At 41.3% G+C, this 72,089-nt stretch overlaps 3 protein-coding genes and 1 long non-coding RNA gene across 4 annotated transcripts; 2 read left to right on the top strand and 2 right to left on the bottom strand.

Moving 5' to 3' along the window:
• Positions 1 to 5,417: 5,417 nt before the first annotated feature.
• LOC307002795 (uncharacterized protein) lies at positions 5,418 to 9,557 on the bottom strand. The gene is made up of 2 exons (XM_079620718.1): positions 8,813 to 9,557; positions 5,418 to 8,006 (listed from the first exon to the last, which is right to left on the bottom strand). The coding sequence occupies exons 1-2, from the start codon at positions 8,846 to 8,848 to the stop codon at positions 6,939 to 6,941; spliced, it is 1,104 nt and encodes a 367-aa protein (XP_079476844.1). The 5' UTR covers positions 8,849 to 9,557; the 3' UTR covers positions 5,418 to 6,938.
• A 19,656-nt stretch (positions 9,558 to 29,213) lies between these two features.
• On the top strand, positions 29,214 to 31,199 carry LOC307002828. Its single transcript, XR_013798557.1, has 3 exons — positions 29,214 to 29,742; positions 30,746 to 30,902; positions 31,151 to 31,199. It is a non-coding gene; the product is annotated as an uncharacterized lncRNA (long non-coding RNA).
• Positions 31,200 to 37,762: 6,563 nt separating this feature from the next.
• LOC307002806 (uncharacterized protein) lies at positions 37,763 to 45,688 on the top strand. The gene is made up of 4 exons (XM_079620737.1): positions 37,763 to 38,418; positions 38,705 to 38,739; positions 39,445 to 39,594; positions 45,121 to 45,688. The coding sequence occupies exons 2-4, from the start codon at positions 38,715 to 38,717 to the stop codon at positions 45,336 to 45,338; spliced, it is 393 nt and encodes a 130-aa protein (XP_079476863.1). The 5' UTR covers positions 37,763 to 38,418; positions 38,705 to 38,714; the 3' UTR covers positions 45,339 to 45,688.
• A 5,088-nt stretch (positions 45,689 to 50,776) lies between these two features.
• On the bottom strand, positions 50,777 to 54,954 carry LOC307002767 (extracellular calcium-sensing receptor-like; the record flags this gene model as incomplete). The annotated part of the gene is made up of 6 exons (XM_079620679.1): positions 50,777 to 51,807; positions 52,043 to 52,166; positions 52,343 to 52,570; positions 52,864 to 53,670; positions 54,337 to 54,625; positions 54,752 to 54,954. The coding sequence occupies 6 exons, from the start codon at positions 54,952 to 54,954 to the stop codon at positions 50,903 to 50,905; spliced, it is 2,556 nt and encodes an 851-aa protein (XP_079476805.1). The 3' UTR covers positions 50,777 to 50,902.
• Positions 54,955 to 72,089: the final 17,135 nt, after the last annotated feature.

Here is a 72,089-nt window from a genome sequence, read left to right as displayed (position 1 = left end):
CACATTGAAACTGCAGATAGGTCTCAAACTTTTTATTGGTTTTGTGGGATGGGGGGAGAAAGAGACAAGATGAAGTTGCATTAATAAATATTCATGCTAAAGTGTTACTTGGTTAAATAAGTTCACATACTGAGATCAGTTTAATCCAGCTGTTTGATCTCCAATTTATTTATTATTTAAACGTGGAGCCTCCTCAGCTCACAGTCAGGCTCCTTTAGTGTGCAGTCTCTATAGGCTCATTTAGTGTGCAGTCTAGCTCTAGGCTCCTTTTGTAAAGGGTCCTGACTGAGTCTGTTTCCACCTGAAACATAATTCCACCACAAACAAGTTTACAAGTTTACACCACGATCATTACAAGTTTTCTGGAGGCTAATCAACTCACAAAAAGTTCCTTGACAAACACCTGTAATTTATGTCAATGGTTTTAAATCCTTAACTTGTTCACATTTCTTCTGAAGCCTATTGAGGTAGAGGCTTCAGTTTCTGGGACAGGTTGTGAAAAATACTACAATAAAAGAGATGTGTAAGGGCCAGTCCCTGTTTTATGCCACACATTCAAATGTTTGCCTTAATAAAAAGCCCAGTACATTCACCTCAGCAACTGTCTCAGAACACAGACAGAGTGTCTTCATCATTTCCTCCACCCTAATAAATAAAAGTAGGGCAATATAAAGCATAACTGTTATAAAGCAGGTTATGTTTCTGGTGTTCTGTCTGCTGCACACTGACCTCTGTGTGGGAGACTGTGTGTGTGTGTGTGTGTGTGCTGGCTTCAACAGGGACACTGCATTTCCCTCTACTGCAGAACATACAGTCAGCCATATCTAAAACTTAAAATAGTAATGTATCACACACGTACCCAGTGTTACTTGCTTAGAGGAGCCAGCACCAGGGTCAGATTGTACAGCACCTGTAATCCCATCCATAATCGGCCGTCCCTTATTCCTATCAGAGCAACTCAGTGTATTCTGGAGGAGTGGCCCTCCACCGGTTTTCTGAATTTCACTCTTTTTTCTAGAACTAGAAGTGTTTGTGATCAAATGTTTACAAAAAATAATAAAAGGTTATGTGTAAATACTTACTACTTTGAATTATATTTTTATATTTTGTCTTTATCTGCTGCCAAGAACGTTTGGAGTTGCATCTAAAAATCAATGAATATTAATCTTTATTAGTAGCTATATACATGCACATTTTTATATATTATAAAAATATAGGCTATATTTCACACACACATACATTCATAGCCTACATATATAGCCTACATAATTTTACATTAATATAGAACGTAGCCTATTTGTTTAGCACATTAACGCAATCAGCAATCTTTCTCCAACAGTCTTCTCTTGCTTTGGCAGCAGAGACCGTATTGTTTCGAGCTTGTAATACATATTTAAATTAATCGTAATTCTGAATGATTATCTCTTGCTCCTCCGCGGAAAAAATGTATCGCTCTCGCTCTATCCATATCGAACGCGATTGGTTGTTCGGTGCCAACGTCACTTTGGTATGTGCACGCGCTCGTGGATTAATCATAACTTAAGATCAAAGCCTGAGTTGACAGAGAAAGTTGATGAGCTGCGTCATGGTACCAATAAAGCCTGATTGCATCGGTTTGGTTTTGTCAACTCAAAACTAATCCTTTAACTCCGAGTTTGTTCAGCTACCTTCATGGTACAGGCCCCAGGTTAAAATCTAATAGCTCAAGGTTTACGTTTGATTTATTTGTAACATTAAACTCGAATTATGATGTGAAACCCCCTTGCTTGATTGTGCATTATTTTTGATATGCTATTGTTTGGAAATGTCTTGTTGTTATAGGTCTTCGCATGATATATCATAAACAGAATGATATTACTTCACGCATGCTGTTATATGTCATCCATCTAATCATTCTTTTTGTCTTCGCTCTTCTGGTGGTTTTCAGCTTTTTCTTTTTTCTGCAAATTGTATATGATGTCGGTGTGCGATATGACCCAGTGCCCAATACACTGTCAAAACACTCCAACGCAGCTTCAATTATTCGCGAAAGATTAATAAAAAGGCGCAAAGGAAATAAATACCTTGAAAAAAAGATACAGCCCCGCCAAATCCTGGACAAATCAGAGATGCCGATTCGCACGGGACTAATATTATCACAGAACGTCGGTGTTCGGCAAAATATGGTAGGTCATTTGCGGGGGAATTATTACTTTACAATTTACAGACATGGCCGATTCGCACGGGATTAAGATCACAGACAACCTCCGCAATTATTACAAATGACTAGAGGTCCCTAGATAATACTAATCCCGTGCGAATAGGGCTTAAGACTCATTTTTTAAAACTCAGACTTATACAATCTAGGACTCATTTTTTAAAACTCAGACTTATACAATCTAGGACTCATTTTTTAAAACACAGACTTATACAATCTAGAACTCATTTTTTAAAACTCAGACTTATACAATCTAGGACTCATTTTTTAAAACTCAGACTTATACAATCTAGGACTCATTTTTTAAAACACAGATTTATACAATCTAGGACTCATTTTTTAAAACTCAGACTTATACAATCTAGGACTCATTTTTTGAAACTCAGACTTATACAATCTAGGACTCATTTTTTAAAACTCAGACTTATACAATCTAGGACTCATTTTTTAAAACTCAGACTTATACAATCTAGGACTCATTTTTTAAAACTCAGACTTACAATCTATGACTCATTTTTTAAAACTCAGACTTATACAATCTAGGACTCATTTTTTAAAACTCAGACTTATACAATCTAGGACTCATTTTTTAAAAGACAGACTTATAGTACTCTCTATCTACTAGTGGCATGAATTTAAACATGGACTTAACCCTTGTGCATTGTTCAAATTCCCATCCTTTCGTTATGTTCGTGGCTGAAAACAGCCACTACTTTAAACTGCTGTAAAAATTGATCAGATAAATATTTTTTTGCCATTTTTTTTGCATAAATCTATTAATCAACCTCAGTCCTGTTCAAAACTACTAAATGTTTTTTAAAAAATCAAGATTTTAACGCTTTAATTGCCAAATTCATAAATTATGTAACTGATTTGGGAGGGGAAAAAACACAAAATTACTTATTTTCAATATAAAATGTGATTGTGGACTGGATTTTTTTTTACCTTTTATCACAGTCTTGGACATGTCAAAGATTAGAAACAACATTGGTTTTGATGCATTGTTAGTTTTTGTGCAGCATCAGATTTTAACTTTTTCTCCCTCATTTACTGTTCGTGGCTGTTTTTGCCCCATTGACTTCCATTATAACCACATTTTTTGATTGCAAAGCCATGACACCATAAAATCATGTATTTTTGATTGTTGGTGGTTTTCCCTGTTGGGAAGAGGTAAAATTTTTAATTTTTACTGTTGATAACCAGGTGGCACAATTAACCCTTTATATAGGCCTGTGCAAAAAAAAGCTTAGTTTCTGGCTTTTACATGGAGTTATATGGAGTATAATAGCATAATAAAGTGTGTGTGTGTGTGTGTGTGTGTGTGTGTGTGTGTGTGTGTGTGTGTGTGTGTGTGAACTTGATGCGTCTGAGAAAATCAAAATATGCACCTCAGCTCTCAGAACTACATGGAGTAAACAAAAACAAAGTAAGTGTATTTATGCATCTGCCTTTTGATGGTGAGAAATGCAGACTAAACAAAAACTAAGCAAGTGGATTTGAACACTTGCATGCAAGCCTGCTGGTCATTTGATGGTGAGAAGAGCAGCAAGCAACATGAGAAAGGGCTTGACTTGTAGAGAAGTTTTAGAGATGATTCTGCAGCCTGACCCCTCCAGCGAGCTGCAGGATGTATTGTCTTCTCCCTCTGACACCACAGACTCAGGAGAGTCAGACCATTTTTTGGATGTGGCACCCTCATCATCCTCTCTAGCTTCCACTGAAGGCGAGGAGGATTCGGAAGATCCTGGGTCTGGGTGGATTGTGAGAAACGGTGAAGTTTGGTTTTCCACCAACGCGGAGACAACTCCCTTTCTTCAGCCTGCCAGAGGCGTGACTTCATGGACGACGCGCTATGCCATCGCAAGGGTCCAGAACATTGATTCTGTGTTCAATCTGTTTTTTTACGGGCGCCGCACAATGAGAAACTGGACCGGGGTGGACTCCACAGATCTCCGTGCCTACATGGGGCTACTGATTTTGGCCGGCGTCTACAGGTCCAGAGGGGAGTCCACACGTTGCCTGTGGGATGATCACAGTGGTCGTGCGATTTTTAGAGCCACCATGTCCCTCTCAAGATTCAAGAAATCACCAGAGCTCTGTGTTTTGGAGGTTGGTCATGCTGACAATGAGGTCAATCATCTCGTCGGCCCTGGAGTCACGCCTCTGGCAGGCTGAAGAAAGGAAGTTGTCTCCGCGTTGGTGGAAAACCACACTTCGCCGTTTCTCACAATCCACCCAGACCCAGGATCTTCCGAATCCCCCTCGCCTTCAGTGGAAGCTAGAGAGGATGATGAGGGTGCCACATCCAAATCAGGATCTGCCTCTCCTGAGTCTGTGGTGTCAGAGGGAGAAGACAATACATCCTGCAGCTCGCTGGACGGGTCCGGCTGCATGATCATCTCTAGAACTTCACTGCAAGTCAAGCCCTTTCTCATGTTGCTTGCTGCTCTTCTCACCATCAAATGACCAGCAGGCTTGCATGCAAGTGTTTAAATCCACTTGCTTAGTTTTTGTTTAGTCTGCATTTCTCACCATCAAAAGGCAGATGCATAAATACACTTACTTTGTTTTTGTTTACTCCATGTAGTTCTGAGAGCTGAGGTGCATATTTTGATTTTCTCAGACGCATCAAGGTGAGTTCTCTCTCACTCACACACACACACACACACACACACACACACACACACACACACACACACACACACACACACACACACACACACACACACACACACACACACACTTTATTATGCTATTATACTCCATATAACTCCATGTAAAAGCCAGAAACTAAGCTTTTTTTTGCACAGGCCTATCTAAAGGGTTAATGGTGCCACCTGGTTATCAACAGTAAAAATTTAAATTTTTACCTCTTCCCAACAGGGAAAACCACCAACAATCAAAAATGCATGATTTTATGGTGTCATGGCTTTGCAATCAAAAAATTTGGTTATAATGGAAGTCAATGGGGCAAAAACAGCCACGAACAGTAAATGAGGGAGAAAAAGTTAAAATCTGATGCTGCACAAAAACTAACAATGCATCAAAACCAATGTTGTTTCTAATCTTTGACATGTCCAAGACTGTGATAAAAGGTAAAAAAAAATCCAGTCCACAATCACATTTTATATTGAAAATAAGTAATTTTGTGTTTTTTCCCCTCCCAAATCAGTTACATAATTTATGAATTTGGCAATTAAAGAGTTAAAATCTTGATTTTTTTAAAAACATTTAGTAGTTTTGAACAGGACTGAGGTTGATTAATAGATTTATGCAAAAAAAATGGCAAAAAAATATTTATCTGATCAATTTTTACAGCAGTTTAAAGTAGTGGCTGTTTTCAGCCACGAACATAACGAAAGGGTAGTGAATTTGCCCAGAGTGTACTGTTGAGTTTTTGAAAATTTTCAAAGCATTTTCCTAAAATATGTGTAAAAATAAGCTTTGTCACCAAAAATCATTCCATTTGCTGAAACACGGAAAAAGTTATGGCCAAAATAAGACTCAAAAATACCCCATAGTGGCTGAAAACAGCCACAACAGCACATAAGATGTCACTCATCTTCGCCTCTGAGATGATGCTCTGTTTGGAGAGTACCCTTGGTTTGGGTAAGATGGATGTAGGTGCCAGGCTTCTCGTGTGTTTGCTTGGTCCTCTTATGTCTACTTTAACTCTTGGCTCTGCATGTGATTTTGTGTACTGAAGAGTATATGGACACTGATCAAACACAAGCTGTGACACTTCAAAAAATGGAACCTGTTTGTACTGAAACAGCTTGGAACATGCCTGAAAGTCATAGAAATCTATTCTCTTCATCTGTATGATTTCATATGGGTTGTTCCTGTTCACCTTCAGTAAAATGCGCAAGAAAGACAGTGGTGAATAGAATTCAGACGCTGCCATTGCCTTTTCAATATGGCTGTGCATATTGTCTACCTCCTGCACTGCGGAGTGACCTGGAGTAGAGTATTATGGCTGTGCATATTGTCTACCTCCTGCACTGCGGAGTGTTATCATTGTTATCTTTTTAATTTGAGGATGTCTTGTCAGGAAATCTGCCATAGCAAAGGCTATTATGGAATTTCTGTTCTGAGGCACACAACTATCACTCCATGTAATCATCTCAGTGGCATGTGGATGATCACGTACAACGCGCTCTAATATTTTCATTAGTGCACTTGCAACATCATTTCCTCCCCTACCTGACATTGCCTCTGTCCACAAAGCACAGTAGCCTTTTTTAGTCTGCGAACACAGTGAGCAGTAAGATCATACAAGTTAAGTTTCCGCTTGTAGAAAAAAGAGCTAATTTCGGCACGGGGACATGAAATAACATTCTGTAGGTCAAAACAGACTGTTAGAGTATCTTTATCCTCTCTGTCTTTTTGGCGCTCTTGGCGCATTGCAGTCTTGTCAGCTATATGCTTTGTTTGATGGTATTCATTACTTTGGCCTACCATGTTTTGCTTTACGGCAGTCTCATATGCTCCACACTGATCACACCGATCCTTTTTACGGGTGTGAAAGCTAAGGTTGAATTCTGTGTTGAATATAAATCGGTAATAAGATTCTTTCACAGGTGTATTTCCATTCTCGTTGCATTTAAGTCTGTAAAGATCATACATCCTTGAAATATTGAGTACCGATTCAAGGTACTGTCTTTCTGTGCTGGCACGACAGTAATGTGACTCAACAACAGGAAATGAACTGATGTGTGCCTTTACCTGCTCTTTCTGATTTTCATCTATGCATTTTTTTGCATGCTTTGCCCCTTGCATCTGATTTTGGCATGCTAGTCGTCTGATTTTTCTTCATGTGTGTATTATACACAGGTTTCTGGCTGATGGCAAGTGTGCCCAGATAAAACTGCTTACAGACTCTCACCTTTTCACCCTCTACGTTTAGATAGTACTTAAATGAGTAGGTACGCTTTCTGTGTGGTTCATCACAGGTTTGTCTTTCTTTTTCTGTGCAGTCTGTAGTCATGGCTATAAAGTCATATTTCCTGTTTTGACTCAACTGGTAGTACTGTGTAAAGCATTTCTCCCTTTCAGCTGGGGTTACTTTCTTTGCACATTTGTATTTACATGACATACTACAGTTCTTCAAAGTTCTCACTTGTTTGGCAGAAGCCTTTTTATTTGCAGAGTTGACATGTTCCTTGCCCTCCTGATAAAGTTTCTTGCGGGTACATGCTTTCCATGTTGAAGGATTTGAAACACATCTCCTGTTTCTTCTTTTCTGAGTAGCCCCCAGCTCTCTAATTTGTAAACTGGTAGGTGCAGTCACTGGCTCGGTCACTGGCTCTACTGGTGCGGTCACTGGCTCGGTCACTGGCTCTACTGGTGCGGTCACTGGCTCGGTCACTGGCTCCACTGGTGCGGTCACTGGCTCTACTGGTGCGGTCACTGGCTCGGTCACTGGCTCCACTGGTGCGGTCACTGGCTCGGTCACTGGCTCTACTGGTGCGGTCACTGGCTCGGTCACTGGCTCCACTGGTGCGGTCACTGGCTCGGTCACTGGCTCTACTGGTGCGGTCACTGGCTCGGTCACTGGCTCCACTGGTGCGGTCACTGGCTCGGTCACTGGCTCTACTGGTGCGGTCACTGGCTCGGTCACTGGCTCCACTGGTGCGGTCACTGGCTCGGTCACTGGCTCCACTGGTGCGGTCACTGGCTCGGTCACTGGCTCCACTGGTGCGGTCACTGGCTCCACTGGTGCGGTCACTGGCTCCACTGGCTCGGTCACTGGCTCCACTGGTTTGCCTGGTAAGACCCTAGGCCCTGCTGCATCTACCTTGACACCTGCCTGGAGAAAAAAATACATTTGAAAAAATATAGATTTAAACATAATATTTAAATACACAATGTAAAAAATAGGCATCCAATAAATTCAGAAAAGTTTCTTATTATTAGCTCACTGACATTACCTCTGTAGCTCAAAACTAACCAATTCTGACTGACTGATTCTTACCTTTCCTCTCTCTGTTGTTCTCTGTCTTGGTGTTACTGGACTGCTTGTTTCTCCCTCTGTCTCTAAAAGTCTGATTTTGCATTCCTTTACAACATTAACCCTTGCCTCTTCTGCCTAGAGCCCTGCACGGGCCTCAAATCTAGGCCCTAGCCCGGCCCTGGCCCGGCCCGTGTCCGACAGCTCATCATAATTATCAGCCCGAGGCCGTTTTTTTTTTTTTTTTTTTTTATACACAGCTGTAGCCTGGCCTAGGGCAAACTAGCTATTTGCAGCCATTAAAATAGGTCCGTTTTGTTAGTTATGTTTCTTTTCATTTCTTTATTAAGTTAATTTAGACAAATGTTCGGTTTCTTTTAGTTTTTTTATTGACGACCAAGCAGCCGACAGCGAGTTAAACATGTTTGATCCATTTAGCCTCTCAAATCAACACTTTACTTGGCTAAAATAAAATCCATAAAACACCTTAAGCATATCACACATAGATAGTTTAAACGTTTATTATAATTTTTTTAAAGCTGAGGCAAACTGCTCTGCTGCTCACAGTCGCAACAGCGCTCGCAAACGAAATGAGCTATAGCCTACAATCAAAACAAATCAAATAAATGGCATTAAATTAAAAACAAACATGCAGATTATCTTACCTCAAAAATCAAATCTTCACTACAGAACATGGCCATTCTTATTTCCAATAGTTTCCAACAGACTTATGAAAATAAAGTCGTTTTCAAACAAAAACCAACAAGACAGCCCCTTAACATGGCTAAGAACAGTCTCACAGAGCATCGGGAAGAAGAATCACATCAGCCACAGTGGAAGGTTTTAATCTAGTCGTACTTTTTTCTTGAACTATTCCAGCTGCGCTGAAGTCACGCTCGCTATACTTCTGCTGCTGGCGGAGACACTAAACAGCGAGCTGGTCGCGCAAATCTTGGGTCGTGCCGCCGGGAAACCTGTGTGCGTGCGTGTGTGTGTGCGCGAGCGCGAGCAGACTGTCATGTGTCAGTCATATATCAGTGTGATAGGTTTAAAACGTCTTTCTATGTTTGTTTTTCCATCGTCAACTTCTCATATTTAATTTTAATACATGTCTGAAATAGGCTATAAAAAGAAGGATAAGCCTAAAACAGGCCCGAGGCCCGGCCCGCGTGTGAACTATGACGTGAAAATTGGCCCGAAGCCCGGCCCTAGGGGCGTAAATAAGTCGGGGCCCGTCGGGCTCGGGCTGAAATGCAGGGCTCTACTTCTGCCTCAGTTTCTCTCCCATTCTCTGATGATGCCTTTTTCATATTTTCTTTGCCTGGTGCTCTCTTTCTCGTTCTCCTGCTGTTGTTTTTAGCATTATTTTTCCCCCTCCTGGATGTCAGGTTCATTACAAAAATAGACATAAAAAAAGCATGGTATACCATTGAGTAGCTACAGGCTAACAGTTACAATCATTCTGAAATCATTTTAATACTGAGGTAAAGTTAACTGCTTTAACGATCTTTCACATGTTCACATTTTCACATAACGATCATAACTTACTGTAACCGCACTATTTTGAGTAGGATAGGTTCGTTTGTTTTTTCTGTATTTATTGTATTTATTTTTTTTTATCTTAGTGCTTGCCTCTTAATATCAGGAACTATGAAGCTAGCGCTGCTGGCTAGTGTGGTGTCTAACTATGAAAACAATATCCTCAGCAAGACCTAAAACAAAAGAAAAAAAATACTGAACTTGCCTGGAATTCGGGCTGCTGTCCTTAACAAGATCTTCAATAAAATTGTCGATCTTGAGGTTTCTTAAAAACTTCGCGTTGCGTGCCATAATCCTCACAGATATTGTGCGATATGCGATCTTTCCTGTCTTCAAGGAAAAAGCCGGCGACACGACATATAAAGTTGATCCTGATTGGTCCTCTTCTGTGCATTCGAAGTGCTGATTGGCTCACGCAGATAGAACCTTATAGAGCCAAGTTAGAGTTCGACTTTGTAGATAGAACCTTTTTGTTTTTTAAATAAAAAGTCCCAAAATGTACACAACTTAAAAAAAAACATCATATAATGTAAATAAGTTGTCACAGAATAAGATTATGTGAATAACTCAATTTTGACAAAAATGTCAGATAGAACCTTATAATTCCAAGGGGACGATATGTGAATGTTTGATTTTTTCAATGTTTGATTTTTTTGTAAAAGTGTCTAACTATATATGTACTTAATGGTTGTTGTTCTAATTTTTTTTATGTGTTGGTGGGTATTATCACAAAATAAAAAAGTAGAAGGAAAAATAAGATTTATTGGGGGAAAATATTATGTCTTTAAAGGAACTGTCCATTTGTATAATTGTGTTAAATGTATTTGAATTGAAAGACATAATAAAGTACATAATATATATATATATGCTAAAATATTGGTTGTTGGACATTAGATGTGCCTTATTTAGAATTTTAAACCTACAATTTAGTGTATTTTTAGGATAATAACTGTAAAGGGACTATTTTAATGGGGTAAACCAAGTGTAGGTTAATATAGCAATTACTAAACTCAGATTAATCTTACCAGTTTAAATGTATACTGTGCTTTTGTAATTATTTCTTTTAAATGTTGTTTCATAAATTTTTAAAACTATCTAATTAAATTACAAAACATTCAGCCAGTAAGAAAAGAAAACCTGTAAGATATATATATGTATACATATAAACCCCAACATATATGTTTTTAGGTCTATATTGTCTCATTTATCATTGTAGCCTTATTTAAGTTGATTTTCTTTACTGTATATTTATTTTTGGACTTATAGTGGTTAATAAAGTCAAATAATGGTATGAGAGATTGTCAGTAATTGTGTTCCTATTGGTCAGTGTTAGAGGATCTGTGTAACAACTGAGGCTTAGCCTGACAGTTAGCCTGCCCTGGACCAGGCTAGTTTCCCAGCATAAGTTGCCAGGGTAACTGAGTTTGAACTATTTTAAGTTTGCTTTATGAAACAGAATCAACCGACAATAAGTCTGACTAACCAAAATAAGTCTGGCTTATACTCTAATCTTGGTTTATGGAACAGCCCCCAGCTGTTGTTGGTGTGTGATTAACACAGCTGCCTGGGAATTAACCTCGGAAGAGAGATGCTGGACGTCTGCTGGATCCTGTTCTGGTGAAGTGTTCTGTAGTGACGAGGTAAAGGCAGTCGGATCCATTTGCAGAACTTTATTACAGCAGGTAATGAAACAAGGTAGCACTGACATGAAACTTCAAGGAACACGTAGAAACATGCAGCGTGGCAAAACAACACTTCACAAAGAAACAAAGAACAAGGCAGTCCATATAAAGGGTGGATAATAATAAACAGGTGGATGTGATGATGCTGAGTGGGGAAACCAGCCAGGGCTGGGAACTAATGATAGCAGAGGGGAATGATGGGAATTTCAGTTCTAGAACTCAGGTGACAAGGAGCGAGTGAGTCCGGAGACAGGTGAAGGCGCGCGCTCAGTGACAGACGCGCGCTCAGTGACAACTATATTCACAAATAATATTATATTAGCACATTAAGAGGTTATTGGTGGATTTGTTTTGGCGGGAAAATACATCCCCTTACGTCAACTCCGTCAGACGACCTGTAAGCTGACGGAGTTAATGTAAGGGGATGTATTTTCCCACCAAAACATGTATAAATTAAAATAAAACACTGAATAAAGTACACCTGTTATTTACGATGCCTGTCTTGTTTTTCCCTATGGGAGGTTTTGGTTGTAGTTTTGTGTTTATTTTCATTACTTATATTAAATCCTCTAAATTCTTTTTCTGTACTTGAGTCCTCCTTTCACTTTTGACAATCCGTGACAGGAGCAAATATTCTAGGCTACGTGATACAATTTTCAAAAGTCTTGTGAAGAAATAATCAGTTTGGGTTTCATGACCTTATTTCAGTGAAATATTAAAAAAAAATGTGTCTTTTTCACAAACCACTCATAAATGTTATTATCTCAAAACTACACAATTTTACATACATGCTGCTGACATATTATTGTAGCAGAGTTTGTGCTGAATACAGTGTAATAAGACTTTAGCCATGAAGATGTCACAAGTAACAGAAATAAGCACAAATGTTAGAGCATGTCAGAACACCTCCAGGACCCAGAAAACCCCTCAGGCCCCAGAGGGTTAACAGGATTAGATAGCGGCTTTATAAGCGGAGGTGATCCGGGAAGTCCTTTAGCGCAGCGCAATAGTGTACTTTTTAAGAGATATAGTTTTTCCCGTGACTCGTGAGAGTGTCATTTGCATCATTCATTTGTTGGAACAACACATTTAATGTTCGACTCGTTGGAATCGGGCTTTAACAACTGCACAAACTGTGTGCATTTCCCTGACTATCTTTGGGACATAAATTTCACATTTTTTTATTTTTGCCAGTGCAGGTACATTATAATTTTTAATGAAGATCATGCAATCATGACCTTTCCAATACGTATGATTTATAGTAGCCTTTGTGTCAGGCTTCACTAACATGATTGGTGCCAGAGACTGCACACACGTTCCCATCAAGGCCTCAATGAAGGGGATTTTGTGAACAGAAATTAGGTTCACAGTGTAAATGGGCAGGTAAGTTACTATTACAATTCTAAATATATCAGATTAGTAATATTATTATATCAAATAAAAAAAAGGAATGGAAGCAAAAAGTATGCAGTTGACTGACTAAAATGTCTTGGTGGTGTGTGACGCTATACCATATCACAAATGTGGAAGCAAAAAGGCCAGGATCTGTGCACTCAATTTTCAGAGTCACATATAGCACATTATTTGAACATGGAAACGGAAAATATAAATATCAAGCACACTGTATTACATAGGCAACAATAATGCTGAGCCTAACATAACAAAAAAATTTCCATTATGTAGGTGATTACAACATGATCCTGCTTGGAGACACAGGGGCTATACCTACAGGCAGTATTTTATGACCCCACAACCCAGACAATGCAGCTCTAGCCAGGACAAGGGCACACTTTTAAATTGACCATGGGCAACTAAAGGGAATATTTCAGTGTCTGAAAAGTCTGAGGGTTGCACCTGACAGGGACTGTGACATTATTGTTGTGCCGTATTACACATCATTGCCACGTCACAAAGGAGAGGACTCCTGTGGTAGAGGTGCAGACTGGTGATAACCTCCAGCCTGATGATGACCTCCAGCCAGTGCACTTGGACCGACCTAGTGGCAGAGCTGCACAGGACAGAATTGTGGAACACCATTTTTGAAATTTATTAAATGTTTAATAAAAGACAAGACAAATATGCTTACTTCCTTTTTCATTTCAATTATTCTTTGTAAAGAAAAGCCAGTGATCAAGACATCTTTTGCCTGCAAATAAGAGCTATTGTACAAGGTCAGCAATAGTACTCTGTGTGAAATAATATATTAGGACTTACTCTGAAGTTCCTTTGAAGCAACTCTGTATAGTGCCAGTTTTTTTCTTTAAGTAGTCTTTATTTTTTATATTATTTAATTCTTGTTTTTTCAAAATACTTTATAGCTGTTGAAGACTCCTATTATATAGGGAATGGATATCACCCTTTGTAATTTGTGGGGGGAAAGGGGTTAAAAACCTGACAACATGCCTCATGCAATAAAAATAAGAAGGAAAAGTACAACATGCTGCCAACCTCTGTATTACTTCTCAGGCCCCATCCACACTACTGCGTTTTCGTTTAGAAACGGAGACCTTTTGCTACGTTTGCACCTCCCGTCCAGTCTACAACGGCAAAAACTAAGACCTAAAACGGAGAAGTCTAGAAACGCTGCCGACCCCGTTTTGCGTTTTGAATCTCCGGAGGGCGTTTTATTGAAGACGGTCAAAACGGAGGACTTTACAAACGATGACGCAGAGGCTCACGCTCAGCTCTATGATTGGGTGTCATCAGTCATGGCGTATCCTTCCCTGATTCGTCAGCCACCCATCACATGACCTGTCCCCGGGAATAAAACATACAAAAACAGCCTGGACTACGTAACGTTAGTGACTGCAACATGGATAACGAATTACAAGCGTTACTGATGTTGATGTCTTTGCTAGCAGCTGTTGTGCAAGTAAATTCTGCATTTTACAATGCTACAACTGCCTACATGGACCTGTTTACACCGGCACGCGCATGCCCAGTGCTGGTGAATGGTCAAGTGATCCGCGTTTTCAGTCGTTTTAATGTGGACGGAGATCAATTATAATACGCAGCTAAAACGCTGGTGTGGACGGAGATCGTATTCGTTTTAATTCTCCGTTTCTAAACTAAAACAGTAGTGTGGATGAGGCCTCAGACTCTTCTGTAGGCCTTTCTGTAGATGTGGACTCCTGTAACTCATATTGCAGTCAGAAATAATAGGTACACAAGTATAAATCAAGTGAAGTTATTATGCACTTACAGAAACTTTCTCCAAAGGACAGTCATCTCAGAGGGTTTCTTCACTGTGGAAACAAATGGGCATTATAAAGTGTTGCACGTTCTTCCTTTTTGATGTAAAGTTAGAAAAAGTATTTTCACTTACTGCACATGTTTCAGCCACTTTCTTGGGGACAGATAAAAGAGTTTGTGTATTATTTAAAACTGCACAAAAGAGGAAAACACAATTTCATAACAATGAAGTACATTGGAGAAAAATGTGATCAAATTATTTTTACATTAACTACATGTTCACTTTAATAAGTCAAAGCAATTCATCACTACTCAAGATTTAACAGTTGATATGACTGTACCAGCCATCTGGATAATAGGCCTACTTAATTTAATGCAGCAACAAATAATTTAACAGTGTACTAAGATAATTAAAAGCTCATTTATCAGTAATGAAGGTGTTGCTGCTACTGTTTCCCTGGTCGTGGGTCTAAGGAAGAGATGCCCTCCACAATGGGTCAATTCACATTCAACCCAAGGGCCAGCCCTTCTGTCTGTGTAACGTGGGGGTGCGTGACCACCACCTGTTTTTTATTTAACTTTTTATAGCCTTTTTCTTGGTTGCTGTTATAAACACATGCACATAATTTAACAGTGCATTTTTAAAAGAGACTAAGAACAGTATAAGCATCCTAGTTAAGATGACCATTTTCACTTTTACATGTTCCAATGTTCTAGTGCGTGGTGGCTCTGACATTACAATGAACAAAGTAATTATGAAATTAAATTAAAATACAAAAATATATATACTGTAATAAGTGATAGAAACATTTAACATGGTCCCCACTATGGCATTTCATTTGCTTGCTACTTTTACAGACTTTGATGTGTTCCCTGGAATTTTCATTAAACATTCAAATTCTGCATAAACTTCGACTACTAGCTCTTGTTCTGCTGCGGAGAAAAACTGTGCGCGCTCTTTGGCCATGGTGAGCAGCCAATAGCAGCGTTGCTGACCAATGTTTCTACTATCAATACATATCCCCTTTTAAACCAGCGCATTAACGCGCAATTATCTCAGACAACTCAATCCAGCTATTCTAATCATAAACGGTAGGTGTTTTGTTTATCTTGTATTATATGTGACAGCAGTGATCTGTGAGGGGATGCTGTCTTTTACTTTAGATTTGTATTTGTTTATTTTATTATTAAAGTGTGTGTGTTGAACGTTCCCTGGTTTCCGCCTCCTTCTTCCCATGACATCTAACTACGTTACAATATATATATATATATATATATATATATATATATATATATATTTATTAGGGGTGTAACGGTTCACAACATTCACGGTTCGGTTCGATACGATACACTTGTGGTTCGGTTCGGTACGTTTTCAATACAGCAAAAAGAAAGAAATGCCAGAGAAATTTCATTGATTTTCATTTTTTTATTATATTTTTATTAACATGATAAAGTATGATATATTTTTTTACTTTGAGCAATGATGGAGCTATACTTGACTTTTCTTAGCAGCATATAAAACAAAACAGCTCCTTGGACAAAATGAAATGTAATATTGTAGTAGTTATAAACAAAGGTTTATTTTAGTTCAGATTAACATTTGAGGGCAGCAATTGTATTCATAATGTCAAAATAAAACCGACATAATGTTACTTGAAAGCATTATAGCCTACTATTCCTGCCAAACCTCCATGGTTACAGTTAGTAGTGTTACTACAGTAAATCCATGGTGAATGTTGCTGATCTGTGGACACTGAATAGTTAATTCATGGCACAATGTTTTTTCATGGTTGCCACGTCAGCGCTGTTTGATCCGCTAATAACGGAGAAATGTGAATGTTTCTCACTAGATCTCACAGCGATGTTATTACTTCAGTAGCGAATTCAAATGTTTTCTTTACTGGATCTCGCTGTGTAGTAACAGTGCTGCTTGATCAAGATCGGCTCGCGCTGCATTGGTCCAAACTAAACAGTCCGTCAACCACACAATAACGAGTAGCTCAGCTTCGTTCTGCTTACATTACATTTGCCATTTGATGTTGGGCAATGTTGTGGTCGCGCCAGCGTCTCTTACATTATGAGCGCGCTTGCCACGCACAACGCGCCTACATTTGAAATAACAAAATATTGGTCGGCAGGAAAAATGGTCCAACGAACCGTTCGGTTTGAAAATGCGTACCGAAAACCGAACCGAAAGCCTCGTACCGAACAGTTCAATACGAATACGTGTATCGTTACACCCCTAATATATATATATATATATATATATATATATATCGTCGCTCCCCGATGAAACTCGCGTATGTTCAAAACGGTTACTTTTCAGGAAGTGAAAAAAACACCGCAATTTCAAAAGCAGTTGAACGTAGCGTTGTCATACTTGGTACAGCATCTTTAAATGTAACCATATTCTTGCCAGTGTAATGATATAATCCACATTTGACCAAAATCGAGTTTAAATGGACATACGTGCATATTTTACACTAACGGTGGTCGATACGCGTTCTTCCGATCATTGATTAGAATGGCCAAGTCGCGTTTCATATTGACAGATGAATAGGCTACGCTCAGTTTATTAAAGAGCCTACGTCTCAAGTTTATTAAATACACTCAGTTTATTAAATGTCTCTTGAAAACTATGAAGGGACAATGAATAAATACACTGGCATGGCAATGCTAGACAGATACTTTGTTTGCACAGTCCTACCTTAAATTTGTCACTCCTCTCCACTCCTAGACTTACGTCTGGCGTCAGGGGGGCAACGGTTACCTCGATAAAGTTAGGCCTACTGTATTGTCATTGTCAATACAGTCATTGTCTCACCAGGCTATGTTTATTTGGCACTGTATTGCAGAAAAGAAAAGTGAAAATGAAGTTGCAGTTCCAGTAAACTCCAGTTAACCAGTTCATGTTTATTCTTCAGGTGATTCAAGCAGTAACGACTAATTAGTCTCAATACTGCTACTACAGGTGGAATTATAAAATAGCAACAGGCCTTAATGCAAGATTTTAATCATGTCTTTCTGTTCAAAATTGGCTTATAGGAATTCCAAGAGGTCATCAGATAAGACCAAGTCAATGAAGCTCTAGTGCAAGTTCTGCCGGGAAGACTCAATTGTTACGTAATTTATTACCTTCTCATCTATCCAATCATATCCTAAAACTTTTGGTATAAAAGGTTGGTACTTACACATGTCTGAGTTCGCAGATGCTGTCGCTCCATTCACCACCACCTCCAAGATGGGACCTTCCCTTCATCTTCCCTAACATCACCAAGACGGGTCCTTCCCTCCATCCTCCATATAACACCAAGATGTCTTTCTCCTCCATCTACCCCACCACCACCAGATGGCCCCTTCCCTTACTTCGCAGGGGGTCGGCTGCGCCCCTGCCTTCGTCTTCAGGCAGAATATGCAGAGTCCGAACCCTAGGATTGCAAGCTACAGACAAAGAACTTGATTGCTTGCTGAGCTCTTAATAAATGTTAATTGTCACAGTATTTATTCTCCTGAGTCTTTCTGTTAGAATTATAAAACATGCACATAAACAATTACATGCCAATACACAATACATAGATAATAATAGATAATTAAATAAATAAGTAAGTCAGGACAGCCCATTCATCCAGGTAGTGAAATAGTGCATCACTAATGGTCAAGTGCATTGTAAAATGGATGAAAGTCCTCGGATAAAACATGTTTCAGTTCTTGAAGGTGTTCGAACTTCAGGGCTTTAATTGGGGGGTGGGGGGGTGTATATAAGAGCTGGGCCACGATGACACACGTCTTCCTCAGGGATGGGGATGTGAAGGGTTGCCAGTTGTCAGAGTGTAGTAATTTAAACGCCATACTGCCCTCCACATTGTATCTAATAGATAGATTAAAGGGATAGTTCACCCAAAAATGAAAATTCTGACATAATTTACTCACCCTCATGTTTTTCCAAACCTGTATGAATTTCTTTCTTCTGTTGAACACAAAATAATATATTTTAAAGAATATCAGTAACCAAACAGTTGATGGACCACATTGACTTCCATAGTATGGAGAAAAAAATACTCTGGGGATCTACTCAGGCAGGCATACAACACAGCTGCATCACATTCACTCAACATCCGGGATCATGTGATCTGTTGTAAGGTCACATGACTAATCAGGAACTGATAAATGTTTGCTGGCTGCAAGGCAGAATCTTTTGTGTTGATGCTAGACACTGTTGTGCGAGTTGGGCTCCCTTTTCATACAGGTAGTGATGGGCAGATCGAGGCTTCGTGAAGCAATGAAACAGTTGAACCAAATGGTTCATATTGTTTCGAGGCTTCGAATCAATCCGACACCCGTCTCCACGGTGACACCTAGTGGTCACTTGCAGGTGTTGATCTGAAACAACCTTGACGAGCCATTAAAAAAAATGTGTTGTTTTTTTATTATTGTATTTTTCTAATATGTGAAGCTTGTAACCTAGGCTCCTCACTGTGCATAATGTTATTTTGGTCCTGCAAAATGAATATTAATAAAATTAATCAAGCCACAATGTCTCACTTTTTTAGATATTTTTATTCAAAAAATATTAATTTCTCTGCTGTGGAAGTACTTAGCCTACTTCTTTTTTTACAGATAATTTCTCCAGCCTTTGAAAAAATCCTCTCACAAGGGACACTTGTTGCTGGCATGCAAAGATATTTTTTAGCTAGGACATACAAATGAGGAAAGATTACTGCTCTCTCTTTCCAGTAAGTTAGTGGATCATGAGTTCTGGGCAAATACGCTTCGTTGATGTATTTTTTCACTTCCACTGTGGCATCAGCTCCTCAAATGGCGCATCATGGATGATGTATTGTTGCAGTAGGCAAGCTGCCGATCACAATACACACATCTCACTTTATTTGGGGTTTCTAAATGGAAATGCTCCCACACCACAGATGTACGGCATCTCTTCTGGGGAGCCTCCATTTTATCTATCTATCCAAATCTATCTAGATATGTATCTCTAATCTATCTATGTAATTAGATATATGTATCTCTAATCTATCTATGTAATTAGATATATGTATCTACAATCTATCTATGTATTTAGATATATAATATGTATCTACAATCTATCTATGTATTTAGATATATAATATGTATCTATAATCTATCTATGTATTTAGATATGTATCTATAATCTATGTCATTCCATTCATTTCTTTATTGTCCTCAATAGAGGAAATTTGTTTCCACAGTCTGTACCAGGAGCAACATTCAACACTCATAACATACACATATTACACATTGTACACAAAAATAAATTAGGCTTTCTGTGAATTCAACGCTCTTATGGCTGAAATTACAAAGCTCCTCCCTAGACGTGATTTTATGGGGTAGCTGTCTGTACCTGAGGGAAGAAGGGTGAAACATGAGTTAAGCGGGTGGCTCTGATTTTTTATGATGGTGTTTGCTCTGCGAATGATAGCAGCGTCAATGAGAGCCGGCAAGTTGGGTGTGGGAAGGCCTATTATTTTTGAGGAAGTGTTAGTGATTTTAAGAAGCTTGTTTCTATCAGTGAGTGAAAGCATAGTGAAATAGCAGGTGGCACAGTACAGAAGAACGGGTTCAATGATACTACGATACAAAAGGAGAAGAAAGTGTGGTTTTACTGAGAGAGTCCTGAGTTTTCGTATGACAAATAGTCTCTGTTGGCAGCGCCTGTGAATGTCTGTGATGTGATGGTGAAAACTCAGTTTATTGTCCAGAATAATGCCAAGGTACCTGAAGCTGTACTGACTGGCCACTGATGGAGATAGGGCAATGAGCAGTGGAGAATTTTTGGCGTGTGTCCAAGATAAGTTCCTTTGTTTTAGTGGTGTTAAGAAGGAGATGACTGTCTGTACACCATTGGGTGAAATGGGCAACAGATTGGTGATATGCTGTGACAGTGAGGAGGGCGAGTATGGCTGTGTCGTCTGAGTATTTGAAATCTATCTATAATCTATCTATGTATTTATATTTGTCGCCTATCTTTAATCTATCTATATATGTATCTATCTATCTATTAATCTAGCTGTCTATATTTATATCTATGTATCTATTAATGTGTCACTATATACTCTGTGCCTCTAGCCTATCAGTCAATGTGTTGTGTAAATTTAAATGTAAGCCTAAATATAACTAAACAAATCGCACTATAAATGTCATTATATCACCAAAAATCCGCTATCTCAAAATCAAACTACTCTCACAAAAACCCACGAGGTCAATATGCGTTAATTTCACTTTTATACAGATGTGCGCTTGTGTGGTCTGTTCCCGACCCTGTCAATCAAACGCTGATTCGGCGGATCACACCTGATGAAACACTTAGTGAAACACTTCGAGGCTTCGTTTGGCCATAGTCACGTGACATGGGTGTTTTGAATCACGCTTCGGATCAGTGCTTCGAATCATCTGCGCTTCGGGATCTCGCAAAGCTTCGGAACGACTGTTTCGCGTCAGCCATCCCTACATACAGGTATAATTGGTCATTGTAGAGCATGTTTAATCACTGCCATTGAATTTTAATACTTATTTATTTCATTTTATTAGGGTAATTCTAGAAGCACGTGTTTACTCTTCACGGAGGACACATGCTTCTGTATGGAGTGTTAACATTTATGTGATCACCCCCAGTGTGACTCGAGCTGCTGAGCTGCACTGGTAAATGCTTCAATATGTACACTTTCCATTGAATGTTTGTGAAACATGTTTTAACCACTTTCTCTGTCTGTAGCAATGGAACATTCACCTTTTCTCTGCATGTGTTAATGCGCTGTGGGACAGTTGAGCATACTGAAAAGTAGGCCTATATTTTCTAGTTTTGTTTTAGTTGACTATGCTGTTTAATGAGGTTGGTAACTAACATGCTTGTTTTCTCTTGAAAAGGGACCAGGCCAGCCACTGTTTTCTAGTAATTAATAGGCATTTCTTTATTGCTTTTTTTTTTGGACTTTTTGTTGGTTATTTATAATTTTGTCACTCATGTGCCACATTCATAGTATCGTTTCTTATTTTTGACAGTATTTTTAATTTATTACAGTATTTTTAAGATCCGTTTTAAACAACTTTTCTACGTCTTTTTTGTACTAAAATGTAATAAATTTGGAATACCTTTACATATCTGCCTCTTGTTAACTGTCTCTTTGTGGGGACAAAGGTATTAGCCACACTACATTACAGGGAGAGTTGGGGTTCCTCCTGCCCATCATCAGGAGGTGGCGTAGTCAGAATTAAAATAGGTATACTGCATGTCAGGTACCAAAATACTATGGAAGTCAATGGGGACCAGAAACTATTTGGTTACCTACATTCTTCAAAATAGCTTTATTTTGTTTTCAGCAGAATAAATTCATACAGGTTTGGAACAACATGAGGGTGAGTAAATTATGACAGAATTTTCATTTTTGGGTGAACTATCCCTTTAACTCTTTCCCTGCCAAACACAGAATTTTCCGTGTTTTAATAAAAAACGCTTCCCCGCCAAACACGGAATTTTCCGGGTATCCGTGTTTTAGGTGGTATACGTTAAGGAAGACCCGTGCACATGTTCTGAAAGAGTACGGAACTTTTTGATCAAAGAAACTGACTGCGATCGGCTCAAACGTGAATGGAGTAGCGAGAATGGAGTAACGAGTCAAAATATCAGACAGACAAATGAAGAGGTATACGGCTGATCAAGTACTGGAGGTGTTGATGGACTCGGAGTCCGATCACTCCTTATTTGATCATTCTGAATCTGATTGGGATGAAATAGTCAGTGAGAGAGATGCACATGTTGTCACAGAAAGTTGTAGTCATGGACGTGAAGCAGATAGAATGTTCACCCGTCAATCTGGACGAAGACAAAGTTCGCCTGTGTGTCGAAGAGTCGACAGTGACAGTTGATACTTCGGATAGTGAGTGCAGGGCCGGCGATTGCTATAGGCGAACTAGGCGGATGCTTAGGGCGACAAATGTGTTGGGGGTGCGCCGATGCGGGTGGATGACGTGATGAAAAATTATATTATAATTAAATCGGGCGGGCGGTTGAACCAATCAAATTAAAAATATATGTATACATTGTTAAATATTGTTATCTGACTATAACCACATCCAAAAAAAGAAAATAGGGGAATGATATTGCATGTGCTTCATGAGGCATGCGCGCGGTCTCTTGCGCTCTCTCCCTCTCTGCCGTGCACGCGCTACACGGTGTGGAGCACAGTCTCTGTCTCGCGGGCGCGCTCGCTCTAGATTCCGGGAGATTTTAACTAATTCGCGGGAATCAGTGAGCCGCTATCAATATGGGGGATGCTCCCAGAACTTCCGGGAGACTTGGGATGTCTGCATTTCTATGCTGAAATAATATCGGCATTATAATTATTGATTTTTCATTAGGCTATTTTTTTGGTGCTCCCTCAGCTCTTGGTGCCCTACACACAGCGCGTGGTGGGAGCGGCGCCGCTGTCCTATAGTCGTCACCCTGACATGAAAGTGCATAGAGTTCGCCTATAATGTAAATGACTTGTTGTTTTATTCGAGCTTTCTATCTATTTGCTAAAAAAATAAAGTGAAATAGGCATTCATTAGTAGTAGGCTAAATAGCAGCATGTTGAAATGATGTGCCAAAATGCGTTTTCTATTAGGCTACAATGAAAAATTGTAAAGTAGCCTATCAGATAAGGTCAGGTTTGCCGAAGTGCGTTTAATTTAGGCTATTTGTTTATTTTTGTCCCTGTGCGCCGATCATAGACGGAGTTCACTGCTGATATTCTGAGGTAAGAGCTTTTAGTCATCAACAGCGCCTTCTATCGCGGTTTTGAAAATTGGTCAAAAACATTGGTGCGGATGGATGGTGGATGGATGATGAGTTTTGTGATGCGGTTGCGGATAAAATAATAGCGCATCTCTAGGGCGCGGGCTCCCTCTAGAGTTGCCGTTACGTTACGGGGCGCAAAACTCAATCTCGCCTAGGGCAACCAAAGGGCTAGAGCCGGCCCTGAGTGAGTGGACGCATTCAAGGCCAAGATCTCATTCGTCGTTCCCAGGTGCCAGAACGCGTAGAGGTAAGACAAGATAAGAAAATATATGAGAAAGTGTTCTATCTTTATGCACATGTAATGCACAATGTTGGATAATATATATATATATATATAACATATAATGTGTGTGTGTGAGTGTGCATGTATTTATGTGTGGCTGTGTGCATAAATATGAGCATGTATAATGCCCACATTGTTTTTCTTTTTGTCTTTGTGCACATTTACCACATTGTAATATGTATTTACAGGTGATACTCGAAAAATTTGAATATCTTGCAAAAGTTCATGTATTTCAGTAATTCAACTTAAAAGGTGAACCTAATATATTATAGGCTATTGACTCATTACATGCAAAGTGAGATATTACAAGCCTTTATTTGTTATAATTTTGATGATTATGATTTACAGCTCATGAAAACTCCAAATTCTAAATTAGAATTTTGTGAAAAGGTTTTCATAAGCTGTAAGCCATAATCATCAAAATTATAACAAATAAAGGCTTGTAATATCTCACTGTGCATGTAATGCAGTGCTGAAGTGCCAACTAGCCTCTCCCTATGGAGGATCCCTTTACCACTCTTAGTCTACAGATAAAGCATTGTGAAAATTTCGCGTATCTCCCCTGTAGTGATCAAATACAATTCTGTATCAAATTTATAGGCAGGACAAGTAGTTTGTTTAGGCTTGGTTTGTAGAGAATTACAAACATGCGCACATATATTCAAACACACATAACTATAGAATTAATTCTTGATGTGCACGTGAGCGCCATCAGTGTTTCTCACAGGTTCACATTTAAAGTCTGTGTAGAGAGAACGGTGTCGTCTTAGCGGCCCCTAACTTAATAACAAATTATCCTTTCACCGGAAGAACCGCTATAAAGCCAAAACATTCTGTTACCTTAAATTATACGTTTACCTCTGTAAAGCAGCTTTGAAACAATCTACATTGTTAAAAGCGCTATATAAATGAAGATGACTTGACTTGACTAATGAATCTATATAATATATTAGTTTCACCTTTTAAGTTGAATTACTGAAATACATGAACTTTTGCATGATATTAAAAATTTTCTACTGTATTCTAATGTTTCACCTGTATGTGTGTGTATGAATTTTTATTGAAAGTAATTCCAATTATTCATATAATTATTTACAGGTAGAACACAGCGAGGCAGAGGCCGGATGCGTCAAGTACATCAACATGGTGCTGCTGGTGATCAGACAAGGACCACTGTGACCAGACAAAAACCATCCAGCTGAAGATGCTGAACCTGATGATCCTGAGTGGCATGAAATGAACTGGCAGCCAAAAAACATTCCCTTCACTGAGAATCCTGGGCCTATCGGTGATGCTGCTGCTCTTGAGTCAGAACAACCTGTAGACTTTACTGAGTTGTTCATTTCTGATGTACTGATTCAGAACATTGTTGATCAGACCAACCTGTATGCAGATCAGTGTATTCAGGCTATGGATGCCACTTCACAACATGCTAGATGTCATGCATGGAAGCCTGTCACAGTTTCAGAAATGAAAACTTTCATGGGGTTCCTTTTTCTCACTGGTATCATTCATAAGTCTGAACTTGAAATGTACTGGTGTACAGATGACATGTTAGCTACCCCCTACTTAAAAAAGGTCATGCCTCGCAACAGGTTTGAAATCATATGGAGATTTCTTCACTTCAATGATAATACAACAAGGCCAGATAATTGTACTGACAGGCTGTACAAAATCCGCCCTGTCTTGGATCACCTTGTGTCCAAATTCCGTGAAATGTATCAGCCCAAGTCAAACATTTGCATTGATGAGGGGATGCTTCTGTGGCATGGGCGCCTAGCTTTCAGGGTGTACAATCCCCAGAAACCCATCAAATATGGAGTAAAATCCTACATCTTGTGCGATTCTGATGCAGGCTACCGTTTTAACATGAAGCCCTATTGTGGGGAAAGTGCAACCCTGGGAGACACAGTTGTCTCTCTTCTTGATCGCCTAGTAGGTCATGGCTACAGATTGTTTATGGACAACTTTTACAACTCTGTACGACTGTGTGAGCGCCTACTTGATATGAAAACCCATGTCTGTCGTAAAATTAGGAAAAACAGAGGTGAACCACCGGTCATTCGAGATGTCAGAAATGCTGACCTTAGGATTGGGGAAACAATCATGCGTCACAACGAAAATATGATGCTCTTGGCATGGAGAGACAAACAAACAGTGAAAATGGTTACAACATTCCATCAGAACAACATGAAACGTGTTGAGGTATGGCAGAGAGGCCACCAATAAAAAGTTGCAAAGCAAAAACCAGCATGCATTGTGGAATACAATCATGAAATGAATGGCGTTGACAAATTAGACCAAAACATTGTGTACTACCCTTTTATCAGGAAGTCACACAAGTGGACGAAGAAATTTGTCATGTATCTGTTTCAGATCAGTTTGTTCGACGCTTTTGTCATTTACAAAGCGAAAAACCCACAGGGTAATTGTAACTCTCTTCTCTCATTCATCCAGAGTGTTGTAAAATCATGGACCAGCCAAGAGTATGCTAGTGGTGGGGAGAAAAGTGCTACTGAAAACACTCCAAGAGCACCATACAACACTGACCCAACAAACAGGCTGAATGTCAGTTTTGCTGTTCATGAACTTGTTCCAATCCTGCCCACTCCCAAAAAGCAACACCCAACCAGAGGATGCAGAGTTTGTGTAAGTAAGGGGTTGCGGAAGGAGACCTCGTTCTACTGAAAAAGTTGTGGCGTCCCCTTACATCCTGGGAAATGTTACTCTGTGTACCACTCAAAATCAAATTACAGTGCCTAAATTTGATATATTTTACATTTATTTATAATTTATTTATTTTGGAAGGTTTTATATATGATGGAAACGACATCTGAATGTATTCTGCTTGAAAATGTACTTGTTTGATAAAAATTCAGTTTTCTCAGCTTTTTGTCCAGAATGTTGTGTTTTTGACTAAACCTACCTATGTTCAAGTGGCAATAAAAAAAAAAAAATTAAGATAAAATAAAAATAAATAATTTTGTTTAAAAGCTCAGATCTTTATTTTGATATATAGCATGTTCATATATTCATAGAAGAAAATATTCTGTGGGCCATTAAAGTTTTGCGAAAATCGTCAAAATCCCTGGCGGTGGCTGGCAACTTAAAAAAAAATGCTGGCGGGGAAAGAGTTAAAGAAAAGAAGGGGGAGGGGTGTCTGGGAACATAGGACACAGAGATAAGAGGGAACCAAAAGCATGTTTAGATTTATGAAACAAAATATTTTTATATGCTATGGCTAAATGTTCATGTATTTGTGAAAAAAGTGTGTAAAAAAAAACCCACCTGACTGCTCGAAGGTCATGGACCGTAGGATCTCCAACTTTGCTACCAGGTCGGACTGACTTACAGATGTTGACTTTGCTGAAGTCTTGGAAAAAGCTGTAACCAACATACTTCACCTCGTATGGTTTTGGAGCTCCTTGAATAACTGCAGCATACTCAGCTGGAACATGTATATCACGGTTTCTCAACTTCCTCTCAATCACACTGTGCACAGAGTCACATTCCATTTGTGTGTGACCTCTTTCAAGGTACTTCTGTGTCACACGTTTCTTTTTCTCAGTAGCAAACTTTAAGAGAGTATTGCTCAGGACCAGATTTCTGTTTTGATCACTCCAAAGGATGAATTCATTGTAAGTGGGGTGTGCTTACAATGCAGGAGGCGAACTCGTTGGCAGAGACCCCAGCTTCACCCTCATGCCAAAGGTAATTTTTTGCTTCATGTAATGCCATATTGTAGATGGTAAAATTATGGACACCAAGCTTCATTTTGTAGTAGAGGGCAGACGCATCCATGCATGCAACCAAGGTGGTGTTGTTTGCAAGTTGTTTGTCCTTTACCTTTTCTGCTCGTGCGTTGTCCTTTTTAACAGTGTTCCTCCCACATGGCAGCCTCGATGTTCCCGGCTTTGAAGACACAGCAAGTGTCACACTGAACTTTCTTCAGATGGAACAGAGAAATATATAAATTGTTGAAGGTGTTAGTGAATACTTGCCGTGACAGAGGCTGGATGCTGTGGTCTGCACATTACTTATACTGTGTGTGGAGATGACTGATGGACTTGAAGAAAGGCTCCAGGTACATCTTTGATGAGGAGGACCTGCAGTAGTGTGATGGAACTTTTGGCAGATCCAGAAGGAAGGTCTTTTGGATGTCCTGCTCCTCTGTCCTTACCCTCCTTCTCGCCATCTTCTCAGGACTTTCCCCTCTTCGCCCAACCCACTTTAAAAAAGTCCACTGCTTGATGCCAAGTGTAGACAGGAACATCCTTTGACAAACTCTGAGCCTTTTACCATCTACACATAAACAACAAAAGAGAGATGCTGACCTCCGAGATTGAACCGCTTCTGTCCGGCGCCGCTTGACATCACTCACCTCCACTGATGTTTTCACATACATTCTCCTCTCTTTCCATTCCAATTTAGCCCAAAAATACCTGAAAATTTCCTCCCTCTTCCCTTCATCAATTTCGGAGCAGCGTAGTTTGCTCGATTTCTGGCAGGGCACAACCTGGCACCGCCCTCCCATTTTTCTTTCTTCTTTGATGACAAATAAAAAAAAAAATTTCCGTCCAAGATAAGATTGGCCCCTCATTATTTTCCTTTTCTGGATGTTACCCTTCCAAGTGTCTGGATTGGCCCTCTTCCTTGACCTTCCCCGATTATCAATGGCACCGTCATATGATTAAAATAAAAATGATGTTCTACAAATTTATCTTACATGGTTTCTTAGCATATGGATATGTGTGTGTGTGTGTGTGTCCTTGTATTTCTTAGTTTGTGGGGCCCAGTGACCAGGAGCACACCAACGGTATAGTGGGCCTCACACCGATTTCAATGTAAACTGCCTCAGAAGCATCTGCTGATATGCCTCATTTTTTTCACTTTCCCCACAAGGTGATGATAACTGGTTACGAGTGTGTATGTGTGTGTGCTCTCTATCGCCCCTGTATCTGGGAACGTGCTATTACAGCTGATACACACTAACTGAAGTGTGTGTGGCTTTAGCCAATGAGAAAGGCCAGCGGCCACGGAGAGGGAGGAGCCGTGTAGTTTTATTGGATGCGCCGACGCTGCGCACTCTGTTACTGGGTTTTACTTTTAATCTTTAATTCCTCGTGGTTTGACTCAGATCCAACAGAAGAAACACTTTATGTAAGCAACAGGTTGCCTAGGCCTAGTATTTAACTATACATTTGATATAGAATTTCATGTATATTTCTAGTCGTGTCAACATAATGATACTTACTGAAGTAAGGTTTTAATCAGATGGCTAACATTAGCTGCTAAAAGCCCACGGTCACGGATGGCATTTTAAACCGGAAGCTCCACGCGCTTCGACTTTGAACACGGAAAACACTCTTCATGTGAGAAACAGGTAGGTGAAGTTATTTGATTTTGTACATGATATTCGTTTCAATACTCAGTTTCGTAGCAGAACTAAATGATAGTTAATGATGTAGCATTTTATTCAGGTCGATAGCTGATAATGTTATGAACTGGTGATGCTATTTATAGATCAATAGCTGATAATGTTAGCTATTAATGGATAGCTGGTAAGTTAATGGTGGCTGCGTAAGAAGCATTTTATTGCATTACATGATATTTTGACTCCGTTTTCTTTATAGTTTGCAAAAATCCACTAATGTATTGGTCTGACAACGATTTCACAGACTTTTTTTAGCTCATGTTTTAATTGATTAGAGATGATTGCAGATCACGTGCAGCTGACTGACTATCAGTTTATTGATCTATCTTACAGTATTTACAATATGGCTGAATAGATCTAACTATCGTTTCTGTGTTATATCTGTTGTCTGACCTGTGCAAGCTACATTTAGATCTTAAACCACTGAATATTACATTACTTGAAATTGTTTGATTTTTTTTTTAGGGGGAGGGGGTTTCCCCATGCTAATTTCTTTTATTTTATTTTTTATTGTGTATGTGTAATTATTTTCAAAGCCATAATGTTGAAAAGGAAAACGAGGATACGGCCTGTTGATGATGCCAGGACATACATTCTGTCTTTGAGGGACAAGCTTGGGTTTGTGGAACGATTTATCGATAGTAACAAAGGTATGGGCATATTACACATTAATTTCTTAGTACTGATCCTTTGCATACACTTAGATGATAATCCATGTCTTTGTAGTTGGAAAATTATAAATTAGCATTGGTTTTGTAAAAGTGTCCAGATTGTGTGTTAATAACCTGAATCATAGCTCCAACTTCTGTTGATTATCAGTATGTCTGTGCATCCTTAAGTTTTTTATTTGTTAATGTACAAATTAGCCTTATTAGCATTTCAATGTCTTAAATCAAAGTTTCAAAGATCTTAAAATGCTAAATTGCAATGAACCATGATGGGCGCACACACTTAAAGTGTGTACTTAAGTCTTCTGTCAGCACTCAAGGACCCGCGTCAGTTCTTCTGCGCTTTAACCATCAAATACAAACATTCATCTTAAATGAATGTAAACAATAGGGAGAAAATTGGATGGATGTCACGTCATTCTTTATATTGGATCCGTGCATTAAGTCTTAAAGGGAAAGCAGCCTAATACACAGGTCTGCTCCTCTGTTACTGTAATCAAACAACAAAAGACAAATAGAGAATCACTCACTGCTCTTCACCCAATAGACTTTGCAGCATATTTAATTAATACAGTGAAAAATATGCATTTTTATTTTTGATGACCATTCAATTTCTGTAGTATTTCTTACTTGAAATGCTATAATCTGGTCTCCTATAATACTTCTCTAGACCTTTACTCTGCTATAGTTAATTTAAAGACAAAAATGTCCATTGTTCCTTCATATATCTCTGCTGAGCAGGGTGATATTGAGTGTTTGCATATAAGTCAAAGTAATGTTCAGGTCTTAAATGTTTTGGAAATGTCTTCAAAATAGTATTAAAAAGTTTTACATTGGAAGTGCTGATAAGCTCCAGATACCCTGATTATAAAGGCAGTAAGCATTAGTATAATTTTGATATGGTTATACCACATCTGTATGTGAAGGGTTAAGACAACACATTTTTCTTCAAGTTAAATGTATTTCTAATTGTTTGTCCTCATAGGTAGAGGAGTATTTGCTACCCAGCCTGTGGAAGCGGGAGCTTTTGTCTTGGAGTACAGGGGTGAACTCATTTCAGCAGAAGAATGCCGGACGAGAGACTACACTGAGTTACAGAGCACATTTCTGTTCGAATTTGAGTGGCAGAAGCGTCACTGGTGGTGAGCATGGAAACATGCATGTTTTGTATAGATGTGGGAAACTCTAATGAAGGCATGCAACACACATTTTTGAGTAGCTGATGAATGAACAACAGCGGGACTAATCTTTTAATCGCATATGGCTGGTGGACAGCAGCAGTTAATTCTAATGATAAGTCTTGAAGTCCCCCTGCTGTCAATCATTTTATGGGTGGTGAAATTTTGCATTGTAGTTCAACAAATAAAGGGTGGTTTTATTTTTCTTTTAGTATTGATGCATCCAAAGAAGACTTATCTCTTGGAAGATTAATTAAAGACAACCACAAATTTCCAAACTGCACCATGAAAAAAATCGTGGTAAATGACAGGCCACATTTGTGTCTATTTGCTGTGAAAAAAATTGAAATAGGAAGTGAAATCGAATACAACTATGGTGATTCACAATGGCATTTTTTTTAAATGTGCTGAATAGCACAGCTACATGTGTTTTCTACAATTTGTATTTCATTATAAACCGTATATTAACCTGATTATCTATGCATAACTGTGTGATCTCATATATGCATGATCTGTTTCTTTGAACTTTTTGTCTGATTTCCAGGAGCCAAAGCAGCAGACTTCTGTTCTAGAGACCAAAACATCCCTAACAGATCTCTCTTCCCATGATGACTCCAACAAAGATGCTGTCCTCACGCAGGTAAAGGAGTCATGTCGACTCTGACATCACAATCTATTCTAGTCTTGCCCTCATGCTGCATGTCAAGCGCTCACACACACGTTTCTAGTCTTGGCTTTATGGGGCCCTCCCCTCATACTAATGAATTCACAGTTAAGCTCAAACACACACACACATTTCTAGCCTTGGCCTTATGGGGCCCTCGTGCACACACACATATACATTTGTAGTCTTGACCTTATGGGGCCCTCACACACATACATTTCTAGCCTTGGCTTTATGGGGCCCTTAAACACACATATTTCTAGCCTTGGCCTTATGGGGCCCTCACACACACACACATACATTTCTAGCCTTGACCTTATGGGGCCCTCACACACGCACACACATATACATTTCTAGTCTTGACCTTATGGGGCCCTCACACACATACATTTCTAGCCTTGACCTTATGGGGCCCTCACACACGCACACACACATATACATTTCTAGTCTTGGCTTTATGGGGCCCTCACACACACACATTTCTAGTCATGGCTTTATGGGGCCCTCCCTCCTAATGCTCGCTCCAATGTCAACCTAGATACATGTTTTCTATTATTAGGAGCGTGTCCACATGTTTGTGCTAATATTAACTCTTAATGTGTATTTATTTTGTTTAATTATATTTAGGTATTTACTATCAAAGGGTTTGCCCTAGTGAACTATCCCGAAAGTGATGAGACGGATGAGGAGTATATTAAAGACAACCCTCCCACTCCACACTGTGATGTTGTTCGAAAGAAGACGAGGAATGGAAACATTCAGGTATGCCTCGGATACTATACTTTAAAATGTTGCTGTTTCTATAAATGGTTCAAACGTCCTTCCCCTGTGACTCATTTCAATAGAATGTAAGCCAAAAAGTATTACGTATCTTGAAATTGAAACTCCTATTTTTGCAGGTGGTTGGAGTAGCTGATATTTCGGATCCTCTGATCGACTCAAATGAGAGTATAATAGATGAAACTGATGAGGATTCTAGTCTGCAGTCAGACCATGAAGTTGTTCCAAAAAACATTTTGGTATGTCTCTGACACTATGGATACCATTTCTACCTAAATATTTCCCCTGTATAAGATTTCCATAGAATATGAACAAAAATACATAATCATACATGACATAATTCCCTTTTTGCAGATGGATAGAGTACCAGATTTTTCTGTTCCTCTTAATGAGTCAAGTGATGACAGCATGGATGAGCAGTCCACTTCTATGTCTGGAATGACTTCACAAAGGCCGAAGAGAAACTTTCACCATACTGTAAGTCAAATTTTTTCATACGTTATATCACTTAATGGTTAGTGCTAACCAACCCTCAATCACTTGCTCTTGTCGCTTGCTTTTTTTAGTGAGTAACTAATTTAGTGTGCAATTAGTTATTGAGGGTAGTACCCTCTGGTTTTCTAAGAATGTGAAGTAATTACTAGGGAGGTCACTGTAAGGAAATGTTCACACTGGTGAATAAACTTGCAATAACACCGGTAGTATTAATAAGTGGCGTTGGGTGCTTTTCACTTTCGATTTCGAGTATTAAAATGGCTCTTAAATGTGTGCTCGCTTTTGAATTCTCGATGACGCGTACTCTGTCTATAGGGAGCATTGGCAAGATAAGATGTCAATGATGCTTAGGATCTGTTGCGTACCAGCTACTTCATCATCGTCTTGTCAGTCGTCTGTCCTTAAGGCCTCGATATACTTCAAGCGAAATCGAAGAACGAACTGTGACGTCATTTCGAACACAATCAGGCCAAAACAAAGTTTGTTTTCGAGTTCACAGCAGCTTGCCAAGCTTGGGCTGGTAAACACCATCGTACTACCATTGGTCCGTGGCGATTGCATAATGGGTAGGGGTGGGCACGAGTACTCGTACGTGACAGCGACGATCAATCATGAAAACGATGATCGCCCCGCAAAAAAAAATCTGATTGGTTATTGGGGCATTTGGGGCGGTTCCTGAGGTCTGATTTGTTTGCGTTAGACAGCATGTCTTCAGACTGGCGAAATAAAGTGAAACTGGATTTTAAAACGCGCACTGCAGTGTGAGCGGCGTCAGATGTTTAACGATATACTGGTGTTTATGTACTTAAAAAATGTTTTACCCCCAAGCGAAATATAAGAAAACTTCGCTGTGAGTAAATCGGGGCCTTTACTCTCGTCACGTAATAAGTGAAAACTTTGTTCATATTGGACATCGATCTAACAGCTTTGTGTAACGATAAAGGTAGTATAGATAAGAGATGAGGTCATGTGAATATATATATATATATATATATATATATATATATATATATATTAGGGGTGTAATGGATCACAAAATTCACGGTTCGATACGATACACTTGTGTCAATGTACTTTGAGCAATGATGGAGCTATACTTGACTTTTCTTAGGAACATATAAAACAAAACAGCTCCTTGGACAAAATTAAATGTAATATTGTAGTAGTTTTAAACAGGTTTATTTTAGTTCAGATTAACATTTGAGGGCAGCAAATTGTATTCATAATGTCAAAATAAAACCGACGTAATGTTACTTGAAAGCATTATAGCTTTTATTCCTGCCACACTTCCATGGTTACAGTTAGTAGTGTTACTACAGTAAATCCATGGTGAATGCTGCTGATCTCTGGACACTGAATAGTTCATTCATGGCACAATGTTTATTCCTGGTTTCACGTCAGCGCTGTTTGATCCGTTAATAACGGAGAAATGTGAATGTTTCTTACTAGATCTCGCAGCGATGTTATTACTTCAGTGGCGAATTCAAATGAGGATCTCGCTGTGTAGTAACAGTGCTGCTCAAGATCGGCTCGCGCTGCATTGGTCCAAACTGATAAACGGTCCGTCAACCACACAATAACGAGTAGCTCAGTTTCGTTCCGCTTACATTACATTTGCCATTTGATGTTGGGCAATGTTGTGGTTGCGCCAGCGTCTCTTACATTGTGAGCGCGCTTGCCACGTGCCTACATTTGAAAAAAATAAATTTTGGGCGGCAGGAAAAATGGTCCAATGGTTCGGTTTGAAAATGCGTGCCAAAAACTGGACCGAAAGCCTCGTACCGAACGGTTCAATACGAATGCGTGTATCGTTACACCCCTAATATATATATTATCTATGTATATATGTGCAGATAATGTCAAACGTTAAAAAAATTAAAAAAAAGAATATTTTTAATATTTTTATAGCCTGCAATGCGACTAGAGGAGTCAAAGAGCATCTCCAGAAACTTGAGCCTTAACTAAAGTTACTTGTACTATAGTTTGACTATAAACTGTATTTATCTCATGCATTAACCTGATGCCAGTCAATTGTTTCTCCAAATAATATTGATAGGGGTGTGCCTTTTTATGCTTTTGTCTATATTTGGTACACTTTTTTGTTTTGTTTTTAGTCTCTTGGTCTAATCTTAATCAACAGTACAATTCTAATTTCATTTACTTGGATTAAATTTACTTAACACCCCTATAGAATGTATGTCATCCCAATATGCAATGGTCAGTTACTTGTGTAGTCAGTTTATCATACTAAAGGATTAAAATGTCAGAATTCTCAAATTACTCAATCCCATTCCAGATGTGCATGACCTTTATTGCTCGCATGAGTACAGTTTTAGAAAATAAACTTTTAGATATTAGGAGACATGGGGCCCTATTTTAACGATCTGAAACGCAAGTGTCAAAGCGCAAATAACTTTGTGGGCGGATACCGGCGCTGTTGCTATTTTCCCGGCGGGATAAATGCCTCTTGCGCCCGGCGCAAATCTAAAAGGGGTTGGTCTGAAGTCGCTTCATTATTCATAGGTGTGGTTTGGGCGTAACGTGAAATAAACCAATCAGAGCGTCCTCTCACATTCCCTTTAAGAGCAGGCGCGCTTGTTCCATGGCGGATCGCTATTACAACGGCGGATTTGCCGGCGCACGCCAGGAGCAGTTCACAGCCGAGGAGACCGACGTTCTCGTCAGGGCCGTAAAACACAGAGAAGTGACATTGGGGATGATGGGAGAAACCCACCCAAATTAGCTTCGGTTAAACAGGCGTATAATTTGGGTAAATGTGTAGCCTAATCTAGATTTTAATAAAAAAATCTATATAGATCTTTTTCACATCTTCACGGACACAACAATGATTTCCCTCGTGTGTTAATATTTTTCCTTGTAATAATGTATGATTTGCAAAAATGAAAACTGCTGCGTCTGTTTAGAATTATTAGAGAATCAAAGTGGATGCGCGTTAACACGCTACATTATGGCCAAGCACGCGCCCTTAAAATACCATATCACTAATGCGAAACGCGCCACTGTCTTTAGACTTTTTTTCCTGCTCAGTGGCGCAATTGCTTTCTAAAACTGGAAAATAGCAGGGAAGGGAAAAGTCCGCTGTGCGCTGGTGCAAAATAGGAATGATACATGCGTCGGTGTTCAAAGTCAATTGCGCTGGGTGCAAGATAGGGCCCATGGAATGGAAGTCGATGGCAACCAACATTTTCGAGACTTGCATGTCGTTTAGGCTGGCTAATGGTAATCCATGTCGATACAATTGAAAGTAAACACTCTGTTTTATAAATCCATGTTAAAGGCGTTTCTTACAATAGTGCATAACTGCTGGTCAAAACGAGTTGTGTACTTATTTCAGTCATGTTATTGAAAGTTCACTGAACAATAGTCATGCACATCTGGGATGATGGTGAGAATTTATTTTTTTGTTCTTTTTTTGGCGGGACTAATCCTTTTTAACTTTTCTTTTTTTTGAAAGATTCAAAGGAGTCTTGTAGAATCCGATGACTCGTCATGTTGCAATAGTGAAGATCAGTATATTCCAAATCCCAGGGAGGAAAGCAGTGACAGTGACTGCAGCTTGGAGTTATGCCTGGAAAATCAAAAAAAAGAATGTCAAAATGTCCATCCATTAGTCAGTGCAGAAACAAGTCTTCAAGTCAGTCCAGTCGTTCTGACTAGTCGTTTTGTCCTAAAAGTGAGTCTTCAAGTCAAAGCCGATTTAAGTCCAGTCAGAGCAGAAGTTTTGAAACAAGTCATGACTCTGCACAAAGATTTCCTGATAGCCTAGAAGGAAGCAGAGAGAAAATCATGCAAACATATAGAAACAAGGAGACAAGTATTTCAATGCCACCTGAAGAAGAGCCATCGGTCTTTGTTAATCCAGTTTTAAAGAAGGAGGATGGTTCCAGAAGATATAATAAAAAACATCACTGCTTGTATTGTGGACAGATAGTTCAGAAAATGTCAAGACACTTGTCGCGTAGACACAGCGATGTGGTTGAGGTCGCAAAGGCATTAAGCTTGCCAAAGAATTCAAAAGAAAGGCGACGACAGTTAGATTTTATCAGAAACAAGGGTAACTTTGAACACAACACTCAAGTTTTGGAGAGCCGCAAAGGCAAACTCATCCCATGGAAGCAGCCAAAGAAAATAACCGATGGACAAGAATTCATGCACTGTGTTTATTGCTATGGAATGTTCCGAAAAAGAGTGATGTGGCGTCATTTTCAGGTCTGTAATTTCAAGCCTCAGGGTAAGACATCTAAACGAGGTAAAACAAGAGTTCAAGCTTTGTGTGCATTTGCTGAACCTGCTCCAATTGGATTTAGTGACGCATACTGGAAGTCCTTAAGCGGCATGAATCAAGATGAGGTTGCAGTTGCTATTAAGGAAGACCGCTGCATTCTTGAGTATGGTTACAGACTGTTCAGAAAGAATGAGTATGTAATCAGCCAGCACCAATATATTCGACAAAAACTGAGAGAGCTTGGCAGACTGGTACTGGAAGCAAAAAAGTTGACACATGTGAAGACTATCAAAGAACTCATAAAGCCTGAAAAGTACAGTCATGTTGTCTCAGCTGCAAGATGCCTAGCTGGATTCAACGATGAAACTGGCAAATATCAATGTCCATCTCTTGCTCGCAAAGTTGGACATGGCTTGCACGCTTTAGCCATGTTTATCAAATCTGAAGGATTGAAGATGAAAGATCAACAGACTGCCAAAGATGCTGAAGAATTTGCACCGCTATACCGAGAAAGTTGGAAATTTGACATTGCAAGCCAAGCGCTAACTCAGCTTAACCAGTCCAAGTGGAATTCTCCTCAGATTCTACCATTCACACAGGATGTCCATAGACTTCATTGCTATTTGTCTGAGAAACAGCATAAACAATTGAATGCCCTGCTAGAAGAGCCTTCTTCCTTGAACTGGAAGGACCTTGCTAAAGTGACCCTGGCGCAAGTTATCCTCTTCAACCGACGAAGAGCAGGAGAAGTATCCCGAATGTCCTTGTCTGCGTTCCTGTCAAAGGATACATCAGAAACGCACGAAGATGTTAACTTAGCCCTTACTGAACTTGAGCAGAAGCTTTGCAAACATTTTGTTCGGATTAACATAGTAGGAAAGAGAGGGAGGAAAGTCCCTGTTCTCCTTACCCCGGTCATGAGAGAATCGCTTGATACTCTGACTGAAAAGCGAGAAGAATGTGGAGTACTGAGTGAAAACGGATACTTGTTTGCATTGCCGTTCTCAGTTTGTAAATGAATGTGATGACATCAAACATCCCAAAGCGCTAACCTCAACAAAACTTAGGAAACACATTGCTACTCTGTCAACTGTTCTGAATCTCAAGACTACAGAACTTGACCAATTGGCAGATTTCCTTTGGCATAACATTGAGGTCCACAGAAAGCACTACCGCCTTCCAGAGGGCACCCTCCAGCTAGCTAAAATAAGCAAAGTTCTTCTTGCACTGGAACAGGGGCGGCTAGGAGAATACAAGGGGAAGAATCTGGATGAAATTCAGCTTGATGTGACTGACTTTTTTTTATTTATTATTAAGGAAAGTTAAAAAGCACACCTATAAATCGTTCTCTTTTAGAATAGTAGATAGTATTTGATAACTAATAGAATATAATTTAATTGAACAGAGTAAAAGTATACCTCAACATACTGAAGAAGAGGGCAGGTTTTATTGTTATCATGTGACTAACTAGACAATTTTAGTCTATTCAGCTATTTATGTAGTCATTTTGTATACTCTTGACAGATTGATTGCAGTTTCAGGTTTACAACTCATTCATATTCTATTACTTGTTGTTTTAGAGACTGTTGACATGGATGGGTGTTCACAAGAGGAAGGTATGTTTGTATGATTCAAAAAAAATTGTCATGAAAGATCTCTCATTTAATTTAGACAATTTAAATATAGATGTTATTGCACAATCTTTACGGGATTCCACATATTTGGATGTTGCATTAATATAACCTTTTAGTTTTAAATTAATAGTTGACATGTTTTAGACATGCTACCTTTTGCATGTGGGGAATGTTTGACATTGTTTCCAGTTGATTGTGTGGCACAGTAAGCTACACCATATGTATAGTTATCCAAAGGTAGTCGATCTCCACAACTATTGTGTCCTTTAGCAAGATGCTTCATCCCATTGCTCCAGGGCTATTGCCACTGTACTGTGTTCTGTAAGTTGCTTTGGGGAGAAAGTATCTGCCATGGGCATACATTTAAATTGTGCTACCAGTGTGAATGCAAGTCTGATTTAAACCGGCTCTCTCTCTACCACTGTATTGTAGAATTATGGAAACCATGTGAAATTTGTTGTTCAATTCGATCTGTTTATTTGTATAGCGCTTTTCACAATACATATCATCTGCAAGACTCGTCATATACTGAATATTTATAAACTTGTACTGTTGATCATTGCTTTTGGTCACCATGACACAATGTTATGCATGATAGATACTAATCATGTCAGTGTTGCTTACAGGTAGTTTATATTTTGATTTGTCTTTTTCTTTAATAAACTTTTTTTTTTTTCATTTACTCAGATGACTTTATTCCAGAAGCACAGGAGACTGAAGTTGAGGACAGTATGGCATCCACACAAGAACCCACTTCCACACAAGAACCCACTTCCACACAAGAACCCACTTCCACACTGCATTCCCAATACCAGAGAAAGTCGGCAAAAAAGAGAGGTGAGCTTAGAAATGTAAAGTGGATTGATTGGTCCCGTTCGTCTTGAAGACACAAGCTATATTCTGAATTATATTATTTTATCAAATCTTTACTCTTGATCACTGCACATTGATAGCTGTCACAATAGGTTTGTTACACAAGTCTAATATTCTAATTATTATAGTATTCTATATTATAGTTGATTTACAACCTCAAACCTGAATGAGTTTCTTTCTTCTGCTGAACACAAAAGACATTTTAAAGAATGTGGGTAACCAGACAGTTGATGTCACCACTGACTTTTATAGTATTTTTTTCCTACTATGAATGTCAATGGTGCCGTCAACTGTCTAGTTACCCACATTCTTTAAAATGTATTTTGTGTTCAGCAGAAGAAAGAAACTCATACCGGTTTGGAACAACATTAGGGTGAGTAAACGGACAATACATAAAATATTAGATACAGACTGTAAAAATCATTGCTAAAAATCAAGTATCCTTGTCTTGTTTTTAACCCTCTGGAGTCTAAGGTGTTTTTGGGGTCCTTGAGATGTTTTGACATGACCTGATATTTGTATTTTTTTCAGTTGCTTATAAACATATTAATGGCAAAGGTGTAATTACACTCTATTTAGCACGAACATGACTATCATAATATGTGAGCAACATGTATGTACATGTTTGCATTTTTGAGAGAATATTATTTATGCGTGGTTATTCAAAAAACTCAAACTTAAATTGTCTGATATAAGATCACAAACAACCAACTTCACATATTTCCACAATACTTTTGACTAATGGATCTTGTCGGCTAGAGTATTTACTTCAAAATTATCTGAAAATCATCTGGGCTAATCGTTCACATTAAACAATAGATTGATTTAAATTTTGTAAGACACTTTTTGTTTGGAAAGGCAATATGCAGGTGGGCGTGAATGATCCAACAAGGTCATGAATAATGTCCTCATTCACACCTGGAGACAAAGAAGACCTGCTAATGCTGCATACTAATGAGCCTTAGGTGTCACTGAGCCACACAGAATGCAAAGAATGCAAAGACAACACACACACATATATACATACATACATACATACATACACACACACATATATATATATATTACTACAGAATTGGTTCAGAGTTGGAAACATCTTGAAAAAAAAGTATATTTTTCTACAAACTGTGTAGGCCTATGCTTGCAAATTGTATAATATCCAAGGTAAACATTTCTAGTAATTGTGCAGTTAATTCTCATTCGTATTTTCAGAAAGTTTTGGATTATGTAGGCTATCCTCTCCCCAAATTTGTCACTAATAAAACACAAAAATAATTTAAAGAGAAGGCTTATATTGACCTTTTAAGATTTTGTTTGCACCTTGGAAATTAGGTTTTGATGTGGCAGTACAAACTTTATAATCTATCCAAAACGAAATGTTGTCTTTCATATTTCGTCTGTAACATCGTCTTTTATAATATAGCCTATATTAGGGCATAAATGTTAATTTGCAGTTTAAAATGTTGCTTATACAAAGACATTTTATTTCAACGTATTCAGTCGATTTTTACTCATCTCAGTAGGCAATATAGATAGTTTCATTCACACACAGACGCGCGAGCTGTAGTAAACAACAACATGCGTCTGTGCCGTTCATTCATTCAAACACAGAAACGCGATTCAAATTTAAACAGTCTTTTGCGGTTTACAGACACCATTTCATATCGCGATTAGAACAAAGCACTTACTGATGATCTGCAGCTGGATCCGTTGTTAGGCTACTCCAGCACGTTTGAGGTAAAATTTCCAGGATAATCACGATATTATTATTCCTCACAGCGAGTGTGTTGTCCAGCTGTTGTGGGCGTTGACTGGTTTGCATGTGTTGCTTCAGATAATCTGCGTTTGAATAGCGCGCGCGCTGTCGATGGGCGTGTCACATTAGCAGAGTAATGAGATGCCAGAACGATAATGAGCACGACTGATCTCTCGCTCTTTTTATATAGATTACATAAACAGAGAATATTTGTTTTAGTTTTGAATTAGATAATTTAAAACTACACACTTAAATGATTATAGAGATATATAGCTCATGTCTGAGTGAATAGTATTCGCTGAGATTTGTATAAATTTAGAGACGTGCTTCAGAAAAAAAGTTCACGGAGACGGAGAGGCATAAAGCACTCCCTGTTTACTTTCTTTATTTTACAAAAGCACAATGTTTTATTTCGAATGTAAGTGGACACATAAAAAAGTAGACATTTAACAGCTTATTTTTTCATATTTCTTAAGTCTGTATGACCAAAACCGACGGAGTATTTTAGGTCTATTTTGCTGCTATGTAAAAAAAAACGAGCAAAACGCGCCCACGCGTTTGCCGACCTCAGGGGGTTAAAATAAAAATGTCTGTACAACTAAAATTGTATAAAATACTTTTAGTAGACGGTCTACTAATGCTGTAATGAGAGTAAGTTGACATGTAGGTGCAACGTTACTCCGTTAACAGAATGTCTAAAGGGGACCATCAAAATAAAGTGTTACCACACCTTTTACTACATTGCACTGCATTATTATTCTAAGTCAAAAGTTTTATTCAGAAACAAACTAAATGAGTACTTATAGTCTCTGAACCAAGTCAATATGGCAATGTTACCTGTATGATCAATACAATAGTCTTTCAGTTCAGATAAAGGTTTAAAAATTCTAAACTTAAGACATTAACCTAAACTTAATAACATGTTCTTTTTATGTATATGTCACGGGGTGACGATCAAGTGGAACTGCCCCGCTCTAGTTTTGTTCCTAGAGGGAGCGAGTTCGATGGAACACCGGAACAGTTCCGGTTTCTTCCGGTGTAAACAACCCGACGGAGCTTGCTGATTAGGGAAACGAGTGACAGCTGGGCGAGAAGCAGAGATTGAGCCATGAGGGGGATTATAAAAGGATCCGGTTGATGGGCAGATGGGGGTGTTCTTTTTGTGAAACGTGACAGCGAAGTCTGCGCTTTGTGCTGGAGGTTGGGGCAAGAGGACTTTTGGACGAACTCAGGTTGGAGGCAATACGTTGCGGTTGAGCTACTGGTTGTATCGGACGATTAGAGGACAGATCGGGAAAGAACTCCCTACTAGGAAGAAAATGCTATGATGTGGTAAAACCGTCCGGTGAGTCCTGTTCTGAACTGTTTAATGCCAGTGGAGACTCTAACGCCAGCCATATACACCGGTTGGATGCACAGTTTGCCAGCGGAGCGGAGCGAGTCAACTGGGGGCTACGATAAGAGACCTTATTCACTGTGAGTTGATGTGAGTTGCAGTGCTTATTGTGAAAGTGAACACGTGTGATCATTTGAAGTGACTGAATCATGCACTAGTGTGGAAATTGAAGTTTTACGTCTGCCTGTTCTCAGTCGTCTCGTCGTAGGCTCTGAAGGCCGAACTGGAATGTGCTAACTGTTGTGTATTGAGTATACGCTGTGTAGGAATGCAACTTCGTCCTGTCCAAGTGGAAGAGGATTTGTGAGAAACTGCTCGCTGCCGTGGAATGCTGACAGCGCTGTACTGCGGTAAGAAGATTCAGCTGTTGGATGTTTAGTCTGTTATTCATCACGTCTGCTCTGTGAATGTAGAAAACTGCCTGTTGCTATGGAATGCTGTTGTTGCTGCCCTGTGGAGTGAAAGCCCCGCTGTTGACGACCGAAACCCGTATACGCTTCTTGGGTCCTGTGAACATAGAGACATTGTCTTCTGCCCGCGAACACTGCCATCGTTGCTCTGTGAGAAATTGTTCTCTGCCATCGAATGCTGTCATCGCTGCTCTGCGGTAAGAAGACTCAGATGCTGGATGTTCAGTCTGCTATTCATCACGTTTTGTTCTGTGAATACAGAGAAATTGTCCTCTGCCCGCGAACACTGCCATTGTTGCTCTGCGAGCACTTGTCCTTGGCCATCGAATGCTGTCATCGCTGCTCTGTGGTAAGAAGATTCAGTTGCTGGATGTTCAGTTTGTTATTCATCATGTTTATTCTGTGAACATAGGGAAACTGCCCGTGGCTATTAAATGCTGTTATTGCTGTCCTGTGGAGAGAAAGCCCAGCTGTGGACGATCGGAACCTGTATACACTCCTGGGGCTCTGTGAATACCGAGAGACTGTCCTCTGCCCTTGAATACTGCTCTCGTTGCTTTGGGAGGAATTGTTCTCTGCTATCGAATGCTGTTGGCGCTGTTCTGTGGTAAGAGGATTCGGATGCTGGATGTTCAGTCTGTTGTTCGTCACATTTGTTTTGTGAACCCAGAGAAAACTGCCCGTTGCTATTAAATGCTGTTGTTGCCGTCCTGTGGAGAGGGAGCCCAATGGTGGACGACTGAAGCTGATACACACTTTGGGGCTGTGTGAACACAGAGAGTCTGCTCGCTGCCCTCGAGATCCCGCCCTCACTGTCCTGTGGTAAGAAGATACAGTGGCTGAATGTTAAGTCTTTGATTCACTATCATCATTCTGTGCACATAGAGAACCTATCACCCCCAGCCGAAGAGGAGCTGCTGTGCAGACCCCCGTCCGTGCCTGAGTCATTACTTACCTTCCATTACCTGCCTCCCGTCGAAGAGGAGTTGCCGTGCAAACCCCAGCTAGTGTCTGAGTTATTGCTCACCGTCCATTACTTACCTCCAGCCGAAGAGGAGCTGCTGCGCAAACCCCCGCCGATGCCTGAGCCATTACTTACCTTTCATTGCTTACCTTCCATTACTTACCTCCAGCCGAAGAGGAGCTGCTGTGCAGACCCCCGCCCGTGCCTGAGCCACTACTTACCTTCCACTACTCACCTCCAGCCGAAGAGGAGTTGCTGTGCAAACCCCCGCCAGTGCCTGAGCCATTACTTACCTTTCACTGCTTACCTTCCATTACTTACCTCCAGCCGAAGAGGAGCTGCTGTGCAGACTCCCGTCCGTGCCTGAGTCATTACTTACCTTTCATTGCTTACCTTCCATTACTTACCTCCAGCCGAAGAGGAGCTGCTGTGCAGACCCCCGCCCGTGCCTGAGCCACTACTTACCTTCCACTACTCACCTCCAGCCGAAGAGGAGTTGCTGTGCAAACCCCCGCCAGTGCCTGAGCCATTACTTACCTTTCACTGCTTACCTTCCATTACTTACCTCCAGCCGAAGAGGAGCTGCTGTGCAGACTCCCGTCCGTGCCTGAGTCATTACTTACCTTCCATTACCTGCCTCCAGTCGAAGAGGAGTTGCTGTGCAGACCACCGCCCGTGCCTGAGCCATTACTTACTCTCCATTGTTTACCTCCAGCCGAAGAGGAACCACTGTGCGAAGCTCCAACAGCGATAGATTCATCACGTACTTGTCGAGAGGGACTGAAGAGTGAACTACCCACGCCACCTGCTGGATAGAAAAAGGAGATTTGACTTGTTTTAAGTAAATAAAAATAAACGTTTTGATCATTACTTTGTCTGTCGCTTGGTGTCTCTGGGTAACTCCTCGAGGTGGTACTTTGCTGAAGGGGAGGGAAGTCCACCCCGACCTGTGACATATACTTAGGTAAAGAAACTGCTGCCAAAAGAAGCTGGACAACAGATGAATGTGCGGCAGTAGAAAGGCATCTAAGGAAATTCATTGTGGGGAGCCAAGTTCCAGGTAAAATGGACTGTCAGCGCTGCGTTGATGCAGAAGCTCAAGCTTTAGGAAATCGAGACTGGAAGGCGGTCAAATACTTCATCAAAAATCGTATCTCTGCCATAAGAAGGAAAGTACAGTGAAATACAGGAAGCTCAACGTATTGGATGCCTTCCCATTAGCATTCACATCGGGATATACGTTCTAAGAGTTTTCAACAAAGTTGAAATGTAGTTGTTTTTATTGTATTATCCTCTTAAAGGGTTAATTGATATTTACTCTTCTTTGTCATTTCAAACCCATAAGAAATCAGTTCATCTTTGGGACACGAAAATATTTTGAATGAAACCTGAGAGATTTCTGTCCGTCCATTGTTTGCATTGCCGCTCTTTGTCCAGTACTTAAGATTGCATTAGGCAGTTTGTGAATTAATGTGATGACATCTAACACCCTAAAGCGCTAACCTCAACAAAACTAAGGAAACACATTGCTACTCTGTTCATCCTAAAATTTCAAGCTTCAGAGCATTTATAATGTAGAAGTAATCCATGTAGTTTAATCCCAATTTTGTGATGTGAATGCACTCTCACTTAACATTATCCACCAATGCAATAACTGTGAACTGGACTTTGCATTGATGCAGCACACTCAATTATACACATTTTCTGGTTAATAGTGATTCTTTGCCTCGAATGCCCTTTACCCTGTTTATGTCGCTTTGCCCTGTTTTTGTGCTATTGTTGATCTCACTTAATCCATCTATTATTCATATTATCCACCAATGCAATAGCTGTGAACTGGACTTTGCATCGCTGGAGCGCACACAATTATACAAATTTTTCCATGGTTACTAATGATTATTCGCCTCGTATACGATTCTTCCTGTTTGTTCGTTTGTTTGTTTGTTTGTCATATTGATAACTTTTTCTTTATGAATGTTTTGAAGTTTGAAAGCTTAGGATTAACAGTTTTTAAATGGAAAGATGGAAATCTCTCAGGTTTCATTCAAATATCTTCATTGAGAATGCCTTGATGGTGAGTGAATGAAGGTAGAATGTTCATTTTTGGGTGAACTAACTCTTAAAAGTTATTTGGCGTCTTATTTTCTAACAGATAAAAGGGTTAGACCCAGTCAAATGTCTTTTCATTTAAATGTTTTATAGCAACAAAAAAGACTTGACTCTTGAGATTGTAATTCCTTGAGTCAATAGTATACCCGGGGCGACAGTGGCTCAGTGGTTCATGTAGATTGTCTACAAACCGGAAGGTTGGTGGTTCAATCCCCGGTTCCACCTGACCAAGTGTTGAGGTGTCCTTGAGCAAGACACCTAACCCCAGCTGCTCCCGACGAGCTGGATCGCCTTGCATGGCTGACACCGCCGTCGGTGTATGAATGAGTGAGTGAATGGGTGAATGTGAGGCAATATTGTAAAGCGCTTTGGTGGCCATTGGGTCTGTGAAAGCGCTATATAAATGCAGTCCATTTACCATTTATACTATTAGTCTAATCTGAGAAGAAGAATACTTACCCTCACTGGCAGGTATTCCGGAATCACTTTCATTATCACTTTCCAGAGAATCTAACAACAATAAAGATAAAATGCATTTAGCACACTGAATAGCCTACAATGTTTGAATAATTCAGAATTCTATACATTTAGAATTATTTATGATTCAAATGTTTTAATTTAGCCACATAAAATTTGATGGGTTAGTACTTGGAAATGCAACAGCAGTTTCCTTGATCAAGGGAACCAGAATAACATGTGTGGCAGGCTTTCATAGTAATGTGCAACACATCAATAGGCTTTAGGTTGCTGTATAGGTAGCTGCTACTGGGAGAAAATAATTTAAGCCTAAAGTACCTACCCTCATTGGCAGCTGTCTGAGAACTGTCACTTTCAAGTGAATCTAAGAATGACAGAGAGGAAAACCAGTTAACATTCGAGTAATGAATACAATGTAGACTTAACTGTTTGGCTGACTCAATTCTATTTTCCTACAAACCTTCCTCCTCATTGCTGACTCTCGCAATTGCCTCAACAACAGCCCTATCATAGCTAACATTTATTCACACAGCTCCTTTACAGAGACAGACATCCTGAAGGAAGGGAGAAAAACAGATCAGAATTTTTTTTTTTTAATTGTGAACGGTCTACCATTTACCGGTAAATAACAGTTGTGAATATATTGTGAATATATAATAAACTTGAGAACAGTTAGTCCCCTTGGAATTATAAGGTTCTATCTGACATTTTTGTCAAAATTGAGTTATTCACATATTCTTATTCTGTGACAACTTATTTACATTATGTGATGTTGTTTTTTAAGTTGTGTACATTTTGGAACTTTTTATTTAGAAAATAAAAAGGTTCTTTCTACACAGTCGACTGGAATGCAAAAACTTTAAAGCTCAATATCTCAAAACCAGTCAGAATGCAGATAGAACCTTATAATTCCAAGGGGACGAGTTGTCAAAAACAAACGTTTGCTGATACTTTACCTCACAATGTTATTTGGCTATCCAATGCTGAGCTTCCAGAGACGCTAAAGATGAATCTTCACGAGACCGGCACGGCGAGATGCATCCACAGGATGGAAGATACGCGGCGTGATTGACAGCTTTGACACCAAATGGATATACGTGAAAATCAGATGACATGATTTCACAACTTTTCATTGTGCACTATTCGATTTCTGTGTACACCCTTTATGGAGCGGGTCAAATTTACCCTAATTGGATTCAATACAATTCCTTTTACAATTCAAAAAATGACACTATAAAAAACAACAAAGATTCAGGTACAAATTGTAAACTTTTAATATCAACATTAGTCAAAAATAAAAAAAATAATGTTTACTTTTCCTAAGTTGGCTCAACTTTTGTTTTGTAGACTAATTTCATAAAGTCAAGAAGTTACTTCTGACATGAGCACACAGCGTGTTGTGCTGTGCTTTGAAAACACAGTTGTGTTTTCTGCATATTCATTTCTTGCACTTCACACACAGTGCTGGTTTTGCTCTCGCACTTGGATCACAAGTGCCCTGCAATACATAAAATAAATGTTTTTATTTTGTATCTGTACAGTCTCTTTTAAATAGCTGCCTGTGAGGGTCAAATTGACACTATTATTAATAGTACGAACGTATAGTAATTTTGTTTGTATATGTCAAAACACATCAGCATGTTGAAACTTTGCAAGCATTTTCATGATGATAAATGAGAAAAAGTCACACAATATCAAAAAAAAAAACAAAGGTTTAATTTTATTTCAGGTAGCATGAAAAAAAAAAAATTATAGCTAATTTTTACAATCTGTGGCTGACAAAATATTTTTCTGTATTGAAATAAGTATGGAAAAGCTATTTTTTTAGCTTCATAAGGTAGTAAAAAGCCACAATACCACAAAATATAACCAATGAATGTTATTATTTTGGGTCGGTACAGTTGCCTTAGAGCGTTAAAATATGTGGGTCAAATTGACCCGCGAACATCTCGAACGTAATAGTAATTTTGTTTGAATATGTCAAAACACATCAGCATGTTGAAACTTTGCATGCATGTTCATGATGATCAATGAGAAAGTCACAAAATATCAAGATAAAAAAAACATAGGTTAACCAGTATTTCCAACAACTAGAAAATCTAATTGAGAATTGACCTGCAACATAACACAAGGGATATGTGAAGCATACTGTATACGGAAATTAACCGGGACATTCTATCCGTCGAAAAATCTCAAAATCGGCAAAATGGAGATACACAGTTTTCATCGGACAGCGACGATATAGATTATATATATATATATATATATATATATATATATATATATATATATATATATATATATATATATATATATATATATATATATATATATATATATACTGCTAAAAAAAAATAAAGGGAACACTAAAATTACACATCCTAGATATGAATGAATGAAATAATCGTATTAAATACTTTTATCTTTACATAGTTGAATGTGCTGATATCAATGGAAATCAAATTTATCATTTGGAGTCACACTCAAAATTAAAGTGAAAAACCACACTACAGGCTGATCCAACTTTGATGTAATGCCCTTTAAAACAAGTCAAAATGAGGCTCAGTAGTGTGTGGGGCCTCCACGTGCCTGTATGACCTCCCTACAACGCCTGGGCATGCTCCTGATGAGGTGGCGGATGGTCTCCTGAGGGATTTCCTCCCAGACCTGGACTAAAGCATCCGCCAACTCCTGGACAGTCTGTGTGCAACGTGGCATTGGTGGATGGAGCAAGACATGATGTCCCAGATGTGCTCAATTGGATTCAGGTCTGGGGAACGGGCGGGCCAGTCCATAGCATCAATGCCTTCCTCTTCCTCATCTGTGAAGAGCACAGGGCGCCAGTGGCGAATTTGCCAATCTTGGTGTTATCTGGCAAATGCCAAACGTCCTGCACGGTGTTGGGCTGTAAGCACAACCACCACCTGTGGAAGTCTGGCCCTTATACCACCCTCATGGAGTCTGTTTCTGACCGTTTGAGCAGACAATGCACATTTGTGGCCTGCTGGAGGTCATTTTGCAGGGCTCTGGCAGTGCTCCTCCTGCTGCTCCTTGCACAAAGGCGGAGGTAGCGGTCCTGCTGCTGGGTTGTTGCCCTCCTACGGCCTCCTCCACTTCTCCTGATGCATGGCCTGTCTCCTGGTAGCGCCTCCATGCTCTGGACACTACGCTGACAGACACAGCAAACCTTCTTGCCACAGCTCGCATTGATGTGCCATCCTGGATGAACTGCACTACCTGAGCCACTTGTGTGGGTTGTAGACTCCGTCTCATGCTACCGCTAGAGTTAAAGCACCGCCAGCATTATAAGTGACCAAAACATCAGCCAGGAAGCATAGGAACTGAGAAGTGGTCTGTGGTCACCACCTGCAGAACCACTCCTTTATAGGGGGTGTCTTGCTAATTGCCTATAATGTCCACCTGTTGTCTATTCCATTTGCACAAACATTTGGATGTGAAATTGATTGACAATCAGTGTTGCTTCCTAAGTGGACAGTTTGATTTCACAGAGGTGTGATTGACTTTGAGTTACATTGTGTTGTTTAAGTGTTCCCTTTATTTTTTTGAGCAGTGTATGCTTGGAAACTGATTACTGATTATTTTATTGCCATCTATGTACTTTAGGTCTTCAAGTGGAGGCATGCAAGAGGTGCATAGTTGGTATACATTTTATTTCGTACAGAATAGTAAGAAATAAAATCATTACAGTACATTAATTGAGAAGCTGATATGACGTTGTTACCCGTTAAAACATTTACAGTGGCAGTGTGTAATCATTGAATGCAAGTCTTTATTAGTAATAATAATAATAAAACCACTACTCATACTATTCTCATATTCACCCATAAAGATACGATAAACACATAGACTTACAGTATGATAAATAAGAGAGAGAATGAAGTTCATCAAGTCTTACATTAGTAGTCCTACACATTTTTTCCCACTAGAGGGAGATCATATCTGTGGCATTCATTTGGATGACTGAAAGGGTTCAGGTCTTCACTGATGCATTTGATTCAGTCTGATGTGGCCTTTGCAGATTTTGTCCTTTTCATATATTCATCAATTCTTGTTATTAAGTTAAATGTGTGCTGTTTATGTCACATTATTTGTATAACATCCGTAGCTATTAGGCTATGTTCTGTTTCTTTATGATCAGTTTAATGTGGCATTTTTCCCAGTAAATATTTTTTTGTGTTTGCATCTGGTCTTAACAGGATGACATAACATTTTGGAATGAAAATACAGATCAGTAAACTATAACTGGAAGCTAAAATGGCAAATATCTCCACAGCAACTGTTAACTTTCCAGGTGTGCTTAGGTAAGCTGGGATAAAGGCAATCCAGACAGAACAGAAAATTAGCATACTGAATGTGATGAACTTGGCTTCATTGAAGTTATCAGGGAGCTTCCGGGCTAGAAAAGCCAAAATGTAACACAAGACAGCCAGTAGGCCAATGTATCCCAGAACAGCACAGAAACCGACAGCTGAACCTAATCTGCATTCTAGGATGATCTTTTCTCTGTAGTAGTTCATGTTCATATATGGGAAAGGTGGGGATAATGTTAACCAAAGGATGCAAATAAGGACCTGTACAAGAGTAAAGCTAACAACACTGATTCTTTGTTGAAGAGGCCCAAACCATTTCATAACATTACTTCCTGGAAGTGTAGCTCTGAAGGCCACTAACACCACTATTGTTTTCCCCAGAACACAAGAGATACAGAGAACAAAAGTGATACCAAATGCTGTGTGACGCAACATACAGGACCACTCAGTGGGCCGACCAAGGAAAGTAAGTGAACAGAGGAAACACAGAGTCAATGAGAAGAGCAGCAGGAAGCTCAACTCTGAGTTGTTGGCTTTTACTATTGGTGTGTCTCTGTGGTGAGAGAAAACTAAAAATATGAACATAGTTAGAAATGCCCCAAGAATCCCAAACATCATTAAAATGATACCCATGATTTCGGTGAATGACAGGAATTCCACTGTCTTTATGATACACTCATCACCTCTGCTATTGGACCAGTATCCAAAAGGGCACTTCACACAGTCAGTTGCATCTGGTGTGGATGAAAATGGAAGTGCAATAGTAATGAGCCTGCTATTTCAATGAAAAATCTCTAAGCCTATATTTGATCATATACTACTCCTTTAGAAATAGAATTGTTAGTGTTTAAAATAAAGTTTTTATATCAGTGTATATGATAATTTAGATTAAAATAATTGTAAAACTTTTCCATTGGATCCTCTTTTGATGAACTGCAAGTGTTAAAAGAGCAATTAAACAAACATTACCTGTTGTGTTGCTAATCTCTCCTGGAGGGCATGGAATACAGTCAAAACAACAGATGGGTCTTCCTTGCTGCACAGCTTTCCTAGTGCCTAGGGGACAGCTCTCACTGCACACAGACACAGGCATCTGCCACACATTAGGGAAAAACTACTTGAACAACAATAGAAAAATTATATGCCATGTGACATGTTTACACTTGTGTTTGTCTTGTGTATCTGAGCCTATACAATGCATCACTGCATCTCATGTGCATTTGGGTATATAGTTATGATTGGAAAGTTAATTTGAAAAGAGACTCTTACAGTCTTTAGGTCTCCTCCCCAGATGATGTTGACATTGTTCATATTAAACTGTTGCCCACGAGGCAGAGTTGCATCATAGTAGCCAATTGTGGCTACCTCCATAGTGCCTTTTGTGACCTTTTGTAAGTTTACCAGTTCATACCTTGCAGGGGAGTTGCCTTCACTATCAAAAAATAGTGTTTCTCCCCTATTCATGCTGAAATTTACGGTTTGCAGATAATGTAAAACCTGTAATGATAGAAAAGTTTTGTTTTGTTTTGTACTTATTATGTTTAATTTGCAGAAATCTCATTTTGGATTAAGAATACCTTCATTTTAACAATGCGGAAATGTAAAATTGTAAAGCCTATCATTTTAAAACTACACTTTAGTAACATCATATGGTGACTTCAGTGATAAAAAAAAAAAGTATTTAATAGTAAATTGTTCATTCATCTTTTGTTTAAATCATGCAATTTACTTGGATTTTTACAGATATTTATAGTTTGGTTTTAAATTTTAACATTTTAAAAGTAGTTCACCTGCCAGGGTTGTATTGTTGTTGGCTGTGCACAGGTGGTATCATTAAATGGGAGGTTTTGTTGCTTACATGACAGTAGATTGTGCAGTGCATGAGCAATTGCATACACAGCAGTGTAGACATTATTGATAAATCTCAGATCAGACACATCAGTAAAATAATGTTTGACATATTTCAAGTTCTCTGAGCCGTTGCATGCCCGTAGATTTGTATTTGGGCTTAATGAGCACTGAAAAACATTTTCCCAGAATTCTTTGAGAAACATGCTTTTAGGAAATTGGGAGGGGTTGACGTCCTGTAGAAAAGGGCCTAGTCCAGGTATTTGAGCATTGCGTACAGTAAATCCTATAGATCCAATCAGCAAATTGTGGCCTTGGCTATTTGCAAGAGAGTCATCTGTGATCCAGGCATCACTTCCGATCCACTGCAATCCTGTAATATTTTGCCTGTATAGCTCATCCACCAGTATCTTGATCTCTCTGTGTGACATGAAAGCCATTATTACCTTAGATGTGGAGGTTCTGATAATGTCTACTATATTTGTTAAAGAAGTTTTTGATCCTGTGCTTTCAAAAGCCTCTGAGTATTCAATACAGACTCCCTCTTCTTCAGCAGCCTTAATAAATGTGGCAATGCCAGTTTTACCATAATCATTGTCATTGCTTAAGGCTCCCACCCATGTCCAGCCAAAATGTTTCACAAGTTGGGCCAGAGCTCGGCTCTGGTAGTAATCACTTGGAATAGTTCTGAAGAAAGAAGGAAACTCTTTTCTGTTGCTCAGGCAAGAACAGGTAGCAAAATGACTGATCTGTGAACACAATTACAAATGTGAAACAGCATGAATGAAACTGGGTGAATTTGTTTCTTCAGTGCCTCAGCTTTTTTTTTTCTGTGTGTCAACAAATCATTGGTTATTCAATTCAATGTATTTGTATAGCGCTTTTCACAATACATATAGTTTCAAAGCAGCTTTACAGAAAATGCATGTATCTACACTACAAGTTAGAGTGATCTGTTATCCGAGGTGACTGTGTCCAAGTACATACGCAGTTAGCTAACCATGCATTAATAACATAAGGAAAAACCAATAAGCTCATTTAAGTCATTATTACTAATTGTGAACATAATGACTACAAATGCAAATGAAACATGCTTACTCATCTGTATAATATATTTTTCAGCTTTTTGCTTATAATATATAAACAAATATAAAATAATCCAATATTTTAGGAACATTTTTTTTTCACCATCCATTAGAGAAAGGCAATGTCAAAACCAGATGGCATGGAGATTTTTTTGAACTTTATATACCAGCACATTAATAGTAAATTTAATGTGTACGCATATATATATATATATATATATATATATATATATATATATATACAGTATATGAGTAACCATGTTTCATTTGCATTAATTTGCTATATATATATATATATATATATATATATATAATTGGGTGACATCTTACCACAGGTATTTGGAATCGGCCAGTTATTCTGGCAAAGCCAATTGTTGGAGTGGATCCTGAATGACCTATTATAGCGTGCACAGTATCGGCCTTGGTGCAATTTATTTTGTCAGTAATATCATCTTGTCCATTGGACAGTGAAAGCGCAGACTGAAGAATATTAGAGAATCCACAGGCATTAAAGATTTCATATCCCAGAGTGTGGTTTGGAAGTAAATTTCGGTTTTTATTTATTTCTTCTATTGCGAAGATCATAGTGCAGGCAAATTTAAATTCCCTGTAATTGATACTACAGAGAAAAAAAATTAGGACAGACAAGTAAGTACCACTTCTGCAAAGCACAAATATAAAACAATACTTTATGTAATTCTACAAATTACACTATGATAACAATTTGCATTGAAAACATACTTACTCCATGCACTTTGGTTGAGAAGGTAATCGGTTAAATTTTGGAATCACCCCAGTATACCCTGTGTAAAATGTGAAGATACCTCCAATTTTTAGGGTTCCATCTTTGATGAACTCAGGCAGCTGTGTTTTACCCTGTCGCTTACACACTGTCAGTTCTGCCCTGATCAACACTGACTTGAGCAGTAGTAGCTCTAGAATCAACATTTTAGGACGGATCCTTTCAAGTATTCGGTGACCAAACACATTTACCTTTTTTATAGACCAAACCTTTTGTCTACACCCTTAACAGAGGATGTATAACGTCTCTGGTTACAAATGTAACCTTAATTCCCTGAGAGGGAACGAAACGCTGCGTTTACGCTGTGGGAACACCCCTGGTGATTGCGCCATGAAGCACGTGTATAATCAGTCCAATGAAAGAGAGAGACGTCATTGGCGGGTGACGTCATAGACCAGGAATCTATAAAGCACCCCTGAACGCAGAGCATGTCAGCTTCTGATAAGCCTAAAGCAAGTTGATCAGGGCATGCAGGAAGTATGGCAGGCGAACGCAACGTTTCGTTCCCTCTCAGGGAAGTGAAAGCTTTACCATAAGTTCTGCCAGGAAGACTTAATTTTCTACGTCACTTATTACCTTCACATCTATCCAATCATGTCCTTATACTCGCTGTATAAAAGATCGGTACTTACACATGTTTGAGTTCGCAGATGCTGACGCGACAATTTACCTCCATCCTCCCCACCACCACCAGGATGGTCCTGTCCATACCTGCCTTTGTCTTCAGGCAGGAAATGCAGATCTGCTACCCTCGGATTATGCACTACGGACGGGGCCTACGCCAAAGAACTTTATAAATAATTGCTTGCTGGGCTGTCAATAAATGAATGCTTGTTACGTCATTTTATCTCCCGAGTCTTTCTGGTAGAATTAAGGTTTCATACGTAACCAGAGACGTTCCCTATTAAGGGAACTCCCGCTGCGTTTACGCTGTGGGAACCCCATACCCACTACGCCATAATGACAAGTGCCCGTTCTGTGTGAAGTCCTTGCGCACACTAAGAAGCAAGCAACCTAGCCCCAAGTCATACAATTTGACAAATGTATGCGGCGAGGCCCAGCCTGCCACATCACAAACGTCGTGAAGGGAAACTCCCAAAATTAGAGCCATAGAGGCAGCCATACTCCTCGTAGAATGGGCCCGGACAGCCAAAGGTGAAGGCTGTCCGGCCGCTTCATAAGCAAGTGAGATAGCCTCAACTACTCACTTGCTCATTATCTGTTTAGATGCAGGACAACCTATCTTAGGTAACCCAAAGCAGACAAATAATTGCTCTTAAATATGCCACAGGGCAGCTCTTTGGACATAAGCATCCAAAGCCTGGACAGGGCATAACAGATTAAGTTTTTCCTGATCTGGGGTATTAGGTGGAGGACAGAAGGCCTGCAGCACAAATGACCTGCAAATTTAGTAGGGACCTAGGAATACAACCCGGCCTGGGGTGAAGAAAGACTATCACCATACCAGGTGCAAATCCAAGTACGTACAGGCCTCAGCCTCATGTACCACGGAGAAAACAAAATTAAGGATCTCTCCTCAGAGATAACCCAGCAAAGAAACATTCATTGCAGAAATCAAGTACTGTACCACCAGGGCAGATAACAAGATTCAGAAGGCGTTCTCCGCACCAGGCAGAGAACAGTTTCTATTTCAATGCATAATCAGTATTCTCGTGGAGGGAGCTCTAGACTGGAGTATGGTCTCCACGACCTCGGTCGAGAGACCTGAATCGATGAGCTGGGCCCCCTCAGAGGCCGAGCCCACAGTATCCATTACTCCGGAAGTGGGTAAAATATTGTATCCCTGATTGGGCTGGAATTTCCAAGGGAGAGCCATCTAGAAGGGACAGTAGGTCTGAGAAACACACGCGGGCCGGCCAGAATGGGGCTACTAATAATAGACGAGCCCCTACCCGGCAAACCCTCTCCAGAACTCCCGGGAGCAAAGATATCTGGAAATGCGTACAGGTGTAGCCTCAACCACACCTAATACATCACATCCAGTCCGAGCGGAGCTGGATGCGTCAGGGAGAACCACATAGGGCAATGCGTTGTATTAAACGATGCAAAAGGTAGACTTGAGTTTTTACCGAAGTTCTCCCAAAGAAGCTCCACCACCTCGGGGTGAAGTCTCCATTCCCCGGGCCTCAGCCCCTGCCTCAACAGGATATCTGCTCTGATATACGTGACCATCAGTGTGTTGTGTGGCATGCAACATTTGTTCATTCCGAACAACACACTGCTGTGTTGCACCACTGCACCAAGAAGATGGCTGCATTCCAGGACTCACTTGTGCAAAAAAATGGTTGTCAAGAACTCTTGGAGCATTAATTACCATCTTATGGTGTCATACAGACCCTTGATCAAGTCAGAAGCTTATCGAATTCTGTACAGAAACTGGCCAAGGATACGGCTTTGGCCCTGGGTAGCTTAGCCCAGAAGAGGAAATCGAACAGCAGGAGAGAACATCAATCTGTGAGTGTTACTTTTCTGTAGCGGAAATGACTCTGTTTAGGGGATTTATTAACTCAAATGAGATACGATATTCATGAGATATGAATATTTATGTTGCATACATATATTAAATTATTTCCAAATATGGAATGAGTCGAACGTCGCCTTATATTAACAATTAATACGATTACTCGTAATAACCATTAATATAGGTAGGTAAATTTATCTTTAATCAGGGGAATTTAGGTAGAAACACCATTCAGTTATCTTGCACACGTATGTCCAGCAGACGTGCACGCGAAATTTGCATAGGGAATCACCAGTCTGTAACACCGTCAAATATTATTTCTGTGGCCACTAGAAATCACATTTGCGTGTTTTAGACAATTTAAGTATTATATTATAATAGGGTAGAGCTTGGTAACTTGATCTTTTACGCTTTCAGTGACTCAATAATGGAACATAGGCAGATTTTAATTCAAAAGATTAATGGAATTTAATGTAACACAAGCTAACGGTTATAATGTACTAAATCAAAACACACATGAGTAAATATGCATAGTAAACAAACAAACTAAAACGAAATTAAAAATGATCGCGATAAGAAACAAGAGAGAGAGAGAGAGAGAGAGAGAGAGAGAGAGAGAGAGAGAGAGTTAGGAGGAGTTTTTCTGTGAGGAGATCAGAGAAAAATGAGAACTTTGACAAAACAGGTTTTACACAGTTTACATCAAAATGAGACCCCAAAACCTTAGCAATATTTAGACAATCTTAACAGCAGTTCTTTCAGATGGTAAATTTAGGAATAATACGTTACTCTGTCCGTGCCCTTTCTGGTGCGTCTGTTTGGGACTGACGCGTGCGATCACGTGGATGAATCTTCAAAGCGAAAGTGAGGAGTAACTCAGGTTCGGAGCGGACGCGTATTTTGTCAAGTTAACTTAGGCTTAGGCTGGTATTCTTTTTAGGAAAAATACCGATTTGAGTTAGAGTATCAAGAAAATAAAGACTTAGAATAAAACGAAATGAAAGTAAACGAAAGAAGCTTGCGGTGAGTGAGAAGGGTCTCTCTCTCTGCTGGAACACTGCACACAGAGGAGAGCCGCGCGCTACGTTTTGAAGAGATTGAAGTCACGCCTCCCTCCTGTGTAAGGACCAATGGCTTTGGGGCAGGCGTGACCAAAACCCTTGTGGTTCGCTAAGAAACGCCTCCTGGACGGATGCGCGTTGGAGATTAAGTCTGTTATAACCTGATATAAATGGCAGAATGCATAATTTCATAATTTGAGTTAGAAATTCGAAATCAGTAGTCTTCCTGGAATAAAAGCATATCAAAGATTGTGTTTCTGGGGTTTGCTAGCAAGAAATTACATGGTCCTATGGTTACATGAGGCTAAAGATAAACATTTCCATTCTTGATCATACAATACACTTAGTTATAATCGGTCTGTGTATAGGGACCGTGACATACACACAAATACATTTTCAAATACGTTAAAAGGATTGATTTTTGATCACAGTGTCCATGGACCAGATTGTCTGTGTATGTATGTGTGTGTGTGTACGGTTTGTTCAGAGTTCGTTCAGACCACGTGTTTGAACTTTTGTGCTGAGCTCCGGGGAAATACAATGTATGTGCGTTTTCTGAAATTGATGTAATTAGCAACTCGTGGACTTTGGGGTCACCATCTGCTAACAATCCAGAGTTTGTGAGGTTTCTCTGTGAGTGTGCGTATGTATGTGTGTCTGAGCTGATGACATCAGCAGTTAGGTACCACAAAACAATGTCCTGTTGTCTTAAAATGGTTAATCATTTGTTAATGATCCCCTGATCGCTGTGGACCCCCCCCCCATAGGGGAGTCGTGAAACAGACTGGGGTTTGTTTATTTCTTACAGAGCGGTCTGTGAGTGGGTCACATGTCCGGCGCCAGGTCTCTTGTGTTGCAATCCAGGAAGGACAGAGTCGTGTGTAAATTAGATTTGATTAAATTAAATCAGAAGCAAAAAGGTTAATCTGACATGGGCTACATATCCCCCCTGGATGAGTTGACAGGGCTTGTATTGGCCTGGTCGAGTCATCCTGGTACCCATGGTCAGATGGCAGGTGCATGGATGGGAGGAGGCTGAAAAGGGTTTACTCAGACTGAGGGCTGAGTTTGATGAGGTCCTCGACCTTCTCTGACGACGTGTCATCCCTTCGAGGGCCCTTCCGGAAACTTACGGCGACTGCCTCGGTGAGTTTGGCTGTAGAGGTTCGGTTTGCGGCGACTCTCCTGAACAGGATGAAGGCCAAGCCCAAGGATAGAGCATGTCCGAGGATGGTGGAGATGCACACGGCAGTGTCCGCTGCGTTCCATGCTTGGATGACAGGTGAAGTGTTCAGAATGGGTAGTCGGGACAGGGCCTGCAGGGCTGAGTCCAGGGAAGTTATGTCTACAATTTGTGACCCCCCTTGTGCAATCCACCTTTCCAGTTCTGGATCTAGAGTGAAGTTCTGGTCCCTGAAGAAAGACGGAATCTCTAGTTCGGATTCGTATTCTTCACTGGGCAGATGGTACAAGGCTAGGTCGTCCAGGTGGAGGATGGCTCCTCGTGGGACTTGAAGCCAGAAACTCTGATTAGGCAGATTGACACGTGTAGCGGTGTCGTGTTGGTCGTAGGTCAATGTTGCTGACCTCACTGGGGTGTTCACGAGCCATCGGTTTCCCACAATTTCGGCTTGCGTCTCGGTGACTTGGCTTCGGGGTTTAGCGTCAGCCGGACAACGTGCGTCGTTGGCCAGGTGTTGCAGGCCGCAGATTCCATCCGTATTGTCCCTGAGAAAAGGTTTGCTGGGACAGAGATAGTGGATGTCTTTGGTGAGTGTGCACATGTGCAGATTTGGGGCCAGGTACAGCTGTGGGTCGCTGTCATGGTAAGCTACTACTTCTGGAGTCCGGACTTTAAACTGGGTGTCACTCTGCCAGAATCCGATGTTGACAACGTCTTTGAGTCGGTAGATTCGGCTTGATTCTATGATGGGCAAATTGAGGAGAAAGCCCACCTCTCGCTGTGCTGGGTCAACATACAGTGGGATGGCACTGCCCAGAGAGTAGGCAAGATGGGTCTGTATTGGATCGGCGGGTGCGGAGATGGCGGAAGCCAGCACGGTTTGCACCATGCTCAAGGGTATTAGATATGGCGGGATTCTACCCATGGCTAAACTGTCAATGGAGGAGCTCACTTCTCGGAGCATGTCGGTCATTAATGCGGTGACCAACTGAGTTTGGGCAAAGTCATTTTGGAAAACTGTGAACAGTTGTTTCATGGAACTAACAGTCTGGTTTAACATGACGCTGTGTGTGTTGAGGACTGTGATGGTTCCTCTCAGTGTCTGGCCTATGGTGGTCAGGGATGCGCTCTGTGTGGTGAGTTGATCTTTCAGCTGTGGAAGTTCCGTCTGGATTTCTGCTACATGTCTTCGTACTGTGGCTATATTCACGGCGTTGACACTGGACATACCAATGTTGAACAGCGTGCCTACGGCAGCAGCGGCTCCGAGCAGCGCTCCCAGGAACCGTTTGGGACGTTTGTTATGGCCACCCAGTTCGGCCTGTGTGAGGGTCACCTTCTCGAGTTGGTTCAGCATGTGTTCTACGTCGGCGTGGGCGAGGGCAGCTTCTGTCCATCTGGCACCTGCCCAACTGTACTGGGCGACTGACTTTGGGTAATGTGCTCGGTAGACATTTCGAGGGTCGAGTCGCACGTACACCTTCTGGGTATGGGTTCGGCAATTCGTGATAAGCAGTCCGGGCTGCTCTCTCAACACGATTCCCGAGGCCGGTGCTGGGGAGATGAGGTCGGGTGGCGGCTGGCTTCTAGTCGTCTGGAAGCACATGATGATCATCCACAGCAGCATCCTATTACAGGCAAGAGAGAGAGGTGTGGAGGAGAAGGGAAAGAGAGAAGGCACAGGTCAGCGGGGTTGTTCAGGATATTATGGGACAGTTGTTTCTGTTGAGATGATGGTGGTTGAGTCTAGCTCGCATTGGCTTCTTCCTGTCTGTCCCTGTTAGAGGTCCCATATCTCTTAATCTGATTGCGGTGGACCCATCTGAGAACTGGTTCTCTAGGCCCCCGTTTTTGCTGGATTTGGTACGCTACGGGGGAAAGTTTGTTCACAATCTCATGAGGTCCAGTCCAGTGGGGCAGGAACTTTTTTGACAGCTGCTTGGGTGGCAAGGCATAACTGTAATACATGACTTTGTCGCCCACGCTGAGTTCCTGGTGTGATGCCTTTCGGTCGTAATAGGCTTTCTGTCCTTCTGCGCTGGTTTTCAGATGTTGCTGGGCGAAAGCGAAAGTTGTTTTCAAGTGTTTGTGGAGCTCGTCCAGGTATTGGGACGTGGTGTAGGCGGTGATGAGGTTGTGGTCTCCTGGCTGGTACAACAGGTGTAAGGGCAGAGTCATCTGCCGCCCAGTCATGAGTTCAAACGGGGACACCCGTGTTGATTCCTGCGGGGTGGCTCGGATGGCCATAAGTACCAGGGGAAGTTTCACATCCCAATCTTTCTGATTAGCCGACACATACTTTCTCAGCATGGCGACCACCGATCTATTAGATCTCTCGACTTGCCCCGATGAGATTGGCTGGTGCGAAATGTGAAGTTTCGCTTGCACCCCGAGGCATCTCCAGATCTTTTGCATGATCTCGGCTGTAAAGTGAGTACCTCTGTCTGAGTTTACTCTTAGTGGCAGTCCGAATCGGGAGAAGATGTGATTCATCAGGAGGTATGCTGTCGTTTGGGCAGTGTCGTTGGGTGCTGGTAGACATTCTACCCACTTGGTAAACTGGCACACCACCGTGAGAAAATACTTGTTCCCTCTTGTTGACCGGGGAAGGGGTCCTACCCAGTCAATTTGGAGATCTGACCACGGGAACGTGATTCCTCTGCGTTGCAGTGGGGCTCTGTGGTTTGGGTTTGACGGTTGGAACTGACAGCAGACTAGACACTCTCTCACATACTCGGCCACGTCCTGTTGCATCCCGGGCCAGTATGCCACCTGTCTAAGTGTGTCATACGTGGCTCTGGTACCGTGGTGTCCAGCATATGGTGTGTTGTGAGCGTGCGTCAGCATTACCCCCCTTTGGCCAAGTGGCACCACGAGCCTGGGCGGTGTGGTGTCATCGGGGGCAAACCACAGAATGTCGTCGCGCACACGGAGCATGTGTCTGGAGTTATGTAGGTGTCTGAGTGCTGAGTCAGCAGTGATGGTATCAGGTGAGATCGGGTGGCAGGTGGGGTCGGATAGGTGGTTCTTAATTGTCTGTATGGCAGAGTCTGATGCTTGCATTTCATCAATGTCGTTGTTGGAAATTTGCGGGGTCAGCGATAGCAGCTGTGATGCTGGAGCTGTAGCAGGTAAGAGCCGTTGGCTGCGGGTGAGAATAGCAACGGTGGGGGTGGGTGTCGGGTTTGGGGAGGACCACGGTTCACCGTGTAGGGCGCCCGCTTTTGCGAGGGCGTCAGTTTGATCGTTAAAGTCTTTGTCCTGGCCTGGCAGTTTAGAATGTCCTTTCACCTTTTTCCAGTACACTGTGACATCGTGTGTGGTTGTGATGTTCTCACATTCCTGGAACAGGTGCTGGTGCTTGACTGGTTTGTTGTTTGCAGTTTTGAACCCATTCTGTTGCCAGGTCGGAGGATGGCACACAAAACTGAGTCTGGCATAGTTAGAGTCTGTGCAGATGAGGAGTTCTTTGATGTTGTTGACTGCAGCGATTTGCAGAGTTATGAGGATGGCTGCTATTTCTGCATATTGGGAAGACTGGGGACCCAGGTTGAAGTGTTGTGGTGGGCATGGGTGGTTGTCGACCCACAGAATACCTGCACCTGCCTTTAGGATGCCCTCGCTGTTGTAGGAGCATCCATCAACGTAAGCTGTGGGCATACCTTCGCACACATTCATGTCGAAGTACCTGTGACAGGTCAGTTGTGGCAGTTGGGGCTCGGGTGTGTCGAGTACTGCAGCAGGTGAGATGTCAGCGCAGTTCTGACATGCAGCCAGGCCGTTCCCCAGAGCAGACTTGTGATTCTGTGCATATCGGGCCTCCACGTTTCGTCCTTGGAGAGCCATTAGCCAGGTAGCGATGCGTGAGTTTGTGACCACGCCTTCTCTGATACGTTGACTGTTCAAGAACATTACGGGCTGGTGGCAAGTCTCTATGATGACCTTCTGTGCTCCGATGTAACTGGAGAAACGCTGAATGGCCCATACGGTACAGAGCAAAGCTTTTTCACAGTCTGAGAATTTGCATTCTGGAGGCAGGAGTGTCTTGCTGGCATAAGCGACCACCTTTTTGTCTTGGTCGTGCTGTTGGTATAAGCCAGCACTGAGACATTGGTCCGAGAATCCAGCTTCCAGGTGGAATTCTTTTGTCGGATCGGGGTAAGCAAGGCATGGAGCGGTGCATAAATGTCTTTTTAGTTCTGCCATGGCGTGTTGCTGTGCGTCTGTCCAGACGAAAGGGCAGTCTTTCTTTAGCAGAGCTGTTAGAGGCCTGGCGATGTCTGAGTAGTTTTCAATGAACTGACGTGAGTAATTGCATACAGCCAGGAAGCTTCGTAGTGCCGAGACGTTGGTGGGAGGCTTGATGTTTTGGATGGCATGAATACGATTTGCTTGTGGTTCTATGCCCTGGGATCCGATCAGAAGGCCCACGTAGTCAACTTTGGTACGGCACCATTGTCCCTTATGGAGGGCTATTTTGGTGCCCGCAGCGGATAGCTGGTTCAGAACATAGTCTATTTCTTTCAGGTGGTCGGCCACCGTTGTGCTTTTCATGAGCACATCATCGACGTAGATCAGATTACCTCTCATCCTGGCGTCTGGGCAGGCTTTGTTAAGGAAGATGTTGAACTCAGCTGGTGAATTGGCGTACCCGAACGGGCACCTGTTGAAGGTGTATTGCCGGTTGCCGAATGTGAATGCCAGCTTGTGTTGGTCCTCTGGGTGCACTGGAATGGTCCAGAATCCTGAGGCCACATCGAGTGTTGAGAAGATAGTGGCACCTCTGATTCGAGGTAGTTCTTGTTCAAGTTGGGTCATGGGCCATCGTGACAGCGGCACCTGTTGATTCAGTTTACGATAGTCAATGGTGGGCCTCCATTTCCCATTAGGTTTTAGAACGGGCCATATGGGAGCGGAGTAGGTACTGTTGCATGGTCTAATGACACCTTTCTCCAGCATGGACTCGATGATTTCCTGCACCGGTTCATGCGAGGCGATGGGGATTTTGTACTGCTTGACGAAGGTGGGAGGAGCCTCCGGGTGCGTGGGAATGCGCACCGTGTGGAGGTGGGTGAGACCACAGTCTAAAGAGTCTTTAGCAAAGGATTCTTTGAATTTGTAAAGGACTTGTCGGAGCTGCTGGCGGTCTGTATCATCTTTAAGTGCATCGGCATCCAGTAGGATTTGCTGCACCTGTTGTTCAAAACCTTGATACGGTTCTTCAGTGGGTTTGTCATCGGTCAGGTTGGTTTGACACGGCATAGCAGGTGCATTCGTTTCAGTGTCAGGCTGGTGGGAAACTGTGTACACTGCGAGGTGTTGGTCCTCTGTCAGCTCTGTTCTGCACACATGGTCTTTGGCTACTGACATGACAGATGTGATGGCAATGAATTGAAAGGGTGCTGTGAGCAATGTGTCATCTGCATGCCCGTCAGGTAGCAGTGCAGGCGGGAGGGGCCCTATGACAGGCAATGTCAGTTCAAAGTCATGAAAGTCGTGGCTCACTAGCCATCCGATTCGGTAGGCTCTTGGGATGCTGATGTCAGTTGCTGTGCAGTTGTTGAACAGAATGTGGACTACCCGAGATGACACTTCGATGAGGGGTGTGGCTTCGAGTGTGAGTCCGAGTTCTCCAGACTCGGGTGAGGGCTGGAAGAAACCCAGGGTGTGGTTTAAGGTTTGGCCACGACGCAGGTTGAGCCGCACTGCGACTCCTTTGGTATAAGCAGGTACCACCGTTCTTTGTTCGTTAATCAGAGTGCAGACTTCTGGGATGGTCTGCCCTGACAGCAGGTTGTCAAGAGTGAGAGGGACAGGTGGCTGTAAAGTCAATGGGGCCCATACAACGTCGTTGAACATGTCCACATGAGCTTTGAGACGAATCAATAGATCTGCTCCAATGTAGACCTCGTGGGCTGGGTCCGGGAGGATCAGGAAGTAATGTGTCAAACACCGATGATTCCATTTCAAGTTCAAAACACAGATCCCTTTTGCAGATATCATGGATGATGGATGCGAGTTCAAGGGGAAACGTGTGCGTTTGCTAGAATAGGGCAGCTCTGGTGTGTTGTCCATGATGGTATTGAAAAGGGAGAGGCTTATGGCTGAGTTGTCTGCCCATAGTGCCATAATAATGTCTGTTGTGGTTATGTCCTGCAGCTGCAGGTCAGTGTCCACTTGGGGGCAGTAGTGGTCAGAGTCTTGGGTGGTCTTGAAAGTGCAGAGTAGCAAACTTGAACTTTTCTCAGTTGTTGTGACTGTGTTCTCATGGCGGGCAGAGGGGGTTTCCGTGAACCCTGTGACCTGACAGTCTGGCTCAGCAGATTTGTGTGGCTGAAAGGGGAGGGGTTCGCGTACTTGGCTCCAAACTTGGAGGTGTTTGAAATCTAATAAAGGCTCAAAGCGATCCAGCAGGTCCTTGCCTATGAGAAATGGATAAATGTTCATTGGAGCGACGTAGACGGGATGTACTACGCTCATAGGACCGAGTGCAAGCAGGAGCGGTACAATGTTTTTTAGTTGGATGTCGTCTTGGCTGTAGGATTGCACTTTTAACTCACAGGTGTGAAAATTTAGAGTTCGATTCTGTCTTTGAGCGTCACACTTCAGTTTTTCAAACAGTTGAGCAGAAATTAGTGTGAGATCAGAGCCGGTGTCTACCAAGGCTTCTAGCTTAGTGTCTTTTTCCAAGGTTATGGTTAAGTACAATTTTCGTGCCACTCCTTTCTCAATGAGATTCCCGAGGAGTGTTGGTGTGGGGTCTTGTGTGTTGATTGACAAGCAGTGAGGGTAGGTTACGGGCGACTCGTTATGAGTGCAGATTGTCAAGACAGCACTGTCTGGTATCTCGTTGTGAGGGCTGCTGCAGACCTGTTCATCAGGTGTTGTTGTCAGCCGGAGTGGCTGGTAGGTGTTGTCAGTTTGTGATGCAGCAGTGAGTTTGTTAGTTGGTGACTGGCAAACAGTGTTCTGGGGGGAAGTTTCCTGGAGGGGGTGAGTGGAGCTGCTATTTTGTGATGTAACAGCGAGGTTCAGGGGTTGCGTTTTCATAACAGTGTCTATTGGGTTGTCCACAGGAGGAGCGTCGTGAGTGGTGTTGGCTTTAGGCATACGGTGTAGTCATGCAGTGTCAGTTTTGTCCTTGTCTTCTTTGTGAGGTTTCTTTTGGAGAAACTCTCTCAGTACACTCAGGAGTTCTGCTGCTTCAGACGTTGCTGCGCTGGTTTTGTTGGAGGTGTGTTCCAGCTTGTGTTTTCCCGTGTCGCGTCGAGAGGTGTCCCTTGACCGGTTTTCTGGGCTTGGCGATCGGGGAGATGGGGGTTGGTCTCTTCTGGGTCGCCGGTCGGTTTCCCAGTTGCCCCCTCCCTTTTGGTGATGGGAGGGGCGGGGCCGATCCCCAAATCTCCCGGAGCGGTCGTTTTGCTGTCTTGGACGGGCACCCCCTCGACTGCGCTGTCCTCTGCTGGCCTGGAATGGCCTTGACTCTCTGTTGACGGGTTTGAAAGTGGGATTCTGTGCGCCCTCTAGTGTAAGTTCTGGGAAGTGTTCAGAAACAGGAAAAATTGTGGGGTGTTTTACATTTTTTTCAGACACAGTTCTTTGCTTGATGAATGCTTTGTGAGCCAGGTCACGTAACTGTTGAATCGACATAGTCCGTGGACAGACGAGGACTCCCAGATGATTGCTCAAGCTTTGGTGAAGATTCCGCAGGAAGAGTGTTTTGAAATTGAGGTCTTCCTCCATGTTGGCCTCATTACGTGATCCGAAGTACACTTGTCGCAGGCGTCCGTAATACTCTTGTGGGGTTTCCAGCCGGGCTTGTTTGAGATCCATCGCTGCGATGATGCCTTGGTCTGACTCTGGATCGGAGAATTCGCGGATCAGGGCTTGTCGTAACTGTGGGTAATTCATTTTGATAGTCTCTGGTTGACGGTCTAGGAAACTTCTCACGGCACGACCAGATGTGATCCTGAGAAGGTATAACTTGTCCCATGTGGTGACGTGTGCCACAGTTTGTAAGTGAAAGTCAATGTCTTGTAAATAAGCATGCACGTCGCTGCCCCCTGCGGGATTTGGGTTGAATGTAGGGATGTTTCTTGCCAACTTGTCCAGTTCTTTAGGAGCTGTGTGGTGGCTGAGGCTCCTCCCCTCCAGGATGGGGCCTTTGTGGCTGCTGGCTGGTGCAGGGTCGCGGTGCGGGCTGTCATCCTCTTCTTCAACTTTGGGGGTGTGGCTGCGGAGCGCAGGCTCGCTGGTGAGGGGAAACGAAGTGATGAGTGTCTCCCCTTCCAGCTCACCTTGTAGCTCCCCCTGCAGCCTGTAAGAGTGTTTGAGTTCTCTGTGGGCCAAGTCAAGTTCGTATTTAAGATCGTGTCTCTGCTGGGTAAGCTCTTTAATTTCAACTCGAGCTGTTTGCAAATGTTTTTCACAGGCCGTGGCCTTAGCGTCTCTGTCTCTTAGTTTACTGTGTGCTCTTTCAATGAGAGCTTCGCAATGTTGCAGTTTGTCGTTGAGTTCCTCCGAAGTTTGTTTCTCCGCCTGCATTTCCTTGTCCGTGTCCATCCTTAAGTCCTCCAGGGCCTTTTGCAGTCTGTCCACTTCCTGTTGGAGTTCCGGGCGTGTTCCGTCTCCGGTGTCGTTCTCCAGGAGTAGCTGATCCAGATGCTCCTGCGCGTGTTCCTTCTCCTTGCGGGCCTCGTCCCGTTGAGTCTGTAGCTTTACTTTTTCCTTTTCCAGATTGACGTTGTCGGTCTCCAGCAGACGTGCCTGTGCCACGAGGTAGTGAGCGAGGCTTCCGATGATCCGGCTCCAGTCTTTTGAGCTGTAGGCCTGCGTGGGGTCGTTGGACATGAGCTCGTCTATGCTGGTGTCCAGTTCCTGCCGGGTCAGGAGCTTTGGGTCGCCGGCGTCCTTGGACAGACAGCCAGTTGTCATGGCGCTCAGCCATGCATGAAGACCGTCCCACTGTTCCCCAGGGCTGGATGCACGTGACATTTTGGCGTACTGTTGGCGAGACAAAAGAACACAACACACACAAAAAGGGCAAAGACAAACGTGTTGGGAGGTCAACGAGTTCTTAGTACGGTGTGCCGCCTAAAGAACTTTTGGCTAACTGACCTAGATAGTTTAGGAGGGTCGTCGTATGACCCGAAATAGAGGCTGCTCAGTTGTCACTCTATTGCTTAGCTCCTTGGGGTCTCTTTTAGTGAACTGAAAGAGACAAGTCACAACAGAACATGCAGAATACAAGGATCAGAAGATTGCGGGGGGGAAAGGAAAATTTTAAAGTAAAATAAAACAAATTATAACAGCGCAAATAGCACCTAGGATGTGTCTCCGGGAAGGTATCCGGGGAAATATCTAGGATTATGTGTCTTGTAATGACTATAATTATTCTTATAATAAAGTTTTTTTATCAAGGTTCGGTTTACCTGCGGTGAACTGAGGTTACTCCAGTCGACCCCCCGCGAGCGCGATCAACTCTCCGGCGCCCCAAGCACCTGGCCGTCGCGACCTTGGATCCTTCGTTGCCCTTCTCACGGTTACGCCCTCTCAAACAGGGTGACTTTAAACACAACACTGGTAGTCCCAGAGATACCAACCGGCCGAACGTACTGCAAAAGTGGGCGCGTCACAGAACCCTCCAGTAAAACTGGAGTGACAGGGGCTGTCGACGGTTTGCTCCGCCTCCCAACAATTGACTTGCACGCTGGCTTGGTGGCTGGTACTCCAGAGCATCAGATTGCTGACGTCACTTACTGCGTGCCGTAACCAATGGTCAGAGCTAAAAGAAACTCAAGAGTCACTGCACGGTCGGCGTTGGCACGTCAGTCGGCAGACCCGCCCACAGATGACCACCAGGAGCTCCCACAATCCACTGCCGGTGCTACGATTTGTACCTATACGACACACAATATGGGATATACAAGGGATTTTAAAATGAATAAAAATTTGCTTGATTTTAAACCAAATTGAGTAATGTAAAAGTAACACAAACAAAACAAATGAAACCTGCGGTAGGTAAGGTGTTACCTATTCCCAAAGTAGAAGGTAGTTAGACAGGAGGAAAGTTATTGGAAAATAACCTAACCCGATCGGACGTTTAGCAGAAAACCAATGTGGGTGGAAGCAGGAAGAGGGGAGCGGTAGGCCGCTGCGATGGGTGCTGGAGCCTCAAGGGGGCTTACTTCCTCTCCGTGGCTTGCCTTAACTGTTTGAAAAACTTAAATTTCAATTCAAAATTAATCAAGGTCAAATTCCAATTTCAATTCAAAATCAATCAAAGTTAAATCCCAATTTAAATTTAAAATTAATCAAAGTCAATTTCCCATTTAAATTCAAAATTAATCAAAGTCAAATCCCAATTTAAATTCAAAACTAATCAAAGTCAAATCCCACTTTAAATTTAAAATTAATCAAAGTCAAATCCCAATTTAAAGAAGGATCACGTGACCCATCGACAGCGATGCCAGCATAGTTTTCGGCTCTGCTCGCATAGTCTTATTTTTTCAATAATCCTTTAAAATACTTCAAATACTTCGACATCCATCTCATCATGAATCCTTCCCAAAGCAAAGAAGCACGGAAAAGGGAAAATGAACAATCGCCCATAAAGAAAAAATTCAAGGATTCTGCAATCTCCAAGGAAGAACTCGATGCAGCTATTGCTAATGGCATAAAGCTAGCCCTCCAAGAACAACAACGTGGTCTAGATGTGGCCGTAGCCTCCGCTGTCAGGGAAGCCGTGGACTCTATTCTGGTCCCAGCACTACGTGACTTGCGAACGGAAATCCAAAAGACTAATGAAACTGTGAAGGAGATTAGCAGTGAACTTGAGAAGGTAGCCAAATCCACTAAACGGGCTCAAGACCGAGTGGAATCTGTTCAGACGGCTGCACGAGAGGACAGGCGATCGGTTATCGAACTAAAGACACAGCTAGACCAGCTCACCACAAAATTGACAGACCTGGAGGACAGGGGACGAAGAAATAATGTAAGGCTGGTTGGCTTACCAGAAGCAGTGGAGGGTTCGGATGCAATCGGCTACCTGAAAGATAATCTTCCCAAGTGGATCCCCTCACTGGTGGGCCGGGACATTGACATTGAACGGGCACATCGGGTGTATGCTGGAGGAGAGGGTAACTCCAATAAGCCGCGCACCCTCATCTTCAGATTACTCCGTTGGCAAGACAGATCGGCTATCCTGAACGGGGCACGTCAAGTTTATCCAGTGAAGTACGCTGCCAATGGCGCGCGCGCGTCCGCTCACCAGCGCTCGCCTCCCGCTCATGCTTCGGCGCCAACAGCCGGCACTATCCTGTTCTTCCCTGACTACAGTCCAGCGACAACAGCAAAGAGAAAGAGCTTCAGTTCTATCATGAACAAGGCTAAAGGCATGGGACTGGAGCCATTTCTCATTTATCCTGCGCGGATAAAACTGCAGTATAAAGGCGAAAGGAAGATGTTCGATTCCCCCCAGGCCGCCGAAGATTTTATCAACTCTCTTCCGCGGAGGTCCACCTTTACACCGGTACGGCGAGATGGTGGTGCTACTGACGCAGCCTCAAACCCGACCGAAGAAAACCGCCACAGGGATCCTCCTCACGACAGAGAAGGCAATTTAGTGGACATGGAGGAACGATCTTAGATCACCTAAAAAGTTATAGCAATGGTCAATCTCAGGGTCCTCACTACAAGGTAACGTTACGATCTAAAAACAAGTAACGTTAACGTTATGCTAAATTAGCCTGGCTAACCCAGTTCGAGAGGTGACGAATGTATTAATTTTATGTGTTAAGATTGTGTGGGTTTATCTGATTCTATTGCTATGCGTTGGGGTAGATTGGTCACGTATCAGACAATGTTTATGTTCTTACAGACCTACGGATTTTTGCCTGTGCGGTCTGTATTTGTTTTTGTATATAGTTTTTACCATCCCCTCCCCTTTACAGACATATTCCTACTCTTTGATAGAACATCAGCTTTGGGACATCTGTACGATAATGGGCAGTATGTTTACACTCCTCTGTTATATTTTATACTAGCACGTTCATATTTTAAGACAGATCTTAGCGGTATATGTCGATGCAGTCATTGAATATATTATCACTCAATGTGAATGGCCTAAACTCCGCTATTAAACGCACTCGTGTTCTTGAGTATATATATCGTAAAAAAGTAGACATCGCCCTGATCCAAGAAACACACCTAAAACAATGCGATGTGGCACGATTTCAAAATAAACATTACAGATTAATTGCATCATCCTGCGCCCTAAATAAGACCAAGGGAGTATGCATCCTTCTTAACCGAAAAATATCATGCAATATAAATATTACTGGAAATGATGAGAATGGAAGACTTGCTTTTGCCTGTGTTTGTATATTCAATCATAAATTAGCTTTCACATCCATATACTGCCCAAATGAGCCTGACAGAGATTTTTTTTCTTACATTGGAAACACATTGTTAGAACAAAATGACTATTCTTTAGTGGTGGGAGGTGATTTTAATGCAGTCCTTAATCCGTCTCTTGATAAATCTAATTCAGGTGCA

The sequence above is a fragment of the Phoxinus phoxinus genome (assembly GCF_949152265.1).
Source record: "Phoxinus phoxinus genome assembly, chromosome: 8".
Taxonomy (NCBI): Eukaryota; Metazoa; Chordata; class Actinopteri; order Cypriniformes; family Leuciscidae; genus Phoxinus; species Phoxinus phoxinus.
This window is presented reverse-complemented; position numbering and strand designations above follow the sequence as displayed.

What these genes read in the sequence shown, in the direction of transcription:
- LOC307002806 (XM_079620737.1), top strand. Translation starts at nt 38,715, where the DNA reads ATGGATGGGTGTTCACAAGAGGAAG. An exon ending in TGGGTGTTCACAAGAGGAAG is followed by an intron (nt 38,740 to 39,444) that starts GTATGTTTGTAT and finishes TCATTTACTCAG; the next exon opens with ATGACTTTATTCCAGAAGCA. An exon ending in AAAGTCGGCAAAAAAGAGAG is followed by an intron (nt 39,595 to 45,120) that starts GTGAGCTTAGAA and finishes ACATATACTTAG; the next exon opens with GTAAAGAAACTGCTGCCAAA.
- LOC307002795 (XM_079620718.1), bottom strand. Translation starts at nt 8,848, where the DNA reads ATGGCCATGTTCTGTAGTGAAGATTTGATTTTTGAG. An exon ending in GTGAAGATTTGATTTTTGAG is followed by an intron (nt 8,007 to 8,812) that starts GTAAGATAATCT and finishes TTTTTTCTCCAG; the next exon opens with GCAGGTGTCAAGGTAGATGC.